Source organism: Lygodium microphyllum, chromosome 13 (assembly GCF_053477565.2).
Source record: "Lygodium microphyllum isolate KBCC chromosome 13, Lygodium_microphyllum_v1.1.10, whole genome shotgun sequence".
NCBI lineage: Eukaryota > Viridiplantae > Streptophyta > Polypodiopsida > Schizaeales > Lygodiaceae > Lygodium > Lygodium microphyllum.
In genome coordinates, this window is record NC_141147.1 from 110,369,066 (window position 1) to 110,441,154 (window position 72,089).

General features: G+C 40.8%; 2 pseudogenes; both read left to right on the forward strand.

Moving 5' to 3' along the window:
* Positions 1-11,865: 11,865 nt before the first annotated feature.
* Positions 11,866-13,088, forward strand: LOC148027046 (uridine 5'-monophosphate synthase pseudogene; annotated as a pseudogene).
* A 5,235-nt stretch (positions 13,089-18,323) lies between these two features.
* LOC148027047 (V-type proton ATPase subunit B 2 pseudogene) lies at positions 18,324-57,471 on the forward strand (annotated as a pseudogene).
* Positions 57,472-72,089: the final 14,618 nt, after the last annotated feature.

Genomic DNA, 72,089 nt, shown 5'->3' on the forward strand with positions numbered 1-72,089 from the left:
TCAAGTGTGTCACTAATCATTTAGTGGATAGAGCATCTCTTTGGTGGACCATAGTTCGTAAGAGTATAGATTGTCCCATTACCTGGGTGAATTTCAAGAAGAAGTTTATGCAGAATTTCCTTCCTCCACAATTTCATGAAAAAGCCATAAAGCAATGGGACCTTCTTCAGCAAAGAGATCGTGAACCTATTCCTCAGTACACCGAACGCTTTTGGAATGCATTACTCCAGTTACGCATGCTTGAAGACGTACCTGAAATGACACACAAGCGTAAGTATATGTCTGGATTACTTGGGCATTACTACGTTGAAGTTAATATGTTCAAGCTTGCAACTCTTGAAGACGCAATTTCTTTAGCTCATGATATTGAAGACAAACTCCGAGGAAGAGACAAGCGTCCACAGCAATTTCAAACCAATGGTAACTATGGATCTAAGCAATTCAACTCAAATTTTAGAAGAATTAATCAAGGACGTTTTCCTTCATCATCCAATACAAGGTATAAAGGTATAATGAAACACAAGAGATGCATGATTTAGAAATTCAAATTGGTGAATACACTGAAAGAATGAATTTTCTAGTTGTACCATTACAGTCCAGTGATATTATTTTAGGTATGCCTTGGCATCATCAGCATAACCCTAATATAGATTATTCCACGCATTCAATTAATATTCAATTTCAAAGAAAACATATTACATTGTATGGTATGCATGCATCTAATGCTTTTCCACTGCTTTCGCATACTCAAGCTAAACATGCATTACGCAAAAGTAGTAAATTTTATCTCATTTGGGTGAATGAACTGCAAGTTAAAGAAAAACATATGCATCCCAGGCATAAAGAATTTTCTTGCACATTTTAAAGACTGTTTTGCAAAAGATCTACCTCCTGGTTTACCTCCTTCACGTCCAGAAGACTACAAAATAGATTTGATTTCTGGTACACAACCACCTTGTAAAGCACCATATAGGCATAACCAGATAGAGAAAAAAGAAATTCAAAATCAAGTTCAGGAATTACTAAATAGAGGATTGATTAGACCTAGTAGTTCTCCATTTGGTGCACTTGTTCTGTTGGTAAATAAGAATAATAATACTTATCGTATGTGCATTGACTATCGTGCTTTAAATAAGATCGCTGTAAAGAATAGATATCCAATTCCTAGAGTCGATGACCTTATGGATAAACTGCAAGGTTCTGCTATATTTAGTAAAATAGACCTTAAATCTGGTTATCATCAGGTAAGATTAGATAAGTCTGACATATTCAAGACTGCATTTAGAACACAATTTGGTCATTATGAATTTTTAGTGATGTCTTTTGGATTGACTAATGCACCTGCTACATTTAGTAGAATGATGAATCGTATATTTTTGAAATATTAGCATTGTGTTATAGTATTCTTTGATGATATCTTGGTATTCAGTAAAAATGAGAAAGAATATTATAAACATATATCCTTGGTTTTCAAGTTATTGAAAGATAATCAATTGTATGCTAATCAGAAAAGAGTGAGTTCTTTTAAACAAAAATTGAATATCTAGGTCATATTGTGTCATCACAAGGTATTAAGGTTGATCCTAAGAAAATAGAAGCAATATTAAACTGGCCTAAACCTAAAAATGTGCATGAGTTATGATATTTCCTAGGTCTTGCTAGTTTCTATAGGAAGTTTGTGCGTAATTTTTCATTACTTACTTTGCCTTTGACTAAACTTTTGAAAAAATATATTATTTATCATTGGTCTGATAATCAATAGAAATCTTTTGACTTACTGAAACATGCATTAACCCATGCTCCTATTTTACAACTACCTGATTTTAATAGACCATTTTTTTTACTAGTCACTAGTGCTAGCAGATTTGGAATAGGAGCCGTACTTATGCAAGACAATCATCCCATAGCCTATTCTAGTTGTAAGCTGAAACCCTCCGAACTTAAATATTCCACATATGATAAAGAATTATTAGCTGTAGTACAAGCTTTAAGACAATGGAAGCACTATTTAATGGGTTCTGAATTTATGATTAAGGCTGATCAACAAAGTATTAGACATGTACTTAGCCAACCCCAAATATCTGACCGACATATCAAATGGGTAGCCTGTATTCAGAGTTTTCATCCTATCATTCAATATCAACCAGGTAAAGAAAATGTAGTGGCCGATGCATTAAGTAGAAGACCTGCCATTCATAATATTTCTGTTATATCATTTGATTCTTTAACTCTTATGAAAGATATTTATCATCAGGACATTACTTTTTATGCTGATTGGAATAAATTAGTTAGAAATAACTGGATTCCTATTGATTCACTGTCTTATAATGATGGATTCATGTTTTATGAAAAGAGATTATGTGTTACAGTTTCATTCAGATCTTTTGTTTTAAATGAGATTCATTGTCCTCCATATCAAGATCATAAAGGTATCATATCTACTTTACGTACATTAACTAAAGATTTTTATTAGCCACATATGGACACTGATGTATCTAACTTTGTTTCTGAATGTTTGATTTGTCAATGATTTAAGAGACATCATGGTAAACAATATGGATTACTTATGCCTTTATCTATTCCATCGAGACCATGGGAACAAATTTCTATGGATTTTATTACTGGTTTACCTAATACTAAAGCTAACCATGATATGATTTGGACTGTAGTAGAAAGATTTAGTAAACAAGCATATTTCATTCCATGTAAGAAAACTTTAACAGCATCTCAGACAGCACAAATGTTTTAGAAAACTGTTTTCACTAATCATGGATTACCAAAAGTTATTATTTCTGACCGTGATTCTAGATTTTGTAATAACTTTTGGATTACTTTGTTTGCTAACCTAGGACAAAGATTGATTATTCATCTGTATTTCATCCAGAAACTAATGGACAAACAGAAGCCACTAACAGTACTATTTTAGATCTTTTATGTGCTTACACTATTTCTAAACCACAGACATGGGACACACATTTGCATTTACTGCAGTTTGCATATAGCAATACACCACACACAGCTACAAAGAAAGCACCATTTGAAGTGATTTATGGTTATAGATTGTCTATACCTATTGTATCTTTATCAAATAGAATTCAGAGTGCTGATGATATTGCTAATATGCACGCTACTATTTTTGATGAGGTTAAAGACATGATTGCCAAAGCCCAGCAATCATATACAAAACAAGCCAATAAGAAAAGGCAGACCATGAATTTCAAAGTTGACGACTATGTTTGGTTAAGAATAGAAAAACGTAGATTACAAAGTGTAGATAAACACCCAGTTGTGAATTTAGCACCTAGATTCTATGGACCATTTAAGATCATTCACAAAATCAATGACAATGCATTCAAGTTAGAACTACCACCACACTGGAAAATTCACAACACCTTTCACATTAGTTTATTACGACCCTTTAGAGGACAATTACCTGTACACCCTGTTTATGAAAATCCACCTTTTTTAGAGACTAAAATCCTTGAGTCTGAAGCTATCATAGATACTGACTTTATGACCACTAGAACTGGCCGTAGATATTCTAGATATTTGGTCAAGTTTAAAAACCATCCTGTTGAAGAGGCCCAATGGATGTATGCTAGAGACTTAAATGCTTTTCCCAATCTGTTAGCTCCACATTGAGCTAATAGCAATTGAGGACAATTGCTATCCCACCCCGGGGGTATGATGCCAGGAGGCATATTTCACGGTGGATTCCGTGCCATAGTGGATTCCGTGAGGTTTTACGGTGGATTCCGTAAACTCTGTTGACCGGGGCTCATACACAAAGTGGATTCTCTGTGCGAGAAGTTGATGGGGACGCCTATCCTTTTCGGGCATTTTATTAATTTAGTGTGTACATGGGTAATTCCATAGCGGGTGATTCCGCAAAATACATATTAAATTAATAAATGTTTATGAGTTTAGAGTGCGCACTCGTGATAAATTAAGGTTAGGATTGATTTCTAACCAGTTGATTTATTTATGTAGCTGAAGACTGCTAGGTATTCACTTTTGTCGGTTTAATTGTATTATTTTACTAACGATTGTGAATGCTTCAATTGATGTGTAGAGATAGCAGCAGTGTCGGAGGAAAGCATTGGAGGATAGCATGTATTCGAGTTATCACTTATATTTTGATGGGCGCATACCTTAGGCATGGCGCCTATATTTTGTCGCGCCTATTTTTTAAGGCGTTGGATATTTATTTATTATTTTGTATGCGCATGGGCGCATGATTATGTTATTTGTACTTGGACATTGCATTGGGTACGCCTGACTCTTTGGGCACCGCCCATTAGCTTTATTTCTATTTTGTGCTAAAGCAAACTCAAAAGCCAAAAGCTTGCTATTTTGTAATTGGGGCTATTATTTGAGCTTGAAGATGATTAATACATAAAATATATGCTTTGTGGAGCGCTCACACAAGGCATGGGGGGAGATTGCACCCAATTGGTCTCTTGTTCATGTCGTGCATGCTTTTTACCTTGAGTTTTGTGCAAAAAGTAGAGTTCTTTTGTTCTTGGGGACCTTCCGGCATTCACTACGCGAGCGTACAGCATCCGATCTGTGCACCTGCCACCATGTTTCTAGGATTAATAGAACTAGATAATGGCACTCCATGTTTTTTGTATGATACATGCATTGATTTTATGTTGAAATGTAGGCTATATATTTCAAAAATTGTTTGTTTTGGCTATGATGGTGCCTTTGCAATGATAGATTATCATACCAAATTATCTACTAGGTTGAAATGGTTAATACATTCATGACAAATATTCATTGCATTGCCCATAGGACAAGATTAATATAGTAAATTTTTTTGAAATTGCACAAAGCATTGATTTATGCATGGATTCAATTGCTTAATCAACAAATTGTTGTAAAAAAAGTGTGTAATTTGTATGAGGCAATATTAGCATATACTCGATCACAAGGAGATTTTGAAGATTTCCTATGTAGGAAAACCCATGAAATGTAAGAAATTCTCTAGTATTTCCTAGGTACATCTAAATGCATTCCCTACATATAACTAGGGAATCACATTTCCCACATCTCATAGTAGGAAATCTTAGGCGTGCTTACATAAATTCCCTACATACAACTAGGGAATTCCATTCCCCACATCTTATACTAGGAAATTATAGTTTATATAGCTAGGGAGTTCTATTTTCCACATATCATGGTAGGGAATTATACACCACACAACTAGGGAACTCTATTTCCCACATCTTATACTAGAGAACTATAGATGACCATATCAAGATAGTACATTTTTATTACTTTTTTTTCTAGCACTATCCATAGGGAATGGTTACCATATAAATTAGGCTTTAAAGCAAGTAGTCGCTTAGTTTTATGCTAATTACATGAACCTCTTTAGTTCATTTCATAGGCACTTAATATAACATTACATCTCCAACCTTTTTACGACCTTTTGCAAAAATTTTATTCGTAAATTCTATTGATCAATGATTTAACATCTACCATCATTTGACCTAGCTTGATACCTATATACAATAGAAACCAATTCGAATTCTCTTTTGCACAATGTATAATGTTATAAAAGATGTATACACTTACTAAGTTTATCTTAATGGGATACTTCAACACAACTAGCCTCCAAAGAAAAATGTTAAATGTACTAAAACGTGCGGCATTCCATGTTGCAAAAATCAAACTTTTACATTCATCACTCACATGATCCATAAGTTCTTATTTTTTACCTCAGAACACATATTCCTTGAGAAACTAGTGTATCTGCCTTAGGTCTTTGATTTTTCTCACATTTTCTAAAGGGATACCTTGATATCCCAAAAGACTTAGCCTGAATCAAACTTGATCGTAGGTGAAGTGAGCAATATGTCCTTAGAAATTGACATGATTTGGGTTAATCAATCCATTTCCTATGACATCAAGGAGTACAAGCATTTAATTAGATGTAAAGGTACCCTATTAGTTCCTTGTGTTTCCGTGGGCTCTTCTAACGTTTGATTCCCTTTCAAGGGATATGTTATGATAGTTTAGGGTTTTTGTTAATAAAAATGCATCCTCCTTAAAGGGGGCCAAATCATTGAGCCAAACAAACAATCAATGTCAGAAATCAGTCCTTGCCCCAATGTTTAGTATTTCAAGATATGGTTATTGATATTCATGTTTTCCATGGGTGGAATACCCTTTAAGGAGGATCTTTCACAAATGGTGAAATACACTTTTTTTTGCAAGGGATTTGTTCATGATTGGTTGGGTTTAGAGGGGACTAGTCTACTATCTTCATGGGTTAGCACGCTTCTCCCCTAAAGCAAGAGGGAGCATGCCCTCACACTGTCATAAGGCTATGCACTTAGTAAGAAGGCTATGCAAAGCATAAACAAGCTTAATGACAAAAAATAAAAACTAACTAAACAATGATGGAGATCACATAAGAATTACCCAAAACAAGCTACCAAGAACACTTGCAAGGAGCTAGAGCCAAGAAGCACTACAAGAGAAAGGCCCTATAGATGCGCACTATACACGCGAAAAAGCGGGCGCATGTATCAATGCGTCTATTTACGCTAGTATATAGAATGCGTCTATATATCCGCATTTATAAACACGCCCATAGATGCGAAATTAAACACACATATTTTTCATTTCTCATAAAGTCCCTAAATATGACCAAACCTCTTAACAGCTAGTGTTTGTTTGAATACATTACCAACTTTACTTCTTTCTGAGTATTACAAATATACATCCAATCATTCAAAGCTAACTATATATGTGTGATTTTATGTCGTATATACATCGAATCATGCCCTATAAAAATGTGATTGGATAGGGCATGATTCGATGTATATACGACATAATTACACCTGGATCATAAGGACATGATATACATGTATATATGACATGATATACATGTATAGGCATACATGTATAGGACATGATATACATTACCAACTTTACTTCTTTCTGAGTATTACAAATATACATTCAATCATTCAAAGCTAATTATATATATGTGATTTCATGCCCTATATACATCCAATCATGCCCTATACAAATGTGATTGGATAGGGCATGATGATTGGATGTATATATGACATAATTATCAGAGAAGTGATTGATACATGCACATGTTGCATCTATTGTGCACTTAACCTAGCCATGGCTAAAACTTATAGATCAAAGGTTGACTTGTGCATGTGTAATATATATATATATATATATAGAGAGAGAGAGAGAGAGAGAACTGATCAATACACTCACATGTCTCATTTGTTGTGCACTTAACCCAGGCATGCGTAAACTTATAGATCAAAGCTTAATCACTGATTCAAGGGAGTACCCTCACTTTTTAGGGTAGTCCCTTGATTCTCATTATTCTCGAGGAATATACATCACAATCAATACAATCAAAGAAAAAGAAAGACATGCATGCCAATTCATAGCATGAGTAGATTGATGTAAATCAGTTGGCTTGTGCATGTGCAAGCTATTCCAATCATGTCAAGGTGCACTTATAGCTCACATAGAATTTTAGATAAGGTGGACCACATGTACTCAATGTGCACATGTCATGTTTTCATCATCTTTAGCCAGTGTGTCCACTTATTGGTGACTAAAATAGATCACTATAAGGATACTTTGCAATACCAACAAGCCAACTACAAATCTCTTATCTATGAAATATATAAGTAAATTAACTTGGTTAATTTGAGGTCAAGTTTTCCTTCCATGGACAGTGTGGTTGGCTATCTACTTCAAGGTTATGGGAACTTGCAGAAGTCAATGGAGCATCCTAAAAATGACGATACTCTAATTACTATATCAAGTCACTTTATATACATATCTTTGATTGATTTATGAATAACATGCATTTCTCTATCTCTTTCATATACACCTTCATTGCATTATCTCTCTCTAGCTAAAAACCATTCGTGCTTTATCTACCTATTGATACTTGCATGCAATTGCAAGTGGGATGGTCTAGTAAGTCACCACATATGTGCCAATTGACTTGCCAATGTGTTATCTCTTATCCTCAAGCTTTGTTATATATGTCACCACATAGGTCAATTGATTTGCTAGTGTACCATCTCTTATCTCAAGATTTTCTATATATTTCACCAGTATTCTCAATCAAAAACATCATATCAAGCACATCTTGCATTAATCAAGCAGATTGGCCAACCCACTGAATAGCAATGTAGATCAAGATCTTAGCTTAAATCAATGACACATTTTTGCACAATATATACTATTAGAGTTTAACTACAATATATAATGCCTGCAAATAAGAAAGAGGCTTGATTTGTTGGACCACTATGCACATACAATCTATATATGTCATATTCCCTAAATGCATGTATTGATACTTACAATATGGAGGCAAAAATTTGATATTGAAAGACAAGGAAAGTCATGTCATGTTGATCCAAAAAAAACCAAAAGCTACCATCTAATCAGTTTAATTATTACTGCGCGTATGTCAGCGCGTGTAAATATAGGTATTATCTGCGCATATATACGCGCAATTACACACACTTACAGACGCGCTACGCAGAAATAAAAAAAATAAAATAAAAGTTGTGGCTTTCTTTTCAAACCTGTGCTTTCCTGCATTTTTTGCGTGTTTTCTCCAGTTCGAGCTCGACATCACTACTCATGTCTATCTATCACTTCATGAAGACAATGAGGGAAGGAAATAAGAGTAAAAAAAGGACAGGAGGAAAGAAGAGCCAAAGAGTAAAGAATAAGAGCCAAACAACAAGGAAAAGAAGAAGATTCAAGCAACTTACCAAGGGAAGGGAGAAGGAGGACAAGAAGATTGCAACCTAGCCACCACCCATCGGAACAAGCAAAGAAGGTGAGTTCTTCTTCTCTCTCTCAATCTTGTTTGCTTCCTCTGTCTGTTTGTCTCTCTCTCTCTCTTTACATGCTATAAACTGTCATCTATGGAGATTTTTTTGCACGTTTTTAAACCAAGTTTGAAAAAAATGGTCCGACTATGCGCGTCTCTCAGCGCGTCCAGATGACAGTGTAGATGCAGGTATAGACGCACACAGAGATGCAGATATAGACGCAACATGTAATATGTTTTATTAGCACATGTTAATATGATTTTTCTTGTGTAGATGTAGAATCCTGGATCTTCCAGCATTGATCCTGAGTTGGAATGCATGAACAACACCTTAGCAAAGTTTTCTAGAGGTGCTAGTAGCTTTTTTGGAGGTTTTCCAAACAAGGAGCAATTCATAGGGCAGATGACCAATTATCTTGGTCGCCCTCCCACTGCAGAGGAGGTTTTCAGTGTGATGTTTGGGATACCTATCACATCTTTGCCTAGCACTACTGCACAAATACCAAACCTTGGCACACCTCTGATAACAAGTACTCCACGCACTATGCATACACACAGATCAGCTGATGCACAAGGATCAGCTAAAGTACATGGATCGGCCGAAGCACGTGCATCTGTAGAAGCACGTGCATCAAGTGAGGTAGAGGGTAGTGCCCGTCGAGGGAGGAGGGAGAGTCGTGCGGGAGGACGAGGAGGTTGAGGGCTTTGTGGGGGTTGCCTAGGAGGTGGCTCTCGATCACCCTCACCGGGAAATGAGAGAGGTGAGCCTCCACAAATGTACTACTCTGTCACTGATGTTGGTGGTATCTTGCATGACTTTGAGGGGAGGGAAGTGATAGCCTACTTGAGGAGTGTCGTGCATGCCATATACAAAGATTGCATGATTCCCTTCAAGCACCAAAAAAATGGTTTGTGGCAAGAGGTGCTGTGGGAGTACATACAAGGTACCCTAATCCTGAGAATTCACAATTCCCAGATGATTGGGGATGGTCAAAGGTGAGAGACGCACTTCATAACAAGAGGTCTCACCTTATAACATGCGCCAAGGAGTCACTACGGAGACAAGAGCAGGGGCGCCCTAGATATGGCCAACCACCCAATTGCCACCGCAGGGAGTGGAAAGAGGCCAAGAAGAGAGCAGCAAAGAAAATGACAAGTTGCCAGCATACAGAGGCATGACGTATCCAGATGGCAACCATGGGATCATCGCATTATGGATCGGGTGGCAGAGAGTCATGGGAGGTTGAGTTTGTAAGTATTATTTGATTTCTTTTTTAAAATTAAATTTTATAATTTCTTTCACTTCATTATGTAGCGTGTTCGAATACGTTGTATGTTCAAATGGTTTTGTAGTATCATATCGTTGGTAGGATGCCTACTTCTAGAGAGGTAGGCTACCATCGAGGTCATAATCGGGCGTCCACTTGGCAAAATTTCTACGAGGAGGAACTCATCATGGAGGAGCAATATAATCATGCCATGAGGATTCCACCACTAGAAGAGGTATGCTTTATTTTTTACATGAAAAGTATAGGTAACTCTAATTTATTGTTTGTAATGATATTTATATACCTTAATCCTTTGTGTAGGTGAACCCTGATGCAGTTGAGGATAGCAAAGGGGGGACTAGCAGTAGCGGTGGCGGCAACGGCAGCGGCACAAGCAGCGGTGGTGGTAGCGATGATGATGCCTCTTTTGAGGAGATGTAGAGGAGCCCCATGCATGCATGCCTCCCCTTGGGTTGTAATTTTTATTTTTGATATGTATTACTTTCAGCTAGTGCTTGCGACCATGACCATGCTTGAGGTCACAAGCACTAGAACTCATAATCTAAAAATGTTTCATCTATATATATGAAATTTCGTGTTCTACATACATTGTTTTGTTTTTAGTACAAAAATCTTCGAAATAATCTTTCTCTGTTTTTCCTAAGCATACAATTTGATGTTGATGTGAAAAAAAAAACCAGAGAGCATGTGGCTTTGCAGCGTCTATTAGTGCGTCTAAATTGCAAGATAAATGCACGTCTATTCTCGTCAAAAACTTGCAGAGTAAACGCTTTTTTAGACGCATAGATACACGTGTGTATAGAGACACAATATGAATATATCCACTTTTTTATAAATATGATTATATATTTATGTAGCGTGTCAATACGCGTGTCTATATGCGCGTCTATATGGGCGTGTAATTCTGACTATAAGCGCGCTTTTAGACACGAAATTGTAGACGAGGTAATAAATGCGCCTGATATTTTTTATCATAGTTCAAATATTGCGTCTACAAGCGCGTCTATGAAGCCTTTTTTTTGTAGTGAAGTGAAGCACCAACCAAGAGTGAGTAAATATCAAGTGCACATAATATGTGTGGTGCTAAAAAGGGTTACCCTTATATATAGGCTACAACTAGGATGAGTCTTGAGAGGACAAGTCCTAAGAGAAATCCTACAAGAGAGACCCTAATAAAAATTTATAAAGCAATATACAAACTTTTAGTATCTCCTCTTGATGCTCAATAAATGTTATGAGTGAACAAATGTTAAAATGATTAAAAGACTTCAACAAAATGATAGATTCATGGTTGTCCCAGTCCTATGCATAGACTAGATGTGCATGAGGGATAGCCCAAAAAAGACTCCTCAAGTCAAAGCATGGGATGAAGAAACAACTCCCCACATATATGGTTGCTTACTAATGTCTAGGGTAGTCCAAGTAAGAGTTTCGCAAAGTCCATGAAGTCCATCCTATTCTCATCACTCATACATAACATTTGAAAGAGCACTCAATGTAGAAGAAAAAGCCAATCCCGGCTACTAATCACATTGAGGACTAGACTTAGAAATCACCTCCCAAAATGTAGCAATGGATTCATTGAAGAAAGTGAAACAAAAGTACACCCAATAAGTACCATAGTCCTCAAGGTGAATGGTCTAATATTTCCTAAGAAAGCACTAGTTCCTCCTCTTGAAATACCACTTCATGAATCCTCCCATTGATCAGATAAAGTAGGAAGTTGCCACCATGAGGTTAGAGAAGAAGCTCTTAGGTGGGGGTGGCCACATTGGGCCACCTCACCTTGGATCCAAGGCTTTGTCTTAGTAGCTATAGGTGACCATTCTACATGTTGAGTTTTCTTCTAAGAACAATCTTTAGCGAGATTCCTTCTTGCCATGAACCCAATAGTGGTTCTTATTCTTCTTTCCTTGCTGCACTCAGAAGGCATTAGTGGTTGGTATCCCCTATAGCTTCCCTTGTACTTGCATTGATGAAGTTTTAAAGCACCAAGTTTTGGAAATGATAATCAATCTTTACTACCTAGATCACTTTTACCAAGGCACTAAGGCTAATGAGGTTTGGGCCATTTCATCACTTGTGTACATGAGGAGGTTGTAAAGTTGAGTTTGAAGAGTAAAAGCACAAAAAGATGAGTGAGCTGCCATGCATGAGATCTCTCTGAGCTCGACAAGCTTGCCCTGGCTCTTCATGATGCAGAGGTAGTCAAATTCGAGAGCTTCAAGCTCAGCAGCGGCATCACCTCCCCCATATACATAGACCTCCGTGTCATTGTCTCCTTCCCTGCCCTGCTCACGTAGGTCGCACAGGCCAACTGGCCCACCATCTCATCCCTCCGCTTTGACGTCATCTACGGCATCCCCCACACCGTGCTCCCCATTGCCACCGCCATGTCCCTTGCCTGGGGCGTTCCCATGGTCATGCGCCTCAAGGAGGTCAAGGACTATGGCACACGCAAGGCCATCGAGGACATCTTCCACCCTGGCCAGGCAGTCCTTTTTCATCCTTGAGAATCTCGTCGCCACACCAGTATCTTTATCCTCAAGACTATCGCTCTGCTCACTGATGGATTGACAATAGGGGGACCATGCAAACCTACATGAGAACGGCGTGAAGCTTCATGCTGCGCTGGAGCTGACTCATATGGTGGAGGTACTCATGTAGCATGGGAAGATAATGGAAGATGTGGCTGCCTATGTGCGACAGTTTTTAGCAAAGAATCAGACGTCCTTGCCAAGCCCAGCAGAAGGGCAGGTTCCCCATCCTCCTAAGAGCAAGATGTCTTACAGCCAACGCACTCTTCTTGCATAGAATGCAACAGCAAAGAGACTTTTTGAGCTCATGGAGAAGAAGAAGAGCAACTTATTGTAGATGTGAACACAGCAGAAGAGCTGTTGGCTACTGCTGAAAGGGTTTGTATAAGCTTTTTGTTTCAGTTAGAAAAACAGTGAGATCTGATGGTATAACTTAACCAATAACACAAGCAATCGATCAGTGTGAGCTTTTCTATACTTTACATTGATTTCAAGTTACATCATTGGAAAACACAACAGACCAAGGAAAAACAAAATGTATTCCTTTTAATTGTTCCTTGGAACTTAAATACACAAACACTTCAAGTCCAGAGACCTTCTTGATGTAGTAATTTGCTCCACATGAGTACAATCATCTAGCCAAGGAGGAGTATTTCTTCAAGGAGCTATCTGATTGGACCTGAGAGTGTGGTATAATTGAAGCCATCTTTACATGTCTCGGTTGTATATATATCTACCTACTGGATGCTTTCATGTACACGTTATGTGAGTTTATTATTGTTAAGGCCTTGGTTAGGAACAACACCACAATATTTGATCAAGGCGATTGCAGTACGAGTTATGAGAGACTCAGGTATTCACCATCACTTGCCAAATATGTAATCAGTAGGCCCACCTCTTAACTATGGGCACCAAATGACCACAGCTAGGCTGTGTGCAGTTAGTTGACAGTGCATCTATGTCTAGTAGGTGCATTTTTTGCATTTAGAAAAGATGACGTTGTTTGATAGGTTCGTCACTTTTCTAGATGCAAAAAATGCACCTACTATAGTGGTTGTACTTTTTGCATCTATGTCTAGTAGGCTACTCATTGGAGTGGTTGCCAAAGCAGCTATTGGACAAACTCTAGAGTTAAAATCTTATGTCAAAGGGATATTGAAGAATGTGAAATTCTTCATAGTATAGTGTTGTTTGGTATTATAGAACACCAAGAAAGCATAGGTTCAAAGGCGTGTTGAAGGGGGAGTCTCAAAGTATTGTGATCATCCATCATTCTTATGTGGATTACTAAACTTGTTTTCCTCTTTATGGTGTCCTAGGCTTGAGGTGTAAACATTGCTTGGCCTATTTCAGCTTGTGCAAGGATAGGATTTTGGCGCAATCTAGACAAACTTGTACTTAGAACTATTATATCCTTAACTTGGATCACAACTCAATTGTTATGTTTCGGGTCTTTTAGATGCTAAATATTTTACCTGCAAAGTCTATTTGGATTCTTGAGCAGAAAGTTCAAAATAATATCAATCTTGTTGTGAGAACATTCGGAGGATCGTAGGACATTCCACCAAGCTTGTTTGTATTAACTCCTATTTAATGACCTGTGCCTTGTAGGATAGAGAGTCCACCTCTGTGAAGGAGGTTTTGTAGTTAGCATTGGAAGAAGGCTATGGAGTAGGAGTTGGATGTTATTGAGTGGAATGGCACTTGGGACCTTGTGTCTAGGCATGTTCATGGGAAGGTGATTGGTGTTAAATGGGACTTTGAGACCAAATACCACAATGGTGGCACTTTGGATAAGCAAAAAGCACGGCTCATTGCAAAGGGCTTTGCATAGCGGCTAGGAGTGGATCTTTATAACATCTTTGCACCTATAGCTAGGATGGATACCATTAGGGTGGTTCGTGCCTTAGCTAGCGATGGCCAATTTATCAACTTGATGTGAAGTCTTCCCTTCTTAATGGTGATTTGAAGGAGGATGTCTATGTTGATCAATCTTTAGGCTTTTCCATCATAAGATGTACAGGTGTATAGGGCGAAGGCCCTTTACGGCCTCAAATGCAATCACAATTTATGAATAGCCATTCAATGATCCTTCAGTAGCTCCTACTATTGGCAAAGTTGTACTAGTAGGGTGTGACATATTTACAAAGAATTCATGGTATTGAATTGGCATGGCAGGATTGCTAGGTTTCATTCTCGGGGGGTTCACTCATGAATATATGTATATATAACGTGAGTTCAAATTAAGGGGTTTTTAAAATACCATTTTTATACATTTTTAACATACAAAAGGGTGTCATATAAAGGGGTTACTTACAGATTGAATAGAAAAGGGTTGTGTTTTATTGAACAAAAATTCACAGATTAGGATATTTATAAATAGGCCATGAACGCACATTATATAGAGAATATATATATAGTAAACCCCGCGAGGTTTCATTGTATTGGTGTTTTACTTTTCTTCTAAACTAGTATGACATAGGCATAAAGAGTGAGTACATATGGAGATTAAAAATTTGAAAAGGTTAATTATCTTGTGTGTAGGGTACATACCTTATTACATCTATGTTTGCATATGTTAGGTGTGTTTGTAGGCTGATGTGCAGTGCGTTTTACGGACTATGTGCAGACACAAGGAGCATTTGTAGTTACTAGCTTTTGTTTTATGCATGTGCATAAACATGCATTAGTTTATTCATTCTGTATCCTTATGTTCATGTTGATGGATTATGAAGAAGGTTTTATTTACATATTTGTTTGTTGTGTGGAAACTGTTAGGTACAATATTAATGAAAATGAACCAACAATTTTTTTAAATGTAACTTTGTTTGGATTTTTTTGTATTGTTTGGTTTTTTTATTGTGGGGTCTTTTTGTGGTGAGAGAACTGAGGTCACTCTCATGGTCAACTAGGATCTACCAGTAAAAAAAATGAATATCCCCGTGAGCTAGACTATGAACTGTACCTGCACAGAATTGGAAGGAGTGCTCAGTTTGGTAGAAAAGGTATTGCAACACATGTAGAGCTTGTAAGCAGCATGATTGCAGTTTCGCTTTTTACCAGCATGTAGTAGAAGGGCATTTATCTAGAGAGGTTTAGCTTTTTGCCCATTCTAAGAGCATGGAGTGCTATTGGAGCTGTGATGTATGGCAAATCAATACATGATATGGTTCTCAAATGTGGACTTGAATGAGATGTTGAGGTTATGAATATTGTCATTAACATGTACACAAAGTGTGCAAGTCTGGTGGAGGCATGCAAAGTCTTCGACATGTTGTCATGTAGAGATGTAGTGTCATGGAATGCATTGATTGCAGGATATACTACAATTGTGGATAGCTCTTGTGCTCTCAAGCTTGACATGTTTAGCTTCTTGTCCATTCTAAGGGCATGAAATTTTGTTGGAGCTATGATGCATGGTAGATCAATACATGATATGGTGCTCAAATTTGGGCTTAAATTAGATGTTGAGGTTATGAATATTGTCATTGACATGTACACAAAGTGTGCAAGTCTGGTGGATGCATGCAAAGTCTTTGAAAAGTTGTCATGTAGAGATGTAGTGTCATGGAATGTATTATTTCAAGATATGCTATAGTTGGGGATAGCTCTTGTGCTCTCAATCTTGTCAATGAAATGCAAAAAGAGGACAAAAAACCTCATATATTCTTTTTTGCAAGCATTCATAAAGCATGCACAAGCCTAGGAGCTTTGGAAACAAGTAGGTGGATACATGACCAAATTCAAACGAATGCATTAGAGGGATATTGAAAAAGACAAAGCTCTTTTTGTTTCACTTATAAAAGCATGTGAATATAATCAATATACTTGTCCATGTTGAATCACTTCTTGGTTTGTCATTATTCATGGCCAAGTGAACTTTGAAATTTTACTTGTTGCATATTGTCATAGTTCTAGCTTTCTAAACAAAATGTGTAGAAGATATATTGTGATAAGGGTGGTTTCATTTGTATTCTTATTTTTTGTTGATGTCTTCTATGGTAGATAGGTTGTGCAACTACAAGAGAGAGGGTTTTTTGAATGGTAGCTTGTTTGAATTTGACTAGACAATGATTAGTGTTGTCCTAGATGGCCAAGATTTGGCTCTATCAATGCATAATCTAGAGCTCCAAACTTCAAGCATGGCTACAAGAGTAGATGGCCTTGGAAGTGAACATACACTTGACTCAAATTCATCAAGTCCTAATTGGTCTAGGTCTTCTGCTTCAAGAAGAGGGGTCCCTCGTCTAGTATTTGTGCATTGAGATGTCGGTTCGTCTCAACATGCATATCCTATGTAACAAGTTGGATCCTTCACTCAACAACATTTAACTTTGTTGATGCCATGCATATATGAAACTTTGGAGAACAAAAATTGGGCAACAAGGAAGGCAGCATATTGAAACACTTACTCGCATTGGTTTCAATCTTGGCCTTGCATTAGTGTCTTTCATGTCAATCACCTTGAGTATCCTTGAATCTTGTCGGTTTGACAAGGGTTGTTCTTTACCATTGTATTATTTGCTTTCGATGCTTTTTGTTGCATTCTTGAAAGACATGCTTTATCTATGAATATATATAATTTCAAATTATTTCCTTGCTTAGGTGAAACAAGTAAGAGACAGTGTGCATGATGCAATGCAACTATGGAAAAATCTTTCAAGGGGGTAGATTGTGAATCTCCTTAATCACCAAAGAAAGCTGGATTTTTTTTTTGAAATATATCTAGTTGTCTAGTTGTGCAACCTATTTGGAGGAGGTTGGGACTACAATAAAAAGGCATATCTAGTTGTCTAGTTGTGCTTCTCATGCTTTAAGTGGTGAGAAATTATCATTTCTTTTAGTGAATGAAGCTTCAAATTTGTCTTATTGGTCAAAAAGTGTAGGTTTAGAGGTGTTTAGAGTATTATAGTATGTCTGTTATAATAGCTATAGATAGATTTCTCTCTTGATCCATGGCATTCCCTATAATAGCTATAGATAGATTGCTCCAACTCCTGTTGCCAATGCCATCCCTTATATCACAAGAAACTTTCAATCATTCCCTACTTAGGAAGAAAAAAGGGAATTCCCTATTAATTTCCTACTTAAGAACATACATAATTAGGGAATGTAAATGATCATAGGAAAAATGGAACATTTCCTAGTTAGAGAAAATTCCTACATAGAGAAAATTCCCTATATAGTTCCCTACATAGGAAAATTTGCCTATGTAGGAAATTTTCCCATAGGGAAATTTCCCTATGTAGAAAATTTACCATGTGATTTCCTAGTTTCTCTAACTAGGAAATGTTCCATTTTGCCCTATCATTTACTTTTCCTACTTATGTGTATGTGAAGTGTTCTAGCCTACAATAGGCACATGAAGAGTTTGATAAGTTGCCAAGTCAAAGCATTGTATCATAGGGCATAATGATCATTGGATATGCCTTGCATGGCCCCCTCAATATGGTCCTCAAACTCTATAATGAAATACTAAAGAAGGGTATTGATCTAGATAGGGTAATTCTTGTAGGTGTGATGAAAGTGTGTGCAACTACAAAAACAATAGGCCAAGGAAGGTTGGTACATGATCAAGCCTATCTTGGATCTCAAAAGCTCCAATTTTATGTGAACTTCAAAGCACACACAAAAAGGTATTTATGCTCCGCAACAGGTCTACCTCACATTTCAATTACAGCCCAGATCTGCTACCAAGTAGGTCTTGTGAAATGACACGAAAATCTGATGGATGATGTTCAAGAAGATAACTTTGCTATAGTGTTTGTGTCCATGGGAGTAAACATGGAAACTATTCATTTTTTGAAACATGACTTTGAAAAAAATGGCTTGATGGAGACATTCACTTTATTCTTGAATTTGGCAAATGATCCTACCATTGAGTGTATTATTACTCCTAGGATTGCCCTCACAACAGTTGAGTATCTAACATATAATCTTGGCAAGAATGTACTTGTTATTCTCACAAACATGAGTTCTTATGTTGATGCTCTACGAGAGGTCTCTACAGCACGAGAGGAAGTTACTGGGTCGTCATGGATAACCTGGTTACATGTACATTGACTTGGTCACAATTTATGAGTGTATAGGAAGATTCCAAGCGAGAAAGAGATCCATTACAAAAATTCCCATTTTGATCCTGCCAAACAACGATATTACTTATCCAATTCCTAATTTTACTGGGTATATTAATGAGGGTCAAATTTACATTGATTGACAGCTTCATAATCGACAGATTTATCCTCCAATCAATGTTCCTCCATGTCTTTCACAATTGATGAAGAGTGCTATTGGGGAGGGGATGCAAAGAAAAGATCATGCGGATGTTTCAAATCAACTCTATGCCAGCTATGCAATTGGCACTATAAGGATATAGGGGCATAGCAATAGGTGTTTGTGACACAGATTAACAGCATCACTTTTTGCATCACAAATAGCAATGCAAATAGCGATAGTACTATGAGAAAAAAAAAACCAAGCAAAACCCAAGCACGACATTTTTTCGTAAAGAGTTTGAGAGAGTGTGAAAGAGATCATGGCTTTGAGAGGGAGAGGAAGAGGAAGAGAGAAAGAGAGAGAATGAGAGCTTCTAACCGCCGCCGGTGCTACCATCGCCATTCATGAAGAAGAGGAGAAAGTGCAGGAAGGAAGAAGAGGGGCCATCGCGAAGAGGAGATGAAGAATCCATCCTTAGGCCTTTGCGGTGAGTACATTTCCTTCTCTTGGTTTGTGCTTGTTCTTTCTTCTTTTCTTTTGTTTGTGTTTTTTTTTAGAATGAGGTGCATTGAGGGAGAAAGAGATAATAAACATGAAAGATAACAAAGAGAGAGAGAGAGGGAGGGAGGGAGAGAGGAGAATGAGTGGAAAAACACGAGGGGGTGGAGAGAAACAAAGAGAGAGAGAGAGAGAGAAACAGAAGGGGGAGAGAACATAAAACGAAGAGCACAAAGAGAGGTGGATAAATTTTGTTAGATTAGTTAGAAAACTAATGCTACTCTTCGAGGGAAGGGAGTCTTTAAATTGCCCAGGATTTTTATACAACAAAGTGGTCTTAGTTAGCCAAGAGAATTCCATTAAAAATCTAAAATGCTAAATTAGGTCAAGTTAGAAAAGAATGATCGAATTTCAACTATCCTAGTGTGTCATCCTAGATCCAAATCAATGTTATTTTAGGGGGCCTGAGTTGACACTATATCTTATTAATAAAGTGGTTGATGCATATTACTCCCCTCATTTCTCACTATCTTTAAACCAATGCAATATTCTACTTAAGTTTGAGAGATGATAGCAAAGTAGTTATTCTAAGCTAATATTAGATAACCATGGTAAGACACTATAGTCACAATTAAGACTTGCTTTAGGTTGATCCTTGTGGGATTGAGGTAAAACTTTTCCTATGTGATAGACTTAATTTGGATAAAAAGGAATCAATTTGTGCACACCTTAGATTGACTTTATGATCTTTCTACATTATAAAACATGTTGGATATGGAATGGTATGTATTGCTTTATAAATACCGATTATCTTCCCTATATTAGAACCAACACTAAGTAGATATAGTGGATACAAAATCTAAAAATTATTTAATGTTTATTTTAAAGGAATCTATAGTTAACCACACTATTAATGTGTCTAATTTCCATGTATCTAAAGTTACGTACTGTAAACCAAGATGTTTCAGTTGACATTAATTTTATGGAGTTACAAGAGAAGAAATCCCTTCTCAAACAAATTAAAAAAGAAATAGAGACTGAGAACAAAAAGCAATTGTTTGTCGTAAGGTAGAGAAAATGGAAAACGATGATGGTTATGATGTTCAAGATTGCGAGCATATCTTAATCAGCATGTCTCGTGTCGTTGCTCTCAATGCAAGCTAGCAATCAGACGAAAGCGTCACTTGTCTATAGAACATGTACGATGTTTCGGCAAGTTCTAATCAAAGATTATTGATCAAGTGATCTCAAACTTTGAGCAAACGGTAAGAAAAATGTGTATCAATTATGCCTTATATTTGCAAACTAATTGAATAACATATACAAAAACATGAAAATGTGGCCGTAAATTTATACAGGGAGGTGATGTCTTATCCCAAGGAGGATTGCACCTATTGTGGCTAGTTAGAAGAGTTCATGGACATACAATGGATGGAGTCTTTGAGCCAATCCACCACTTGGAAAGCACGACCCAATCTATACCATGAATACCAGAGGAGATAGACAGCCTTTTTGACTTTCCTACACAAACTTGGAGCTTGAGATGGAGGCAATGATTGATGCATTGATACCCGTGGATGCCAAGACATCTAATCTGCTAAGAGAGGAAGCATCCATACCATTATATGATGGATGCCGAGTATCTCGCCTGAAGAAATTGCTTGTACTCCTAAGTATGCAAGTAAAATAAGGGGTGAGCGATATGAGTGTGGCCGAGTTGTTCAAGTACCTTCAACATACGCTTCATTGATTTCTTTTCGGCACCATTATGAAAAATAGTTATGCTTTTACAAGGTGTTAGATGATTTCTTTTTAGTTTGCTAAAGTATCATATATTAACACTTGAAAATATCATGCATGAGTCTTGTAATGATTATTGCATCCATGCATGTGTCAATTATTGCTTGCTGTTTCGAGGAGAGTATAAGACTATGGAGACATGTCCAAAGTGTGGTGCTCACAGGTATCGACAAGACTAGAAAAGGCAAACCATCCCTCAGAAAGTTCTTAGATATTTTTCACTTATCCATTGTATATGCCACATGTTTCATATGTCAAGCATGGCATGGCAAGCTTGACAATGTGGCATGCGTAGAATAAATCCTCAGATGAAGTCCAACAAATATCAATGGATTCACTCGCATGGAACATTGACTCTACTTTTCCAAGCTTTCTATGACGAGAGTCAAGGAATCTTTGGCTCGTGTCTTGCTCTAGATGGTGTGAACCCATTCGGTCTCTGCTCAACTTCTTATAGTGTGTGACATGTAGTCCTTGTTAACTACATCCCGCCATGGATTTCTATGAAGAAATGACACATGATCCTTAGATTGCTCGTTCCTGGCCACTACAAAGTCAGGAATATGGACATCTATCTTTGTCCATTCGTCATGAATGAGATTAAGATTTTGAGGGAGAAAGGGGTTGTCGTGGAAGATATGAGTAAGTGCAATGGTCGAAGGTCTACCAATATATGATCCATTCTCATGTAGACTATGCATGACTTTTCAGGATTTGGGGAGTGCTCACATAAGTAGGCTTCCATTCTCATTGGTCATATCTATCATATCTCTTTCAAGTTTGTATTCAATAAATAGAGGTATTGGAACAAGTCTAGTTACCTTAGGTTATCATGCATGTCTATTGTGTGGGCCATAGTTAGACTCCCGAATGTCATGAACCATGAATAAGATGGCATATCAAAGACACACCTCTTTCATGCTGGAGAGTCATGAACTAAGGGAAGGTTTTCTTGAATGACCTTCAATATGAATAAATGCCCAAAGCTAGTACGAGTGGAAAATGATCCACATAGAGTCACATCCAAACGGAATGTGACAGTTCTCGGCTTTCTATGAGTTGTCGTATTGGACCCGCTTATAGATGAACCACTTGTTGGATCCCATGCATATTTTGAAGAATGTGGGTAGCTTAATATAGGACCACATTATAGGAAAGAGAGACATTGTAAAGGCATGAATGGATTTGAAGGAGGTTGGGAAGATGAAGGTGCTTTGGCCATAGTTGAGTGTGTTGATGGTCTCTTGTAACTATCTCGCGCTCCTTGGGTTTTTTCCACTAAACAAGAGTGCATTGTGAACAAAATTATCAGGTCTATTCGAACTCCACCAGGTATCATGCATTCTCTCAAATATGCTTTTTCTAAAGGCGACCAACTATCAAGGCTAAAATCCCATGATTGGCATAAGATATGTCAGGTTTGTACTTGCCTTCGATTGTAAGTGGTCTATATATTTTTCTATTTGGAGTCTAATCGGTGGTTGTAATGCTTTTTCATTTGTGATAATTTATACTATCGATTGTGATCGCAAGATGCCTCACTTTAGAAATACACGGGACAACTTATAGGTTGTCAAATTTAGTATTATGGATCTCATAGAAGGAGATCAAGACACCCTCTATTGAATCCGTAAGGTGGGGAGCAGTGGAGATGGTTTGTGTATTTGAGAAGTACCTTCCCACAAGCATGTTCACAATATAAACCCACCTCTTGGTGCATCTTGTAGATGAAGTGGAGATTGCGGGACCTATCTATATGGAATGGATGTTGTTCTTACAGCACTTCATGAAAACCCTGAAAGGCTTTATGTGACAGTGAACTCGCCCAAAATGTAGCATAGTTGAAGATTGGTTAACGTTAGAGGTATTAGTACATATTTCACACTGGCTACCAACAGTGGATTCAGATACAACAATATGCTATGGTCACTTGTTGAAGGACAATGATAGATTAACCAGAGATGTGGTGGTTGGAAATGGGGTAGAAAAAAGGATGGATGCTACAATGGAGAAGAATGTGAATCATTTTTGTATGTTACACCATGCATTCATGGAGACATGGCTTGCTAGATATAAGCAAGCCAAGAAAGATTAAGAAAACGTGTGATTGGAATTTTCACACAATACATGCCATCGAATGATTTGATATCTTGAGAGCATGGAGAAGATGTTGTGGTTTATGTCTATAGGATGGTCACATGGAGCTTTGATCGCACCCTCTTGCGAAGGGATGGAGGTCTTTACCGAGGAGTGGGAATACTCGAGGGGATGTGGTCCAAAGGTGACCACATATTCTATAAGATGTCATATCTAGATTTTATATGTGACAACTAATCTAAGTGTTTCAATGTATAGTACAAAATATAGAGTGCAATGTAGTCATGTGGATAACATTTTCGTGTTGAGAGCATTGACGAATTGCACTCCACAACGGATTATGGTGTCGTGGCAAAGTTTGAGTAAGAGAGTCGGTGGTAAGCCACAGATCCAAACACCATTATAGATGATGGAGCATTTTATGAACTTGCAAAGTGTTATCTCAGTGGATTACCATAGCTTCTCCATGATCATATTCGATGTGCAATGGTTCAAAGTGGTACTAGAAGGAGCTAGGGCAATCATTTGACGAGGTCCACTTGGATTTCTCAAAATAGATTTCAAAAAAGATAGACTAATTTGCATGACATATTTGTCTTTCCAATCCATTGTGAACACATGCATGAACTATGCTTTAAAATTTTATTACGACACATATATGTCACAAATGTTGAATCTCTCTTGTATGTGATTCTAATGAACATGTAATTTTCTATCCCAACCCTCAATAACCTTGATGGTGGTATGTTGTGCCTTCAGCTCCCTAAAGTGTGACAGTGTCTGATGAAACAAATGTTTCGAGCGTAGATAAGGATAATATGTAGATGGAGGGATTGATATTGCAAGGGGTGGATGTCGGCTTGGAGTGTGATGAATGAAAGACAACAGGCCAAGAATTCTTTGAGAACGAGGTGAACTCATCCTTTTGTGGTGACCTGTCTATCAACCTTCTAGTGTATTAAAAACCAGGATGCCTCCTTCTTCATCTCCTACTTTGGAGTGTTGTTCACAGCCTGAAAACAGCGATCGCGCATCACGCGATTTCGTCAATCTCTCTTTTTACATAAAATCCTCTCAAATTGGCTAAAAGCTACATGCTTTCTTTTGCATGCATCATAATCTAGAATTTCTCTATAGTTTTATGGATTTTCACAAGACATAATATCTAGAATATCAAAAATTGGCTAAAAACTTATCCAAAAAAATCTAATATTTTGAACCATGGATACTAACACTAATGTCTAAAGTGGCATTGGTAATCTAAAAGGAAGCCACACTCTAGATTTTTTTACATGATGTGCGTGTAGCAGCATGACATCCACCCTCTCCTAACCTGCACATCCTAACCTGCCATGTCAATGTCTTCATCTTCTGCCTCTTCCGCTTCCTCTATGTCTTCATGCTCTTGAATTATTTTCATGTCTTCTAGCTCATATGTTGAACTTTCTCTTCGTATAAAGAGCTTGATTCTTTTTTGATCTATGGGTATCTTCATGCTTGTTCCATCCAATTCAATCGATGAATATGTGGCATTGTTATGAACAACCTTTACCACATATGGACCAAATCAACGCTTTACCATCTTCGTAGAATCAGTGTATTGATTGTCTAGGCTGCTATCATAGATAAGCACCCAATCATTTTCTTGAATTGCTCTTGGCCAAAGTCAATGTCGCTTATCAAATCTTCTTTTGTTATTTAGTCTTGCTGTCTTTAGCTTCTTAATAGTTGCTTGAACATCTTCAGGCCTTCTTTCTAGTTGCCATATGCAAAAAGTCAGCAACTCTTCTCTACTAATGCCTTCCTCCCAAGATAGATGACTCCATGTGAGAATAGATTCTTCAATTGGCATAATTGGTTGTTGTCCATGCATAAGTTCAGCTAATATATAGCCACTCACTATATTGTGAATAGTCCAGTCAGTCCATAATGCAAAAGGTAGCATTTTATGCCATTCTTTGATATTTTCTCTACAAGACTTTGCTAGAGCTTTGAGAATAGGTTGGTGCCCTCTCTTACTTTTCCCATTGCCTTCAGGGTTGTAGGGTGATGTTAAAGCCAACTTAATACCTAATTGAGCAAAGAAATTGCGTGCCTCATTAGCATCCAACTCTCCTCTATGTGTAGTTACTTTACCCACACAAACATATCTACAAAACACTTCTTCAAGCAAAAAACGACAAACAACTTGAGTGGATTTGGTTGTTAAGTCTTTGCCCTAAACTTGATTGGTTAGATCCTCTCTTGCAAGCACTAAATATCTCATATCCCATATTCTTATAGGCATGGTGACAAGATTAATAACCCATATATAATGTGTAGACAAGGGATAAGTCGGTTGTAACCCATCTCGATGCTTGACCATAGAATACATCTGATACACATAACATGTTTCAACAAAATGTGTTATGTCCGGATACATGTTTTGCCACCAATATTTTTCTTTGACTTTAATAAAGGTTCCCCATATGCCTCTATGTCATGTCCACAAGCTTTCATGAAATTCCTTCATTATCTGTTGTTGTAACCTTTTGTTATCTACAACTCGGACATGTGCTCCTTTCTTCTTCTTTGCACGCTTCCATAGATGTCATTCTTTAAGAAAAAAACCATAAGCTTTCCTCTTGATATGATTGAACTTCTCATCACTCCAAGTCTCCTTCTTTATCATTGTGCTCAAATATTGGCCAATATTCAGCCAATCTTCCTCATAATCTTCTTCAAGAAAATGAACTAAAACTTGAGCAATGCAATGAGCATGCTGGCTTCTAGTTGACCATTCTGTTGTCTTCAGCTTTGGACCAGTATATGTAGTAACTAAAAAAAAATGTATTTTTAGCATAGCCATGGAATAAAATTCAACAAGTATAGATTCTTCACCTTTATCCTCTTCCATCAGCTCTTATTCATTGTCATATCTTGCACATGATCGCATGTGAACAAATGGATTCATGTTTCCTAAAATATGATTTAATTTGGGGTTGAGAGACTTAATATATGCAATCCATCTTAGCATAGCAATGTCGGGTGTCGAGTGGTTGGCAATCATGCCCAAGAGTGGAAGACAATCAGTTTCTACCACTATGGAAGTACCTATAAAGTATTCATGATCACACTTTAATGCTGTTAAAACTCCCCACAATTCCCTTTTTACTTGTGCATACCTTTTTTGACGTTCATTGAGAACTTTTGCTCCAAAATGAATTGCATACCTGTTTCCTTCAAGATCCTCTTGGCCAACAGCCCATCCTATCCCAATGGGACCTGTATCCATAGTAAGGATGATGGGTTGACCATTTGAATAATCAACCCATGTAATATTTCCGCGTACCCGCACCGTAAATATTAACCTTCCGCACGCCATGCAAACCCTGTGCAAAGGGTATCTCTTGCATTGAAATTATTGACAGTGTAATGTGTGACCCGCGCGCGTGAAATGGGGTCCTCCGCTTTGGTAAATCAAAACTGGGAGTTCAAAAACCGCACGACTCACAAGAACACCCTCTTGGGAGGGACAATTTAAATAAATTAAGGCAAATTTTTTTTCCATTATCCCTTCCCCCAGCCGATGCATGGCTGGAGGAGAGGGAGTGTGGAGGGGGGGGGAATGGCCAAGTGAGGGACTGCATGAGGGAAGTTCTCCACGTGTGTGGAGACCCTCTTCCCCACCCCCATTCCTATATAAACACCCCCCATCAAGGGGGTGTGCTAGAGAAGGGAGGCTTGTGAGAGAGGGAGAAAGGGAGAAGCTGTGGGAGAGAGAGAGCTAGTCGGCCGTGGAGGAGAGGGAGGTGAGGTCGCCGTGCTGGTCGCCGAGAAGGAGGAGGTCGCCAGTCCGCCAGCTGCTGGTCCGCCAGCCACGCCACGAGCCGCCATCGCTGCCGCCCTGATCCGCCCAGCCACCAGTCGTCTGCGCCCAGTCCGCCCGCCACGTGGATCACGATCCCCCCTTCCCCCACGTGGTCCTGTGGAAGCAGAAGCTTCTTTAGAAGCTTCTAAGGGGGGGGCCTCCTTAAGCCCCCTTCCCACCACCTGTCCCAAAAGCCCTTCCCACCCCATTTCCAAGAAGATCTCTTCATACCCTTCCCGGGACTTTGAAGAGGGGACAGTGAAGCCATAAAGACCCCCGCAAGACCCATCGAAAAGGCTTTCGCAAGAAGATTTTAAAGCCGCAAGCCGTCCGAGATTAAATTCCGTGCCGATTCGAGTTTTCTTGAAAGACTCCTAAAGCCTTTGCCGCAAGCACCATCCCGAAAAGGAAATCTCCTGCATACAAGGATAAAGGCAGAGGTCGGAAGGCCGCATTCCGAGGGCCGTCACTCCGTAGACCACAAAGGCAAATCGGAAGTCGAATTTACGACTACGATGGCCTTAAAAAGATCACAAGGTGCGACCGCGGGAGGCTCATCTCCGAATATACAAGTGGACATCTCCCCGAGCCCTCAAGTCCAGGTTCTTTCGAGTTATTCTCGCATGATTAGACGCGCTTAGCTCATAGAGGAAATTTCATTTTTACGTTTAATTTTAATGCATACGGAAATTGGAAAGAAATACATGTGATAAAGCATCTCTTGAACATTAGGCAAGATTGAAAAATATCATGAATTTGAACGAGTTATCCACCTTAGAAGGCTAGTGGCATGTAGTTTTTTGGTGCATTATCAAAGTAATGAGTCTAAAATTAGGCAAAGAAATGGAATTTATAAATGCATTCTCTTTCGTCATAGACATGGTAGGAATAAGTGTGTGCCGCACAGTAGGCAACATACTTCTCACAATGATTTCATAGGAAAAGGTTAGCACCATAAGGTATTATCCGGAAAGAAATAATAGAATACTAGAATGAACGTATGGTCTTGCAAATAGCATGTAAGATGGAATAAGTTAACACTAGCTTTGTATAAGTTTCATTAACTGCTTCGTAGCTAGGAGAATGTTGCATATTGCATAGTCATCATGCGATAACGTCATTCATTAGAAACCGCATTTAGGAAAGATTGCATGGTTCATCAAAGCATAGGAGTCGAAAGTATAGACTACAACGTAGTAGGCATGATTAATTGGTAAATCCTAGCAGGACCTAGGAAAGATAGCGTACAGATTGGCAAGCATTTTACCTTACCAAGGAAAGATAAAGTTATCATGAACCATGTGATACGTAGAGGCAATCAATCGCAGGTTTACGCGTATTGGTGGAGTTGTATCTATTGCTCTCCGCTAGATTTAGTTTATTACCTTTAGAAGGATCATCCTCGTCGCAAGATAGGTATAATTGAAGTGACTAAGTAACCTAAACCACAAGGGACTCATATGGGTATGGCTCCGTCGGTATGATAGGTATTCCAAGTGCTAACTAGGATTTAGTGCAATAATAATTCGACCTAGCTTTAGACAAAAACCGTGAATCTAAAGATCCTACACACGCTCAAAAAAAATGTCGAAGCAATTGGATGTTCATGTATGAAATGATCTAAGGTTTTATCCTAAGGATCATGATGAAACTCCGACGGAGTTGCATATTTCTAGAACCATGGGCCAACCTAATTAGGAATGATTTGGAGGATACCCTAAAACCCTCTTACTCGGCTGGGGTAAATTCCGTGAACGGAAAACACTAAGCAATGGAATGATCCCGTGGAATTAGATGCAATACATGTGCAAAAAGCTGCAACATTGTATAGACTTGAGATTTGTCCACAAGAGAGTTTGTCATCTCTCGAAATGAGGTTGGCAAGTTAATTTACAAGAGGATGAGTAATCATCCTGTTACTCACTTTTCTTGGGGAATAATTGCCAAGGAAAAAGAAAGTTAGGTATTTGCGAATGACCCGACAATAAACTAAAGCGACATGGTCGCTGGATCCTGCCACAACAGAACCTTAAGCATTGGTAGGGTATAACCCTAAACCAAGAATGATAGGAATCTTGCCAGGTTGCAATTGATTCCGGATCGAATGCGGGTTGCATTGGGAGGAAAGGAGTCACTCCTTAACAGTTTGCCAGCTAAACGACCACTGAAAATTGATTGTGCTTGTAACAGTTAGAAAGCACTGTTTGCAATGTTTGCTCAATGAACTAAAGGAGGAAAACATATCTAATACTTCAGGTTGAAGCCTGAAGGGAGAGGCAGCTTCAGTTACCCCCGACTGCCTGCCTAACCCTAACCAAGGGGGTTGTTAGCCGCGCCGGGAACGTGGACCGAACCCGCCGCGAGAGGTCTCTCCGTTGAGTTCTACTTGGAGCAGGAGGACGCTTGGGTGCCAGGGGGGGCTCTGGCTGTAAATCCCTCGCCTTCCCGGCCCTGCACAAGAGACTAACGTGACTCGAGATTGGATCTCGAGGCCCGCATACTAGTCTACGGGCGGAAACTTGGATTAGTGATCCCTGGTGGATTACTGGATAGCCTTCGGGCGGATTATGAATATGCCTACGGGCAGAACTCCTTGTATTTCAAAGATAAAAGGATAAAATGATAATAAAGAAGTTGTTTGGCATTGTTTTCTTTATGTCCTGTGATAAGATTACGTGAAGGAACCGGTGCATAACAGGGTTAATTCAAAGAAGCTGTTTGTATATGTCAAACTAATGTGGTAGGTAATTACATAACTAAAACAAACCGAGGAAAGTGCGGAGGATGGACCATGGGTCCGTCCTATGGATGGGTGGTCCCGGTTAGCCGAGAACTTTTCTCAAAGTCTTCGACGAACAGAAGGATGATCAACATCACCGAAACAAGTAGTGAGAACGATGACTTGGAATTACCGATTACCCGATTCACGCTGTTTTAGGGGAACGGAATGGGACTATGCCTTTTGGCAGAGAGGTCGAGCCTTGCATCCCTCTCGTTTCCCATTCTCCTTGAACCAAGTGCAGCGTGAATCCACTTCAGACCTGGCGTTTCTGCGTAAAGTAGTTCGATCAGGTCTGACGCTAGTCGCTGTTAGTACAATGACCAAACAATTCCAGTCGATCCTAGTGGGAACGGCCAGGACGCTTCCGTTACGTGGCAGACGCGGAAAGTCCTAGATTGTAAAACCGGCAACATTCCGTGGGAGTGCCGGGTGGAGTTTTCTAGACAACCTTTCCGATGGACTGCTAAGACGTGTCCTAGAGGATTCTAGTGGACACGTTACAGTTGGTATCAGAGTCGACTTATAATGGAATTGTTTTCATAAGATTTCATTAGAAGTGAAGTAAAGAAATTGTTCCTGTCCAAACATTTTCTCATCTTCAATACTGTGTTGCAGAATTACGAGGCGTGGAATAAGTTTTTGGTGTTCCGGATCATGTTCATGACTGCGATGCATTCTCCACATTATAGGCAGAGAATTGAAATGATGAACATCTTGGAGCAGATTTATAACCCATCACCTCTATATATAGAGCGAAGATGGACTGGGTCTTCAGGAATCTACTACATAGCTGCCCACCGGTTCGCTTATCTACAAACCAACCTGAAGAGGATCAAATGGTTGGAAGATTTGAAAGTCGTGAAGCTGTTCATTTTTGTGGAAGCTCACGTGAATTCGACTTTGCATATTCGAGGTCGTAGAGTTGAATTAAACTCATATGTTTATGAGGAAGTAACCCGTGTAATTCCAGCTGATAGAGTTAAGGTATTGGGCCGCCATGGGAAGTATGGTTTCCAGCGAAAAGGATATCCCGAACTTCCGATGAATTATCGATTCCTAAAGATACATGATCCAAAACCCTACTATTACACAGTTCCTGTGGACAAATCCAACACAATGTTGTTTTCCCCAAACTAAATGTAATGATTGGATTATCTTCACTCGAGATGTTGTATGAGACTACGCCATATAAATATAAATAAGGACTTCTTTTATCACTATCCGAATTGTGCATCAAAGTTGTTGCAAAAAGTTAAGTTGCTTCATGAGTTACGAAATAGTTGAACTAAAGATAAGTTAATGTCAATTATCATATAATAATATTAAGAAAACTTTTATTCAGGCGCAACCCCAGGTACAGGTTCCAAATTCGCCCCCTACATCAAGTACGACTGTGATCCAGGAGAAGAAGTTCCTCCTCAAACAGATAAAGCCACCCGAGTTTGACGGGAGAGGCAGATTCGTCCAGTCAGACGCTGAGATTTGGATTGAATCTATGGAGGACTACTTCGAAGCCGCTGGCACTGCACCTGCTAATCAAGCCATGCTCGCCAAATTAAAACTCACCGGTGAAGCCAGACTATGGTGGAAACAATGGTGCAGGGATCAAGGGATTGCAGAAGGGTCCGTTACCTGGGAGAAGTTAAAGCAAGCCGTGCAAGGGAGATATTTGCCACCCGCATATCGTACTCAGAAAATGAATGAGTTCTATGAGCTAAAACAGTTAGGACTCACGCTTGACGCATACTACTCTAAGTTTGTCTCTCTTAAAGTATGCGCCACGAATGGACACGACACAGCAGGTGTCCAAATTTTGCACAGGCTTAAATCCACCTGTAAATACCCGTCTCGAATCTATGAGACCATCAGATCTTCAGGATGCACTCATTCGAGCAGCACCTATAATTCAGGAAGTACAAGCTAAACCAAGGAGTATTAAGAATTGGGCTTATAGCAACCCAAGCAGAGGAGCATTTAGACCTCAGGTTAAGAGAGTTCAAGGCCACAATCAGGGACAAAGGAAGAAAGCAAGGACAAATAACGTCAACAACTTTGTTCCTACTCACAGTAATGGCCGAAACCTCCGATGTTTCCACTACAACGAACTTGGTCACTTCAGAAAGGAATGTCCCAAGCTTAGCGAGGGACACCGTCAAGGTGCTGGCCGCGGACAGGGAGCCGCCACCCGTGGTAGAGGAAGAGCTGCCTACATTACCACTAGGCAAAGATGTAATGCGGAAGAAGAGGAAGACCCGACTATGGAAGCGGAATTCGAAAGAGCAACAGTCCATGCCGCTTTACACAGGAAGGGCCCGAATCGCCAGTTCTCGGTAATTCAAACGCCGTCGGACTATCAAGGTAAAAGTTTCAAAACCTTGATTGATTGTGGCAGTACGCATTCCTTTATCTCACTAGCGTGTGCTAAGAGATTAGGAATAGCCACAGTAGAAGCACCTACCCTACTTGTGGAATTGGCAAACGGTCGTGAGGTAACTTGTGCTAGGCAAACTGCTAAGGAGGAGTTCTATCTGGGAGGGAAGAAAACCTCAGTCAAATTCAGAGTCATGAACTTAGGCATCCATGAGTGTCTACTCAGGATGGATTGGCTTAAGCCTAATGACGCCCACATCCACTGTGGAAAGGGTCAAGTTTCCTTTCGAAACTCTGACGGAGAGTTTGTTACGACTCAAGGTGAGGCAGGAGTGCCGAGAATCCAGCTAGCCAAGGTATCGCGAATCATAAAAGGGGTTAGGAAAGGATTACCTGTTTACTTGATCAAACTCAACAAGTTAGATCAAAAGCAAGAGTCTCATGAGGGACCCTCTTGGCTAAAAGAATATGATGACGTATTCCCTGAGGAATTAACTGAACTTCCACCTCCAAGAGAAGTTGATCATGAAATAAGGCTAATACCTGGAGCTGCGCCAATTGCAAAGAGACCTTATAGAATGTCTATTCCGGAAGCTATTGAGTTGAAGGAACAACTCAAGCAACTGTTAGATCAGGGCTATATCCGGCCTAGCAATTCACCATGGGGAGCTCCAGTCCTATTCCAGAAAAAGAAAGATGGGACACTTCGACTATGTATTGACTACCGTGGGTTGAATCAATCAACAGTCAAGAACAAGTACCCTATTCCTAGAATAGATGAGCTTCTTGATCGCCTTCAAGGTGCAAAGATCTTCTCCAAAATTGATCTCAGATCAGGCTACTATCAAATCAGGATCAAGGATGAGGATATTCCAAAAACGGCCTTCAATACAAGATATGGGCACTTTGAATTCTTGGTTGTCATTCGGACTTACAAATGCACCTGCCACTTTCAATAGGTTAATGCAGGACATTTTTAGGCCATATCTTGATGATTTCGTACTTGTCTTCTTCGACGACATTTTAGTCTATTCTAAATAGGAAGAAGATCATGAACCTCAACTACGGATTGTTTTGGAGACAATGAGGTCTCATAAGCTGTATGCAAAAATGAAGAAGTGTGCATTCTTCAAACGTCAGATTGAATATCTAGGATTCATAGTATCATCAGAAGGAATATCAGTAGATCCAGCCAAAGTCAGAGATGTGCTTGAATGGCCAATACCATTATCCGTCAAAGAGATACGCAGTTTTCTTGGCTTGACAGGATGGTATAGGGTCTTTATCAAAAACTATGCTTTGATTGCAGCACCTCTTACCGACTTACTAAAGAAGCAGACTTCTATTACATGGTCAACTCCCGAGCAAAATAGCTTCGATCAATTGAAGCAATGCTTGGTATCAGCACCTATTCTGAGACTTCCTGATCTCAATAAGGAGTTCGAGGTAGTAACTGATGCTAGCATTCTTGCATTGGGGTGTGTTCTTATGCAGGAAGGTCATCCAGTAGCATATTCTTCAAGGAAATTGAAGAGTCACGAAAAGAATTATGCCACTCATGATTTGGAGTTATTAGCTGTCATCCATGCTCTAAAGCTTTGGAGACACTACCTGTTGGGAAATAAGTTCACTCTAGTAACCGATCATAAGAGTCTCAAATGGATTTTTACCCAGAACGAGCTCAACATGAGGCAACGTCGATGGATTGAAGTATTGGAGGAATATGATTTTGAAATCAAGTATCAACCAGGGAAAGAGAATGTAGTTGCCGATGCACTCAGTCGCAAGGCATTCCTAAATTCCCTAATCTTGCAGAATCCATCAACGGCCAGATCTCTGGCTACAAAGGTATCTATGCCAAGCAACCCAATACTCGAATTAGCTAGAGAGGAAGCATGCCATGACTTAGCCTACCAAGCAATGATAAAAGAAATATCTACCAAGGATCAGAATCCGAAGTTACAGGCCAAGTATCATGAATTTTCTATTGACAATGGACTTGTTTATTACAGAACAAGGCTATGTATACCAGCAAGCCAGTCACTTAAGCAGAAGATATTGTGGGAAGCTCATGACTCCCCTTTCGCAGGACATCCTGGCTATGCAAAAACTCTCAATGTAGTCAGGAAGAGCTATCATTGGGAGAGGCTCAAAGGTGACGTCCTCAAATATGTCACCGAATGTTTGTCTTGCCAACGTATCAAGGCTGAACATGTCATGATGCCAGGAAAATTGCAACCACTTGACATTCCCCAAATGAAATGGGAATTCATCAGTATGGATTTTGTGGTGGGCTTACCCCAAGTCCAAGGAGGGTACAACTCCATTATGGTTGTAGTTGACATGCTTACTAAGGTTGCACACCTCATTCCAGTAAAGACAAACTATAAAGCCTCCGATATCGCAAGAGTGTTTATCAAAGAAATATTCAAGCTACATGGTTTACCTAGAAGGATCATTAGCGATAGAGATTCTCTTTTCATTTCTCACTTCTGGAGAGCTATCTTTGAAGCTATTGGGACTCAACTCTGTTTTAGCACTGCCTACCATCCCCAAACAGATGGACAAACAGAGCGAGTAAATCAAATCATTGAGGATATGCTTAGGGCTTACTGCTGTCGAGAGCCAAAGAGATGGATTCAATACTTGCCATTAGTAGAATTTGCTTACAATGCTTCTTACCAGCAGAGCATTCAAATGACTCCCTTTCAGGCATTGTATGGTCATGATTGTCGAAGTCCCCTAAATTTTTCTGATCCTACCCTGAGAGTGGAAGCTTCAAGACAAATGTTGGAGGACATGGATGACCAAATAAGGTCAATAAGACAAGACATACAAGCAGCCAAAGATAGACAAAAGGCATATGCAGATTTGAAGCGCCAAGAGCGGATCTTCGGAGAAGGAGACATGGTCTTCATTCGAGTACGGCCGAAAAAGAGTTCTTTATCTCTAGGTAAATGCAAGAAGCTAAGTCCAAGGTATTGTGGACCATATAAAATCCTCAAATGCCTAGGACCCAATGCTTATAAATTGCAACTTCCTGATAACCTAAAAGTTCACAATGTATTCCATATTAGTCTCTTAAAAAAGTATGTACCCAACCCAAATCATGTACTTGATGACCAACAAATTGTAATGCCTAGTCAAGGAATCCTTGAACTAAGGCCGGAAAAGATTTTAGATGTTAGGGAGAGACAGTTGAGATCTAGAACCTTGAGAGAATGCCTCGTCCAGTGGAAAGATTATCCCGAAGAGGATGCTACTTGGATGGATGAAAGCTCTCTCAATCTTCAATATCCCCAGTTTATCTCGAGATGAGGACATCTCGATTCCTCTAAGGGGGAGAGAATGTAATATTTCCGCGTACCCGCACCGTAAATATTAACCTTCCGCACGCCATGCAAACCCTGTGCAAAGGGTATCTCTTGCATTGAAATTATTGACAGTGTAATGTGTGACCCGCGTGCGTGAAATGGGGTCCTCCACTTTGGTAAATCAAAACCGGGAGTTCAAAAACCGCACGACTCACAAGAACACCCTCTTGGGAGGGACAATTTAAATAAATTAAGGCAAATTTTTTTTCCATTATCCCTTCCCCCAGCCGATGCATGGCTGGAGGAGAGGGAGTGTGGAGGGGGGGGGGAATGGCCAAGTGAGGGACTGCATGAGGGAAGTTCTCCACGTGTGTGGAGACCCTCTTCCCCACCCCCATTCCTATATAAACACCCCCCATCAAGGGGGTGTGCTAGAGAAGGGAGGCTTGTGAGAGAGGGAGAAAGGGAGAAGCTGTGGGAGAGAGAGAGCTAGTCGGCCGTGGAGGAGAGGGAGGTGAGGTCGCCGTGCTGGTCGCCGAGAAGGAGGAGGTCGCCAGTCCGCCAGCTGCTGGTCCGCCAGCCATGCCACGAGCCGCCATCGCTGCCGCCCTGATCCGCCCAGCCACCAGTCGTCTGCGCCCAGTCCGCCCGCCACGTGGATCACGATCCCCCCTTCCCCCACGTGGTCCTGTGGAAGCAGAAGCTTCTTTAGAAGCTTCTAAGGGGGGGGCCTCCTTAAGCCCCCTTCCCACCACCTGTCCCAAAAGCCCTTCCCACCCCATTTCCAAAAAGATCTCTTCATACCCTTCCCGGGACTTTGAAGAGGGGACAGTGAAGCCATAAAGACCCCCGCAAGACCCATCGAAAAGGCTTTCGCAAGAAGATTTTAAAGCTGCAAGCCGTCCGAGATTAAATTCCGTGCCGATTCGAGTTTTCTTGAAAGACTCCTAAAGCCTTTGCCGCAAGCACCATCCCGAAAAGGAAATCTCCCGCATACAAGGATAAAGGCAGAGGTCGGAAGGCCGCATTCCGAGGGCCGTCACTCCGTAGACCACAAAGGCAAATCGGAAGTCGAATTTACGACTACGATGGCCCCAAAAAGATCACAAGGTGCGACCGCGGGAGGCTCATCTCCGAATATACAAGTGGACATCTCCCCGAGCCCTCAAGTCCAGGTTCTTTCGAGTTATTCTCGCATGATTAGACGCGCTTAGCTCATAGAGGAAATTGTATTTTTACGTTTAATTTTAAGGCATACGGAAATTGGAAAGAAATACATGTGATAAAGCATCTCTTGAACATTAGGCAAGATTGAAAAATATCATGAATTTGAACGAGTTATCCACCTTAGAAGGCTAGTGGCATGTAGTTTTTTGGTGCATTATCAAAGTAATGAGTCTAAAATTAGGCAAAGAAATGGAATTTATAAATGCATTCTCTTTCGTCATAGACATGGTAGGAATAAGTGTGTGCCGCACAGTAGGCAACATACTTCTCGCAATGATTTCATAGGAAAAGGTTAGCACCATAAGGTATTATCCGGAAAGAAATAATAGAATACTAGAATGAACGTATGGTCTTGCAAATAGCATGTAAGATGGAATAAGTTAACACTAGCTTTGTATAAGTTTCATTAACTGCTTCGTAGCTAGGAGAATGTTGCATATTGCATAGTCATCATGCGATAACGTCATTCATTAGAAACCGCATTTAGGAAAGATTGCATGGTTCGTCAAAGCATAGGAGTCGAAAGTATAGACTACAAAGTAGTAGGCATGATTAATTGGTAAATCCTAGCAGGACCTAGGAAAGATAGCGTACAGATTGGCAAGCATTTTACCTTACCAAGGAAAGATAAAGTTATCATGAACCATGTGATACGTAGAGGCAATCAATCGCAGGTTTACGCGTATTGGTGGAGTTGTATCTATTGCTCTCCGCTAGATTTAGTTTATTACCTTTAGAAGGATCATCCTCGTCGCAAGATAGGTATAATTGAAGTGACTAAGTAACCTAAACCACAAGGGACTCATATGGGTATGGCTCCGTCGGTATGATAGGTATTCCAAGTGCTAACTAGGATTTAGTGCAATAATAATTCGACCTAGCTTTAGACAAAAACCGTGAATCTAAAGATCCTACACACGCTCAAAAAAAATGTCGAAGCAATTGGATGTTCATGTATGAAATGATCTAAGGTTTTATCCTAAGGATCATGATGAAACTCCGACGGAGTTGCATATTTCTAGAACCATGGGCCAACCTAATTAGGAATGATTTGGAGGATACCCTAAAACCCTCTTACTCGGCTGGGGTAAATTCCGTGAATGGAAAACACTAAGCAATGGAATGATCCCGTGGAATTAGATGCAATACATGTGCAAAAAGCTGCAACATTGTATAGACTTGAGATTTGTCCACAAGAGAGTTTGTCATCTCTCGAAATGAGGTTGGCAAGTTAATTTACAAGAGGATGAGTAATCATCCTGTTACTCACTTTTCTTGGGGAATAATTGCCAAGGAAAAAGAAAGTTAGGTATTTGCGAATGACCCGACAATAAACTAAAGCGACATGGTCGCTGGATCCTGCCACAACAGAACCTTAAGCATTGGTAGGGTATAACCCTAAACCAAGAATGATAGGAATCTTGCCAGGTTGCAATTGATTCCGGATCGAATGCGGGTTGCATTGGGAGGAAAGGAGTCACTCCTTAACAGTTTGCCAGCTAAACGACCACTGAAAATTGATTGTGCTTGTAACAGTTAGAAAGCACTGTTTGCAATATTTGCTCAATGAACTAAAGGAGGAAAACATATCTAATACTTCAGGTTGAAGCCTGAAGGGAGAGGCAGCTTCAGTTACCCCCGACTACCTGCCTAACCCTAACCAAGGGGGTTGTTAGCCGCGCCGGGAACGTGGACCGAACCCGCCGCGAGAGGTCTCTCCGTTGAGTTCTACTTGGAGCAGGAGGACGCTTGGGTGCCAGGGGGGGCTCTGGCTGTAAATCCCTCGCCTTCCCGGCCCTGCACAAGAGACTAACGTGACTCGAGATTGGATCTCGAGGCCCGCATACTAGTCTACGGGCGAAAACTTGGATTAGTGATCCCTGGTGGATTACTGGATAGCCTTCGGGCGGATTATGAATATGCCTACGGGCGGAACTCCTTGTATTTCAAAGATAAAAGGATAAAATGATAATAAAGAAGTTGTTTGGCATTGTTTTCTTTATGTCCTGTGATAAGATTACGTGAAGGAACCGGTGCATAACAGGGTTAATTCAAAGAAGCTGTTTGTATATGTCAAACTAATGTGGTAGGTAATTACATAACTAAAACAAACCGAGGAAAGTGCGGAGGATGGACCATGGGTCGGTCATATGGATGGGTGGTCCCGGTTAGCCGGGAACTTTTCTCAAAGTCTTCGATGAACAGAAGGATGATCAACATCACCGAAACAAGTAGTGAGAACGATGACTTGGAATTACCGATTACCCGATTCACGCTGTTTTAGGGGAACGGAATGGGACTATGCCTTTTGGCAGAGAGGTCGAGCCTTGCATCCCTCTCGTTTCCCATTCTCCTTGAACCAAGTGCAGCGTGAATCCGCTTCAGACCTGGCGTTTCTGCGTAAAGTAGTTCGATCAGGTCTGACGCTAGTCGCTGTTAGTACAATGACCAAACAATTCCAGTCGATCCTAGTGGGAACGGCCAGGACGCTTCCGTTACGTGGCAGACGCGGAAAGTCCTAGATTGCAAAACCCGCAACATTCCGTGGGAGTGCCGGGTGGAGTTTTCTAGATAACCTTTCTGATGGACTGCTAAGACGTGTCCTAGAGGATTCTAGTGGACACGTTACAGCCCATTTGAGAGTGGGGGCTGAAATTAATAGCTTCTTTAATTTACACATAGTGGTTGTATGCTCATTACCCCAAGAGAATCTTTGGTCTTTTCTTAATAATTGATAAATATTTTTGGCTACATGAGCAAAATTGGTATCCATATGAGATAGAATACGTATGCGCCAAGAAATCTTCTTCTGAAGCATTAGTGCATTTTTCTTGCATTCTGCTGATGGCATCTATCTTGATTGGCGAAGGTTTGCGTCCATAGGGACCACATAGATGACCAACCACTAGGACTTCTTCTACTCCAAAAATTCCCTTAGCTCTAGAAAGGGTAAGATGTACCTCTTCTAGCCTTGTCAAAATCCTATAACAATCATGAATATGGTTAACTAAAAATGTCGTGGAACCATCTTTGTCAAGCTCCTCATTCTTTTCATTGACTTCACATCCCTTGATAGGTACATCATCAAGAAATAGAAGAGTAAGTTGTGGAATAAAGTCCCTTAGGACTTTGTGCATGGCATTCATTATATGGGTTACAGAGTTTGTTGCAACTTGTGGTAGAGTGCACATGTGAACAAATCCAAGAGGTGTCTTCATTGTGGTAACATCTTGGCTTTCTAATGAAAGCTGAAATTGGTCATATCGTGAATATAGATTGCCCATAGAATTAATTTTTCTACTTGCAAAAGCTTCAGCTAATTCGTCAACAATTGGACCCGAACCAACATTTCAGATTGTGACATGATTAATAGGTTGTAGATCTTGAATTAATCATAAAGATCCATTTTTCTTGGGCACATTAAACCATCGGTTTGAGTAAGGTGCTGAAGAAGGTTCTAAAATCTTCATTTTGATCTTCTCATTTAGAAGTTCCAATAATTTGGGCAAATGCCCCCTTGGAATAGGAATGGGCTTGAGGTTCTAAGGCATATGTGGGACCGTAAAAATGACCATAGGAGCCACAATATTTGGATCCACACAGTCTATTTTACTTAGTTGAAATGCAAAAGCTTTTTTATGTTTCATTAACGTTTACATAAAAGAGTGTTTTTCAACCAGCGAAAGGAAATAATTTTCACCTATTTTGAGCTTTTTTATACTTTCAGATGTGAACTTGTTACCAATGTTGAAAGGATCACGAAGACTTGGCTGATTTGCTGCCCTATCAGCGAGCCCTTCACTTTCAAGAGGCAATGGGACTACCACAGGTTTAACTTTCTTATCCACCATCTTGTATTTTGTCTCCATTTGCGTTTCAACCTTGTTGAGTAAACCCATGTCTTCCTGCTCAACAATTCCTTAAATTGTTTGATAAAAATCCAATATACAGGACTGATTTTCAGCTTGATTTTCAGCATGAGCAGCTGCATATCTTTAAGCCAACGTGTCAATACTAATCAATCCAAAAAAAAAGCCTGAAATATCTTTATTTTCAGCCATCATATAATAAGTTTTTAGCTCCCTTTTTACATGAAATAAATATTTTCTTTTAGCTTTAGTCATGGCTAGAAGAGACTTATAATAGCCCATACTATTGGCTGTACATACATACAGATTTGCTTGAGACAGTTTCTGTAGCATAAGGAGGTTCAATATTTTTACATGACGCACTGCCATAGCCTCCTTTTACAGCAGTGTAGCCCAAAAACCCTTAAATTCTCAGGCATTAGGAGGCATAGGATAATCACGCAGTCGATCTCTGTTTCGATGATGGTTAACACACACAATAAGAAATTGGACAGCTCATTCATTATCCTTGCTTTGGATTTGAGCATAGGAAGAACCATCGTCAAGAGCTTTTGTTTCCAAGCAGGCTTTAGAAATGTAAGGTTGCCCAAGAATGATAAGGTAACTACAAGAGTCTTGAATAAAAAAGTGAAAATTGTCTTTTATGTCTCCAATAGTTAGCTGCATATTAGGACATGTAGCATATAACTCTGTAGAAGAGTTTTTTGCAGCTCTCATTCGCCAACCTAGATCAATATCAATGGGCCATCTATCACTTTCATAGAGACTCCTTGCCATGACATTTATCTCCGAACCATGGTCTGAGAGTGCAATACATGGTGTTTTTTTTTCTTCAATTTTGACGACTGTTGCTGTTGTTACTCTTGCCCAATGCGTGCAAGAGTAGTGAGTACTTGGAATGAATCGAGCCTCTTCCTCCTCATGCATGAGCTATAGATGGCCTTCGTTTTGAGAGATGGGCTCTGAAGGATGGATTTTAGGCCCGGAACGTGGCTAAAAATAGGAGAAAAATGTGGAAATGCGGGGAAAAATGCTCAACCACGAAGGCGACGGCTCGACCTAGGACGATTTTAAGCGTCAAGTGCTTGACGGGCGCCCGTATGACACTTCGAGAATTTTCATAATTTTTCCGTGCGCATGTGCCAGTCAGTGAAGCTGCCAGTCAGTGCAAGATGTCGAGACGAGCTCACAGAAATTTTCAGACTGACAATCGAAGTCCGTATGCGGAAACTGGACGAGAATCGGCCAGGACGCCCAAGAGAGTGGCCAAATTTGAAGAGGCAAAGGGTGTGATTAGTGGGGGGTGCCCTTTGGGAGCCCCCCCACCCAAAAACTGATCGAATCAAGTGGCAGGCTGAACTCATCCTCTTCACGCGGAAAAAACAGCGCCCCCCCCCCTCGCCATAATCGAGATGCTAGCCTCCATGTAAGGCATATGAGAGAGCACACAGGCTGACTACATCTATCCTACGCTCCGTATCACCGATCTCCGCTCCCACAATGGTGGATTGTAGAGAGAGAGAGAAAATCAGTCTTTCTCTCTCCTCCTTCTCTCTCCTCTTAACCCCCGTTCGTGCGTGGAAGAGTAGAATGGAAATGGATGGCCGGATGGATGCCGATTCTTGACGAGACTGAAGGGAAATGCCAAATCATTGTAGATTGCTGATTCCAAGCAGAATTCATGGCTGGAAATCAGTCGTGAGACGTGCCAAATTTAATGGAAAAACTCGCAAGACACGGTAATAATTGTTTTTACAAAGAAAATGGCCTTTTGATGCAAATTTGGTTGATAAAAATGTGTTCATATGGATTGAGTTTTGAGTATGTCGTGCTTTGAGTTGTTTTTTGGCTGTTCATCATTTAAAAATTAGAAAAACATGTGCGGGATAGCAGAAAATAGAAAACCGAGACACGAAAAACCATAAAAATGAAGGAAAATAGGATTTTTGGGCTAAAAATGATGCAATAAATTAATCCACACCTACTAAAATTCTTTTTCTGCTGAAATGAACTAAGGGCCACAGACCATAAACTGAACTTAATTTTCAGCAATTAAAAAATGGGAGAAAATGGAAAAAATTGCAAGAAAATGGTGAAAAAAAAACCCTTAAAATAGGGGAAAATTATATTTTGGGCTTCGGAAAATTAGGAAAATTATGAGCAATGTCCGTGAATGTATAGAGAGGCTGAGGCATGAATATTTGCTTCAGATCAGCCTTGCTTCCGTGTTTTAGTTTGGTTTTTTTCCGCTTTTGATATGAAAAAATAATGGAAAAAGCCGTAAAATGCCATGCAACGAAGCAATACTAAAACGGGGGAGAGTAGAATAGATAAAAAGTGTCTAAATGCTGCTTGAAATAATGGAAAAGTTGCTGATTTCTATGCATAGCATTCAGGACGAAAAATAATTAAAATTAAGAGCCTAGTAGCACGAGGATCACCTCGGTGCTAGGCCCATGCAACGAAGCATACAATCGTTAGAAAGAAACCATGTAAGGGATGTTTTTGCACTTGTGCACGATATTGTTTGCTAAATGTTTGAGCACTAGATATCCACGAAATGCATAGATCATATAGAAAGTTAAAGGTATCAGAAGCCAGCTCCTGGATATGCATAGCACTTGCTTGTATTAGGACTTTGACCCTACGTTGAGTGAGAGACAGGATACCCTAAGCCGTAGGCTAGTCGTGGGGTCTAGGGGAAAACAAGTGAGGAAGAAATGGTACATTCCTAGACATGCTTATTTGGTACCTTGAGCGACTTGTGTGCGATGTGGTTATATGTGGAGCGACGCACTGAGGGGCCAATCCCCAAGGTGTAGGAGAGTCGCAGAGGGTTGACGGCATTTAGCCGTAGGAGGAACCCCATGTGGATGTGATTCGAGCCTTTTGGCTATTTGAAAGGAACTCCCTCTGAGGAGTAATATTGGGTTAGGATCAGTTGGACTACAACGTATTACAAACGCAATGTTTAGGAAGGCAGAGATTTCGACAGACGCTCCTGGCCGCGAGGCCGAGGGGTTGTCTTGTGCGTAGTGATGAGGCCTGGCTAGTGCATGAGCCAGTGCCAGCCCGTTTTAGGTCCCATCAGTGGTGCGTCTGCCGGGAGCCGCTTAAAAGTGGCGGTTCTCGAATCCTGGTTGTTTAGGGACCAACTAGCAGTTTATGCCAAAGGATACTGAGATTGATCCGTTATTTATTGATAAGCATCATCTAGCAGAAATCCAAAAGCAAGAAAGAGACGAAAGAGCTAGGCGACGTGCTGAAATTTTTAGGAGATATTCCTCTAAGCGTAGCGGTGCTGAACCCTTACGAGGGAGTGGATCTAGTGGTCTTGGGGCCACAAGCAGTAAGTTAGGAGAAGGTGGAAGCTCTAGTGCTCCCCTTCCTTCTATAAGCCAGCCTACGTCAAGTACGGGAGGTGTAACCCCACCGTCCCCTATTCCTAGGGCAAATCCAATCCTCGTCATGGCGCAGCCTATTGCAATTCCAGCAGGAACGATGGATTTGCCGGCTCTAGGCTACCCGCTACCCATTTTTAATGGGCTAGTTGAGGAAGATGCGGAACTCCACATTAGGGAGTTTCAAAAGTTGATGTTTAATTGTCCCATCCAAGAAGAAGGACATTTAATGATGTTCTTCAATATGACTCTCAAAGGAAGAGCCGCTATATGGTATCATGGTTTAGAAGCCGGAACCATATTGAATATTGATTCATTTTATGGAGCTTTTCGAAGGGAGTTTGCCCTTGAAAGGGGTGGGCAATATTGGTTGCGTGTACTTAACGTGACCCGCCAAGAACCACACGAGGATATTCATGTTTATGCGAAGAAAATAAAAGAGGTTTTCCGTAAGTTGGACACCTCTATTCCTATCCCCGCAGCTGCCCAATTGCAATATTTTCTACATGGTTTGGACTTTAATATCCAATTGCAGTTGAGTAGTGTCCCCTTGGGGGATATAGATACTGCCATTACACGAGCACAAGAGGTGGAATCCCGACTACAAGCAGCCTATGCTTCTCGAGGCAATTTGAATATAGGTTTAGTATTGGGAAATAATGTGGCAATGGCCAATGGCAGTAGTGGCCAAGGGATGGCGACGGCTAACCCTAATGGGAGAGGAAACATGATGCAGAATGTCCCTTTATTACCAACTCCCCCTAGCATGTCGATGTCTACGGGCAGTCAAATGATTCCAAATGGTGGAAGCCAGGCGGTCAATTCTAACACCATGCCTGTGGCTCAACAACCAGTGCCTAATCGAATTGTTAGGCCGATGGAACGACATGGTAATGACCAAGGCTATGAGTCGAGTTCTTCCAATATTCTTGGCGAGGTTAAGGACATGATGAAACATTATACCGATATGATTACGGAGCAGTATCGACAAATAGCCGTTGATGTCAACTTCCTTAAAAAACAACAAAATTTGATAGGAAGTAGATACCCAGAGGAGGGTGCACCGTCGAGGTTTAGTTGCAAATGGTGTGGTGGGCAGCACTATCCAAGAAATTGCCCAAATGTTAAGTGCGACATTTGTGGAAAATCTGGCCATTTAGCAGCTACTTGCTGGAGTAAGATCAGTTCCCTCCAGCAAGGAAGTCGGCAACCAGGGCCTGTTAATCATCGTGCCCAAGGAAATGATTCCCAGCGAGAGGACGGGCCTAAACAAATACTTCAACGACCAAAGACTACAGTGGAGGAGCTACCAAGTGGTAGTGGGGTTAGTTTGATTGAGGCTGTACGCGTTAACGATGCTGAAACCTCTAATTTGCGAGCTGTACTTACAAGAGGTCAAAAGGGTAGAGGAGCCAATAAGGAACCACCAAAGAAGAAGGTGAAAGTTAAGAAAGAGGCAATAAAGCCAGTTCAATGACCTAAAGAGCGGATGGTTTGGCGTGAAAAGCGAGCTCTATCGAACTATCATGAATTCGATTTGGCGAGCTCTCTTTGCGAAGTCAAGCCGGATGTGAATCTTTTACAGCTTATTAAGCTTTCCCTAGGAGTACGTCAGGAATTTAGAAAGATTCTACGTACCGGGTATATTGTAGAACCTTTGGGTATTGCGCGAGTTGGTGATGATTGGTTTGAGCATGCTGAGAAGCATTGCCCAAGGGTTGCAGCCTATGTCGATGGGATATTAGTAGATTATGCCATTGTCGATACGGGATCATCTGTTAACATTATGAGTTCTGAACTGATGGAAAGGTTGGGTCTTGCGATCCAGAAAGATACCTCCACAATTCTCAGAATGGCACATGATAATTTGAGACAGCCAAAAGGCTGCATTACTAAGGTCCATGTCACTGTTGCAAATGTAGAATGCCTGTTGGACTTTAGGGTGATTCGTTTTGCAGGGCGTCCAAGTTACCAAGTATTACTCGGACGACCTTGGATCTTGCAAGCGGATTGCCAAGTAGATATACCTACCGGTCGACTAATATTCGACAGAGGTGCCCAGCGTATGGTGGTTGATGCTTATCATGAGTCCCCGCAGAGTGAGAGAGCTCCTCTATCTTCTACAGAATTGGAGACATTAGAAGATTTATCTGCCAGTGAGACATCATCGAGTGATGAGTCCAAAGAGGGATCCACCACGGAGGACATCTATCAGATCACTTTGAATGAGCCGATAGAGGGCCAAGATCGTATAAGAGATGCAGATGTTATCGAGCTAGACCTTGGTATGCCTGATGATTCGCGGCCAATCAAATTAGGTTCTATGCTCAGCTCAGCAGAAAGGGAGGACTATGTGGCCTTGATCCAGGAATTCCGCGATATCTTTGCCTGGAGTTATGATGAGTTGAGAGGCATTCCTCCTAGTCTTGCTGTTCATACAATTCCGTTGAAAGAGGGCAATCGTCCTGTACGGTAAAAAGTAAGGCGTATGCCTTTCGAATTGAGGGACAGCCTGTTTGAAGAGTTACAGAAGCTTCGAAAAGTGGGTTTGATTTTTCCTGTGCAACACACGGAATGGTATTCGCCAGTTGTGATTAGAAAGAAGAAGAATAATCAAATCCGTTTATGTATAGACTTTAGGGAGCTGAATAAGCAGACAGTTAAGGACTACTACCCGTTGCCATTTATTGACCAAATTTTGGATCAATTAGCAGGTAGGGAGATATATTCGTTTATGGATTGCTTTGCAGGATATAACCAGATGGCAATTGCAGAAGAGGACAAGTTGAAAACAACTTTTATTACTGTATTTGGTACTTTTGCGTACCATGTGATGGCCTTTGGTTTATGCAATGCGCCTGGTTCGTGGGAACGAACAGTAGATAAGACATTCGGTGACATATTCCCTGAAGAGTTGAAGGTGTTTATTGATGACTTAGGGGCCACCACCGTGAGAGGAAGGCAGTTGCTCATTTTAAGAAAATGCTTTTAGCACTGTAGACAATTTTGCATCGCCCCAAACCCACGGAAGTGTGTTTTTGGAGTACCTTATGGGCTATTGCTGGATCATGTGGTCAGTCCGGTAGGAATTGCGACAAACCCCGAAAAGGTCAAAGTTATAGTTGCCATGGGTCCACCACGCACTCCGAAAGAGGTTCGTAGCTTTCTGTCTTTGGTTGGTTACTACCGTAGATTCATCAACGCCTTAGCAGAAAGAACGTTGCCTCTTACAAATTTATTGTCCTTTAGCTGTTTGTTTATATGGGGTGACCCTTGTAAGGTAGCATTCGAGGATGTGAAACAAGAGCTAGCAAGAGCACCCGTTTTAAAAGCACCTAAAAGAGGTGAGGTGTTTTATATATTTTCAGCAGCCACCATGTATAGTATCAGCTGCTGCTGTTTAGCCCAAATTTGGGAAGAGAAATGGTATCACCCAATTGCTTTTGCCAGTCGAAAGCTAGGTGTATCTGAGATCAATTATACATACATGGAAAAGCTGTGCTTGGCTATGGTCTTTGCGACCAAGAAATTCAGGCATTATATCCTGTATGAAAAAGTTGTTCTTTATACAAAGGCGGAAGGTCTACGATTGCTAATGAATAAGTTGCAACCACCTGACCACTTGGCAAAGTGGTTGATAACGTTACAAGAGTTTGACTATGAGGTCAAGAGCAAGCCACCCAGGTTGCAGGGCATTGTAGAGTGCCTTGTGGATTTTGGCGAGCCAAAAGAAACACTGGTTGAAGGTAGTGACTTAGAATCGTTGTTCAGGATTGACACACCATCCATTCCCTCTTGGTATGCAGCAATAACACATTATTTATCGACGGGGGAGACTGAAGCTGGTCTATCAGCGTCAGAAAAGCGCAAGATCAAGCAACAGGCTTTGAAATTTACCGTCATCGCAGGCACGTTGTATCGGCAAGGTGTTGATGACATTTATCGTCGATGCGTGATGTCTGACGAGGTCCCGTTTATTTTAGCAGAGTGCCATGACTCCGCCTGCGGAGGGCATTTTGCTGGACGCTTAACTACACAAAAAGCACTAAGAGCGGGATATTGGTGGCCAGCTATTTTTCAAGATGCATTTGAGTACGTCAAAAGATGCGATATTTGTCAACGGCATGATAGCCGAGAGAATAGGAAGCGACGCTTGACACCTATAATGGCAATACTTCCGTTTGAGAAGTGGGGGATCGACTTCGTTGGCCCTATTACGCCGTCGTCCACTGCGCAAAAGCGATATATTATCGTGGCGACTGATTATTTTACTAAGTGGTCAGAAGCACGCGCAACACGATAGGACAATGCAAAGGAGACCACTAGTTTCCTGTTGGAACAAATAATATGCCGATTCGGTCCACCAAAGGAGATAGTATCGGACCGTGGGACGCACTTTCTGAATAAGGTGATTAAAAGCCTTACTGAGACTTGGCAAATTAAGCATAACAAGACAACCCCATATAATTCGCAAGCGAATGGGCAAGTAGAAAGCACCAACAAGCGGCTTGTGGGCATCCTGTCCAAAATTGTGTCGGAAAAGAAACGGGATTGGGATAAAAAGTTATACGTGGCAGTGTGGGCCTACAATACGACCTTCAAACGAGCCACTGGCCATACCCTGTTCAAGTTAGTATATGGGGAGGAGTGTGTCTTGCCTTTAGAGATTGAGCTGCCGACTATTCGGTTTGCCATTAATCATTCTTTGAGTGATGAAGACGCACTTTTTGAGCGCTTGACGACACTGGCACATTTAGATGAGATTAAGCTGCAGAGCTTACTCCACCAAGAAGTGGCCAAGCGCTGAATGAAGCAGCTCCATGACCTCAAAGCCAAGAAATACACCTTCAAGAAAGGACAGCTTGTTCTATATTATGATGCACGACGTGAATTATTTCCAGGCAAGCTAGAGCCCAAATGGGACGGGCCCTATAGGATCGTCAGAATAGGAAAGAATAAATCCACAGTCTTGTTAGCTGACCTTGAGGGGATAGAATTTAAGAATAAGGTTAATCTTAATAAGATTAAACCTTATTATTTCAGATTGCACTAATTCTATGACTGCCTTGCAGGTCTAGGTGAGATCGATCAAACATCTGCAAGGAAATATTGATAGAGGTTGATGGGTCGCCCGATCCCTTATTTAGAGCACCCATATTTAGAACAGAGGTATCATCAGGGAAAGCTCATTTGGTGGAGCAAAGGTTACAAGGTGACTGAGCAAGAAGATGATACATTCATTTGGGAGATCAAGGTCTTCTGCCATCACTGCCTACAAATTTTGATGAGCATCCCTATTGAAGTCAATGATGATGGAGGGATGGAGCCTACAGTCCACCCGTTAAATATGCTGAATTTCGATTACCATCATTACGAGTAGAGTTCAAGATGGCGGGTAGGCCCTTTATGGACGTACATCATGTACTTTGATGGGGCGTCCAGGGGTCCATGCAAAAAAGGAAGTGTAGGAGTTGTCATCCGAGACCCCCGACGACGCATTGTCATGAAGTTAGCTGCTTATCTCGGGGTGAATTTTACCAATAACATGGCTGAATACAAAGCCCTGATTATGGGTTTGAATATTGCAAAGAAGGGTGGTATCCGCCAGTTGTTGGTGAAAGGGGACTCTCAATTGGTTTTAAACCAACTCAATGGGACGTACACGGTACGAAATCCCATCCTTTCCATGTACCATCATACTGCCATAGCCCTGCTAGACGAATTTGATAGAGTGTCTTTTCATCTGATTCCACGAAATTGAAATCAGTTTGCCGATTCATTGGCTAATTTTGCGTATGAAGAATACCTCTTCTTTAATTGTGGTCCTAGTCCCGATATATCTATTGACGATGAGACAGGACCTGGTCGTTTGTGGGGTATGCTTTTTGAACATGCCCTCTTTGGCAGACGATGGTTGATCTGGGTGATGCAGAGGGTAGGCGAGACTCATCTGCCTTTATTATCTTGGACCCACAGAATAATTAGACGACATGTGATGCGAACACCTCTTGCAATATACGCAGGAGGGATGGGTCATAATTTAATGCACTTAGCTTAGGGCTACGAGCCCTGTCCCCCTGGGAATGTTATGCTTTGATGTCTATCGCAGTTGTTTCCAGGAGGATGTTATGCGTAGTACTGTTTGATTTTGTTAGGCCAAGAGGGCCATTCCCCTGTCTGGTGTGGGTGCGTTTAATCGGTTTTTGTTTTAAGTGTCGTGCTGGACAGGTTTCGTGGTTCATGGCGTTTGGTGGAGACTGGAGGAGCCTTTTGCTGCGATGGTAGCTTCTTGTGGTCAATCCAAGTGATACCTCTCCTTTATGAGTACCTTTCTTTCATGTTATATGTGTATTTGTACTTGTCGAGGGGATGTATTTTTGTTGGGGACCGGCAACCAAGGCATGAAGTCCCAGGTTTAGGTTCGGTATATCTGAAGGAGGTCTGACTAGTTGTTGCCTCCTGTGAAGGCATTGGCAGACATTGAAAGATCTGTCCTAGAAGGCAGTTCTAGTGACCCTGTTCTGCTGACTTGCTAGGCAGCCGTTCTAGGAGTCTCTATTAGTTGTGAGGCCGATAGAGAAGCCTTCCACAGGAAAAAAAATTGATGATGATAAAAAGGGAAAAAACCCTGAACACCTAAAGAGAAAAATATAAATACGGAGGTGTGTAAAAAGGGGTTCTAACCCCTAAAAGAAGAAAAGAAAAGAAAAATCTTAGAAGCAGTTGATCATCGCCTTGCGAAGGCCTGGTAGGTTCCTGGGGACGAATCAGACCCGGGGCCAATGCCTTGCCTTTCCTTGGGGTGACATCTTGCCAGAAAAAAGAAAATCAAGAAGGTTGGAGCGAAAACAAAAGTGAGCGTCAGAAAAGGATTAAGTGTCGCCTCGCGAGGGCTTGGTAGGTTCTTAGGTACCGAGACAGGACCCGAGGCCGATGCCCTGTCCTCCTTGGGTCACTACGCTCAGCTCCCTCCTTTTTACACGCCCGAGTATGGAAAATGAGACCCTAAAAAGAAAATATGATGAAATAAAATTTAGGCTATAGGAGTCCTCGCCTAGGAGGAGCTCCTGGTTTAGTTGTCCTTAGTTAGGTAGGCAGTTCAGACCACCACTTAGGGCAACCTCTTTGACAATTCTTTTAGTCTGGCCGTGTTGAAGCACTCGGTTAGTAACTAGCTTCAGGCTTTCTGACAGATTATGCTGGGCCTACTCCTCGTGGATTTCATGCCTTGGTTTTGTCAGGGGTAGGGTGAGCATTGTGCTGTGTTTTATTGCATATTTGTTTTGTAGCAGTTTGATGCTCCTTTGGTTGTTTATGTGCAGATATGTTCATGGGTTCGACGGACTGAGTCGTCCTATCCCGTGGTCGCCAATGAAGGATCCATTTTAGGCCCGGAACGTGCCTAAAAATAGGAGAAAAATGTGGAAATGCGGGGAAAAATGCTCAACCACGAAGGTGGCGGCTCGACCTAGGACGATTTTAAGCGTCAAGTGCTTGACGGGCGCCCGTACCACACTCTGAGAATTTTCATAATTTTTCCGTGCGCCTGTGCCAGTCAGTGGAGCTGCCAGTCAGTGCGGGATGTCGAGACGAGCTCACAGAAATTTTCAGACTGACGATCGGAGTCCGTATGCAGAAATTGGACGGGAACCGGCCGGGACGCCCAAGAGAGTGGCCAAATTTGAAGAGGCAAAGGGTGTGATTAGTGGGGGGTGCCCTTTGGGAGCCCCCCCACCCAAAAACTGATTGAATCAGGCGGCAGGCTGAACTCGTCCTCTTCACGCGGAAAAAACGGCGCCCCCCCCCCCTAATCGAGATGCTAGCCTCCATGTAAGGCATATGAGAGAGCACACAGGTTGACTACATCTATCCTACGCTCCGTATCGCCGGTCTCCGCTCCCACAATGGTGGACTGTAGAGAGAGAGAGAAAATCATTCTTTCTCTCTCCTCCTTCTCTCTTCTCTTAACCCCCGTTCGTGCGTGGAAGAGTAGAATGGAAATGGATGGCCGGATGGATGCCGATTCTTGACGAGACTGAAGGGCAATGCCAAATCATTGTAGATTGCTAATTCCAAGCAGAATTCATGGCTGGAAATCAGTCGTGGGATGTGCCAAATTTAATGGAAAAACCCGCAAGACACGGTAATAATTATTTTTACAAAGAAAATGGCCTTTTGATGCAAATTTGGTTGATAAAAATGTGTTCATATGGATTGAGTTTTGAGTATGTCGTGCTTTGAGTTGTTTTCTGGCTGTTCATCATTTAAAAATCAGAAAAACATGTGCGGGATAGTAGAAAATAGAAAACCGAGACACGAAAAACCATAAAAAAGAAGGAAAATAGGGTTTTTGGGCTAAAAATGATACAATAAATTAATCCACACCTACTAAAATTCTTTTTCTGCTGAAATGAACTAAGGGCCACAGCCCATAAACTGAACTTAATTTTCAGCAATTAAAAAATGGGAGAAAATGGAAAAAATTGCAAGAAAATGGTGAAAAAAAACCCTTAAAATAGGAGAAAATTATATTTTGGGCTTCGGAAAATTAGGAAAATTATTAGCAATGTCCGTGAATGTATAGTGAGGCTGAGGCATGAAGATTTGCTTCATATTAGCCTTGCTTCCGTGTTTTAGTTCGGTTTTTTTCCTCTTTTGATATGAAAAAATAATGGAAAAAGCCGTAAAATGCCATGCAACGAAGCAATACTAAAACGCGGGAGGGTAGAATAGATAAAAAGTGTCTAAATGCTGCTTGAAATAATGGAAAAGTTGCTGATTTCTATGCATAGCATTTAGGATGAAAAATAATTAAAATTAAGAGCCTAGTAGCACGAGGATCACCTCGGTGCTAGGCCCATGCAACGAAGCATACAATCGGTAGAAAGAAACCATGTAAGGGATGTTTTTGCACTTGTGCACGATACTGTTTGCTAAATGTTTGAGCACTAGACATCCACGAAATGCATAGATCATATAGAAAGTTAAAGGTATCAGAAGCCAGCTCCTGGAAATGCATAGCACTTGTTTGTATTAGGACTTTGACCCTACGTTGAGTGAGAGACAGGATACCCTAAGCTGTAGGCTAGTCGTGGGGTCTAGGGGAAAACAAATGAGGAAGAAATGGTACATTCCTAGACACGCTTATTTGGTACCTTGAGCGACTTGTGTGCGATGTGGTTATATGTCGAGCGACGCACTGAGGGGCCAATCCCCAAGGTGTAGGAGAGTCGCAGAGGGTTGACGGCATTTAGCCGTAGGAGGAACCCCATGTGGATGTGATTCGAGCCTTTTGGCTATGTGAAAGGAACTCCCTCTGAGGAGTAATATTGGGTTAGGATCAGTTGGACTACAACGTATTACAAACGCAATGTTTAGGAAGGTAGAGATTTCGACAGACGCTCCTGGCCGCGAGGCCGAGGGGTTGTCTTGTGCGTAGTGACGAGGCCTGGCTAGTGCATGAGCCAGTGCCGGCCCGTTTTAGGTCCCATCAGGCTCGGCCCAACTAGTTTGGACCAGCCAACCATTACATTTTCAGCTTTTGCTTCTTTAATTTTTGCATTCATGCTTTCTTTATCTTTAACTTCAATTGCTGTAATTAATTCTTTAACTGCTTCAAGATGAATTCCTTGTGAAGTCAGCTTCTCTTCATCCTGCAAAAAAACTCCAAGAACTTGCAAAAAAGCATGCACTATTTTTTCAACTTCATCACCAACATATTGTCTTTTCCTTTTGATTACATTAATAATTACATCATCGAATTTTCATTTTGCTTCCCAGAATTTGTTCTCCTAGGACTCGTTTGAGATCGGTTGTAGATTCTATGTCAGACTGCAATTTGTAGCCTAGCTGCTTGCCTTTCTTCTTTCCTTCGGTCTTTTTTGTTTGTGGCGCATCTTCCATCTCTTGATTTGGGGTTATATTTTTAGCAAGCTTTGGTTGTTTAGGCGTTCTTCTAGTACCCGTTTTGGAGGGCCAGAAGAGGAAGGCCCTGGTTCATCTTCTCTTATTCTCTTTTCTTCAATCAAGTCTTCTTTATGATTGACGTCAGCTAAATGTGCAAAGGCGAAGAAAGAATCTACCTATTCTTTCCAACCAATTATTCCTCGAATGCACTGACTCGTGTTAGCCAAATCTTCTTTGGTTGCTTTACCACTTTACCACGTTCCATTTGATCTAGTGCCTGCATCCATACTTTAGATTGCACATTAGCTTTACATGCTTTCAAACTTGATTTAGTTGGCTCAATTTGCAGTCCATAGGTAGCTACATCAATTTCTACGTAGGCATTCATTATAGCTAAATATTCTAATCTTTTTGTCATTCCACCATTGTCAAAATTTGGCTCCAAGACTAGTTTGAGCTCCATGAATTTTTACATCTTTCCAAAAGATGAGCTTCTATGCTTCAGCCTCACCAAAGGCTGAGCACTCCCTCTTCTCATGTTGTTGGCTGTCACACCAAATACAATGCCTCTTAAAGCCTTTTCTCATGGGTCTTTGAGATTATGATTGTCCTCGTTCTTCAACTTTGACATCTAGCTTCTTCACCTTGGAACTCATTTCTATAAGATTCAGATGAAGGTCACCCATGCTTTTAATAAGTTCATCCATCACATCATTTTTAGACGAAACAGAAGAAGAAAGAGTTGGTTGATTAGTTAAAGAAATAGGGGATTTTGAAGGTGGAACAAGCTCCATCAATGGAGTTATTGATGTTGAAGTAGAGCCCAATCTTAGTCGCACCCACTCTCTTTGAGCAATCATGTTAACTGCATAAGTAACATTTATCCATGCAGTCTTGACTCCTGATTCGGAGGTAGCATCTTCTAGGCGATCAGCAAGATTTTTTTGCAGAATGGGATCTATAGCCTTAAGGAATAATTCAATCTTCTGACCTTCCATACTTTGTTGGTCTTCAGAATCATCAAATTCTCCAAATTTACTTTCAAATTCATGGTATAAAGCTGTTGCAACTAAACCTTTGTTGGGTTTCTCAACCCAATTAGCGAAACTTTTCTTCGTCATTAGACGAGAGTCTTTTAAGAAGAATTCTTAGTGTAGGGCTTGTTTGAATGTAGCCCAATCTGCATCTTGCTGAAAAAGACCATGGATTCTCTCTTGAAAACCATGCTTGGCTAGTCTGGCAAAATAGTGACTCCATGCATATTATGGTACACCAAAGAAGAGCAATTTTTCAACATACAAGCGAATAAAAACAGAGACATTTTGACCATTAAATTGTTTAATTTCTGCCCAACTTCCTCTAGGGCCTTGATAGCTGTGGAATCAATCTTCTCTTCGTCTTGCCTTTGTTGTTGTTGTTATTGTAACAATTGGATTTTTTATTGCTGAGTTTGTTGCAGTATGCATACCAATTGTTGTAGAGCATCTCCTAAAGAATTCCCCATCTTGGAGTTCTTTTACACCAACCTTCATGTTGGGTTCACCAATGTTGCAGCGCGTAGGGTTGAAGGTTTCAAGCCAAGTCTTTGAAGATAAGAGACAACAAGGTGAAGGTAGATTTAGGGAGAGGAATAGATGGAAGAGAAGGGATTCAAAGAGATTAAAGATGTACAAGAATACTCCGAAAAAGAATTAGAATATATAGAAGAATACTAACACAGATGAAGCCTATCAGTTTCTCTCAGTATTATGAGAAAATATAATTCTAATAGACAAAACGTGTACAAAATAATACCTTTCTCTATGCTGCTCACATCACTTATCTGATCCCTCCATTGGCTCTGAAAGGGGGGGTTATATACCAGGAGGCTTGGCCAAACTCTGCCAAATCACTCCTTCATCTTCCACTTTGGAGTGATGTTTATTGCTTGAAAATAGCAATCGCTCGTTGCGCGATTTCGTCAATCTCTCTTTTTATATAAAATCCTCTCAAATTGGCTGAAAGATATATGCTTTCTTTTACATGTCATCCTAATCTAAAAGTTATCTATAGTTTTCTGGATTTTTACAAGAGATAATATCTAGAATATAAAAAATTGGCTAAAAACTTGTAAAAACAATCTAATATTTTGAACCATGGACACTAACACTAATGCCTAAAGTGGCATTGGCTCTCTAAATCTAAAAGGAAGCCACACTCTAGATTTTTTTACACAGTGTGCGCGTAGCGGCATGACAACATAGATGACTGGCGGAGACTTAGGGAGGAGGCTACAAACTCTCTAGGATGTTGGAGACAGTAGCACGAGGCAGCGAGGGCAGGATTGGAAGCAGGGGTGGTCCATCATCTTGGGAGTGGTTGCCATAGGAGTACTTATCTAGAGAACTTTGTAAGTTTTTCTTTTATTCTTATCGCTTTCTTTTTCCCAATATTTCTTGTACTGACAGTCATGTTTCTAACTGTTTTATTTTGTTTTCATTGCAACACTCCATTACAAACCGCGATCCCACCAGTCTAGAGACTCGATATACAAAGAGACATGGTCTCACTACATTGATCAATAGACTATGCACGCAACGGCCCAGTAAGTTACTCATCTTTCTTGTCAGTAGTTACTATTTTTATTAAAATGCATTATGTATGGTGGATTAATATGCATCTTTTTTTTTGCAAACTCCGTTCAATGCTCCTTTGTGTCAGGATGAGCTTTTGGATGGTGAGAATCTATAACTCTTGCTTAGATTCCTATAGCACATATCCTCTTCCTTTTTGGTCCTGGATTTATGTAGGCATCTTCTATGTACTATGTTATTATCATTATTTGTATCTTCCCATTATCTCATGAGTTTTCATCAATGATCTTGTATTTATTCTATGTATCAGTCTTGTGGGTTCAAGCACATTTTGCGCTCATTTTGACGGCCATTGCATACTTAGCATGTAATCCATTTGTAGAATATAAATAGAACACATAGTGCTAGCTACCATGCCACAAATTTATTTTCTCTCTAACCATCGCTATTAGCATTGCAAATTTACTGCATGCATTGCTATTGGAGTCATAATATGCGTCGTAAAAAACTGTCACTAGTGGCATCGGTATGGGCATCGGTATTGCGTCGCAAAACCGACCCAATTGTGATGGTTTCGTTGAGATGCTAATACACATGTTTAACGAAGATGGGGAAAAAATTTTTAATGAACATTTTTGTCACTTTGAACATTGGTAGGAGGCCTATATCTTGTAATGTGGGAAGGATGTGCATGCAATGAAGGCTATGGTTGGAGAGGAGACCTTGTCATCAGAAGACTTGCTATACTTGGAGTTTTTGGAGAAATTTGAGCATATATTTGTGGCTCAAGGAGCATATGACACTTGGGATATCATCTAGTCTCTCAATCTCACCTAGACTTTACTAAGAAATTTTCCAACAGAGCTGCTTCGGCAAATCCTTGGGTCTTTGTCATGACTACATAAAGATGTTTAAGCTGGATGAAGCTGATGAAATGCTTTCACAAGGTTTCAAGGATCAGATGTATGACATTTTCTAGCTTCTTCCTCAGAAGCTGCAAAGGTGGGTATATTATCTACCACTAAGCCCCCTAAAAACTGAGTAGATCGATGATCCAAGCAAGGAGACGGCAGTATATTCAAGGCATAGTCGATGGCATATTTTTGGAATGTACATAGAAGTTTCAACGTCAATTTTTGCAAGATGGGCATGATTGCAAACAAAAAAAATGTTTAAAGCTTAAGTTAGCTTTTGGAAATCTTTAAGCTATTAACTCTATTGCTTTTTTTTTCTAAATGCGTTGAGCTTTAAAATCTTAGCTTTAAACAATCTAAGTAGAAATCCCACAAAGTTAAACTCAACGTGTGGAAGAAAAAACGATATAAGGAGGGTAGAAGAGGTGCAAAGAGTCCTCCTTGATCTCTCCATCAAGACCATGCATGAGAGGCTCTTGAGTTGAGCTTTAAGTTCCTCGCCTCTTTGAAGCTTTGCCATAAAATTTGAAGAGAGAGGCTTGAGGTTGAGCATTGAGCCCCTCGTCTACTTTGAAGTTTTCAACATCAAGTTGTATATGAGGGTGGATTGAGTTCGAGCTTTAAGCTCCTGTCCTCTTCGAAGCATTCGTCATCAAAATTCTATGAGAGTGGTTTAGTTTGAGCATTGAGCTCCTCGCCGAGACTATAGAGCGCGCTTCTTGAAGTCTTGCGTAAACTACCCACTAGACATGTAGACATGGTTTAACATTCAATGAAAAACCAAAATCTATAATAACCAGAATATATTGAGATAAAATGATAATGACTTCTAGAGCTCAAAGCTCTCATTTCCAATGAAAAACCACTTCACACTCTTTCTTATTCTATGTCTTTGTCATAGATAGAAGACCCTTTGCTTGTTCAAGGATGCCCCCTTAGGTACAAGCCTTATGTTTGGGGTTTAAAGCGAGCCCCTTAAGCACACATCTTAAGCAATACCCTTGGAAATGGATGATGAAAAACTTTAATACATAGAACTTGTGGAACCCCTCCAATGGCTACCCTTCCTCTTCTTCTTGATAATGGAAGCCATCCAAATAGGGATTTAAATTGATAATGGGCACAATGAAGAGTTATAACTTGGTTGATGATGACCTAGAATGAGTTTTTCAGCTACCAATCGTCAATCTTCACTCCAAAAGATTCTTGGATAGTAGCACCCCCAATGCTTGAACTCCCAAATTTTGAATGGCAACTATGAAAGCTCCTACAATCTCACAACCTTTAGAAAAGGGGCTTTGATACCATGCTAGAAAACATAGTATAAGCAAGAAGATGAGAATCAACCTCACAACCTCTAGGAAAGAGGTTTTGATACCATGTTACAAAACATGGTTTGAGTAAGGAGATGAGAATGAACTATGGGGAAAAGAAGAAGAACAAGAAGGAGACCATGATAGTATGAAAAGACTTGATTGATTTGATAGTTGAGCCTAGTACATTTTTTAGTAGCTTTTCAACTAGCATACACTTTCCCTCATTGCTTAAGGACTTTATGTCACTACACTTTCTACAATTTATGTCATGTATTGAATTTTAGAGAAATTAAGCTATAAGTTAATCCTTAACTCAACTTGAGACTAGGATATTGTAACGTGTCCACCTGTAATCTTCAGGACACGTCTTGGAAGTCCATAAGAAGGGATGTCTAGAAAGCTCCGCCCGATACTCCCATGGAATGTTACGGGGTTTGTGATCTAGGACTTTCCGTGTCTGCCACGTAGCGGAAGTATTCTAGCCGTTCCCACTTAGGACCGACCTTAATTAGGATTTTCCCTATTGGTCATTTCCTAACGGCAACTAGCATCGAACCCGAGCGAACTACTTTACGCAGAAATGCCAGGTCCGAAGTGGATTCATGCTACACTTGGTTCAAGGAGAATGGGAAACAAGAGGGATGCCAAGCTCAACCTCTCTGCCATAAGGCATAGTCCCATTCCATTCCCCTAAAACAGCGTAAGTCGGGATCATTTATAACTTAGGCTCTAGGTCAACGCTTTTGTTGTTCGTGTTCTTTGAACGATCTTCTGGCTATCCATCATGATTGAGAAAAGTTCCCGGCCAACCGGGACCACCCATCCATAGGACAGACCCATGGCCACATCCTCCGCACTTTCATCAGGTTGTTTAGTTATTTAATTGCCTAACACATTTAGTTGGACATGTATCAATCAGCTTTCTTAATTAGCCCGTTAGGCACTGGTTCCTTCATGTAATCATAGCACTTGACATAGAAAAACAATGTCAAACAAGTTCCTTTTCAACAGGTTATCATATTTATCTTTGAAATACATAAAGTCCAGCCCGTAGGCTTATCCATAATCCACCCGAAGGCTATCCAGCAATCCACAGGGATTACTAATTCGAGATTCCGCCCGTAGACTAGTATGCGAGCCTCCAGATCCAATCCCGAGTCACGTTGGCCTCTTATGCAGGGCCCGGAAGGTGAGGGATTTATGACCAGAGCCCCCTTGGCACCCAAGTGTCCTCTTGCTCCAAGTAGTGCTCAACGGAGAGACCTCTCGCGGCGGGTTCGGTCCACCTTTCCGGCGCGGTTAACAACCCCGTTGGTTAGGGTTAGGCAGGCAATCGGGGGTAATTGAAACTGCCTCTCCCTTTAGGCCTTCAGCCTGAAGCATTAGATATCTTTTCATCCTTTAATTCTTTGAGTAAACAAAGCAAAACAATGCTCTTAAAACTATCACAAGCACAATCATTTCCATTGGTCGTTATTTGGCCAACTGCTAAGGAGTGAATCCTTCTTTCTGAATGCATCTAGCACTCGATCCGGGGTCAATTGCGACTTGGCAAGATCCCCAAGGATTTATTTGTTAACCCTATATCCTGGGTTAGGGCCGTGCCCTATTAACCTGACTTAGTCAATACCTTAAGTTCATATATTATTCCAATTTATTGATTGGTCTTTTGCTTCCAAGCAAATATCTAATCCTCGTATCTTGGTCACTTTACCCAAGAAAGGTACTATATCAGGACAATTATTCATACTCTTGCAAAACCTTTCGTTGACTTGATTTTTTTAGGCCATTTGCCTAGAGTTAAATCTTCTTCATGCAGCCCTAGCAATTTCCTACGGTTGCTAGCAACTTTCTTTAAGAATCATTTCAAAAAAGATGTTCAATAATGCAATATGCGGTTTATTCCTTCAATGCTTAATCGAAGTGTACTATCATAATTCCATTTTGTAAAGATGGACATTAATTAATCTAATTAATGCATAAAGCCACTTGCTAGAAATGCATAGAAATCTTATGCTCACTTTATTTTGTTTGTTTTATTGAAATATACTAATGACCAAATCCTTCCATCGTGAGCTATTTCTTTTAAATTAGTCAAAGTATTTAAATCAAAAGATGCATCCTTTCTCCAAAAATGATGCAAGGCACGATTGAATTATAACGATGTAAATCAAAATTAGGAAGAAAAACCTTGACTTATGGTGAAATGTCCACATGGATGTTAGGAGACGATCCTCCTACGGTTGCGCCTTGTGCTTTCTTAGGAGCCATCGCGAATGCAGCCTTTCCGTCTTGGATGCAGATTTATGATGTTGGCCGTCTCTTTGCACGCGAAACTCCCTTTGTGAGACTGATTTCACCATCTTTTAGAGTTAGCTTTAGAAGGCCTTATAGGTTTTTCCTCCTTAAATTTGGCTAAAGGGGAACTTGTGGGGAACCTAAGGGGAAAAAGGGTGTTTGTGAAGGCCAATAGCAAGGGGGTTCTAAGGGACCCCGAGGTTAAGATGAACCCTTGTGTAAGAACGTGAGGGGGAAAAAAGAAAAAACATAATGGGCTTATAAAAGCTTGGATGGGATAACACGGAAAAGGGGCTTTGAAGGAGGCCACAAGAAAGGATTAAGGGGCCTTTGAATTCCGCGGGTGGGGAGAACCCACGGGGAGGGTTTTAAATCCCGAAGAGCGGAAAAGTGGTTATAGGAACTTTTCGAGAGTAAGGTTTAATAAAGCCATGGGAAGGGGGCTTAATGGCCTTTTACAAGATCGGCTAGGACCCCACGGGGAAAAGGGAGAAATCAAGGGGTGAAAAAGACCTTCTAAAGAAAGGATTTAAGGAGTCCACATGAAGGGGGGCTTCCTAGGAGGCTTTAGAAACCTCCTAAGAAGCTTCTAAAGCTTATGGGAGTTGCCGTGGGGCCCCCACGTGGAGGATGGAAAAGGCAGCAAATGGCGTACTCCCTTGTGATGGCGGTGCTGCTCCGATAGCTGCGACTCTCTCCTCCCCTTCAATGGCAGCAACGGTGCTGAATCCTCACGACCTCTCCCTCCTCACAGTAGCCACACAGCCCTCCTTTACGGCAGCAAGCGTGGCCTTCAACATTTTCTCTCTCACAGCCTTCTCCTCCTCTATGGCAGCATCGACAGTCTGACGGCCTCCTTTATCCTCTCCCCAACTACTAGAGGCCTTGGTTTTATAGGCGTGAGGGAGAGGTACCTCCCTCCATGTGGCCATTGGCATGGCCTCCACCCGCTTGCGAGCTCCAGCAAGGAGCTTGATGGCCCTTGTTATTCCCTTCTCCTCCAGCACGACAGTCGGCTGGAGGAGAGAGGGATAATTAATTAATTTTTTTTCCATTATTCAATTAATTATCCTCATGACCTCCTATTAAGAGGAGGTTCATGTGAAGAATGCGTTTATTTAGGAATCGGAGTTATTACAGATATACACATAAGTTCAATGTCTACATTGGACTCAATGCATTCTCCACTGAATCTATATTCACCATATACCTCTCGTAGACTCAATATTCATGATCTCAAAGACTAGATGTAGGGTACACTAGGTTCATGACTTAGTTTTATACTCAATGGTTTGACATTGGTTCCACCACTTATTTGGTGTTTAACATTGATTTTAAGAGTACATTGTAGACTCAATAACTAAATGAAGGCAAATAAGTTTAGGACTTAGGACTAAGTTAGCATTTATGTTGAATGGATGCACTTAAGTCACTAAAACTTTAATAATGTTATCGCTTTGATCTATGGATGTATTATTTTTATCATCTAAGTTTATCAAATTTGCACTTATTCTAAGACTTGTTGATATTGGTGAAGATGGAGCTTTGAGAGAGTGTGTAGTAGTGTGTGTGTGTGTGTGTGTGTGTGTGTGTGTGTGTGTGTGTGTGTGGTCACTACTCGACACTTGATTGATTGACAAGTGAGACACTAAGTACAAAGTACAACCCTTAGACTTTGTGGTTGTGTAAATGGCTTAAAGTATATTTACACACAAATGTGTATAATATGTGGCAAGTGACCAAAGTATGTGACATAAATACATAGATGAAAAAAAAAGTGACTATGGAAGAAAACCTCTCGTACTGAGAGTAAAAAGTGCCCCACTATCCTACATGCAAATCATTGACACTCTTATGTGAGCATAAGCATGAGTAAAATCCAATAAACCCCCTTGGAGTGATAAGTGATCATCATACAAGGATCATCCACCAAAGGACATAAAATTTAAAGCATTGTGAAATACTTCAAATTTTTCATGATGTTGAGCTTTGGTGAAGATGTCTACTACATTGCTGTTGGCATGACAATAGACAAGGTTGATATCCCTACATGTAGCCTCTTATGAGGTATCCACCAATCTCAATCCAAGGTGCACCTTCTAGGAGATTTGACTATTTGCTTCACAATGCGATCTTCTTTAGTTGACAAAACCCAAGGAGCGTGAGGTATCTGCAAGCGACCATCAGCACTCGACTGCGGCCAAAGCACCTTCATCTTGCCTACCTCGTTCAAATCCATTCGTGCCCCTATGATGTGGTCCCATAGCAAACTACCCACATTCTTGAAAATATGCATGGGATCCAACAAGTGGTTGATTTGTAAGTGGGTCCAATATGGCAACTCGTAGAAAACTCAAAACCATCGCATTCCATTTGGATGTGACTCCGTGTGGACCATTTTCAGCTTGTACCAGCTTTGGGATTCATACATGCTAGAGGTCATCCAAGAAAACCTTCCATGAGTTCATGACCCTCTAGCAAGAAAGCGGCTTGTCCTTGATATACCATGTTCTTCATGGTTCATGACCTTCAAGAGTCTGACTGTGGCCCACACAATGGACATCCATGATAACCTAAGGTAACCAGACCTATCCCAACACCTCTATCTAGTGAATACAAACTTAAACGAGCTATGATAGAAATTACCAATGAGAACGGAAGCCTACTTACCTGATCACTCTCTGAATCACAGAAAGTCATATATGATCCACAAAGAATGGCTCAAATATTGGTGGATTGTCGACCATCGCGCTTTCTCATATTTTGCACGATGACCCCCTCCTCCCACAAAATCTTAAGCTCATCGACTAATGGAAAAAGATACACATCCATATTTTTGACTTTGTAGCAGCCAAAAATAAAAAAGCTAAGGATGAGATGTCATTTCTTCGTAGATATCCATGGAGGGATATTGTAGTTGACAAGGACTATAGGCCACACACTGTAAGAAATTGAGTATAGACCGAATGGGTTCATGCCATCCATAGCAAGACTAAGCCAAAGATTCCTTGGCTCTCGGGCAAAGCCTGGGAAGGTAGAGTCAATGTGGCTCCATGCGCTGTCGTGCTGCTGCGCATCTGAGCCGTAAACACCTCCATTTTTGTTGTGCATTTGTGTTATCTTTTCACGTGTGATTTATTGTGTGTGATTGATGCATTAAGATAATCCGTCCTTTCAGTATCCGCACCCAATGTACATACTCCACTTGTGTGTTTGTGTTTGTGTGTGTTTCAGTTTGTATGCATGTTGTATGTGTGATAGAAAAATATGAAAAGCTAATGCCAAAGGACATTATCAAGCTGATAATTTCAATGATGATCTCCAAGAAAAGTGCAGGAAATCGTGGAATCAAATGAGGCGGATGGGGGAGATGAACCAGAGAGCTTTGTGACATCGAAGGTCATTGAAGCATTGAGTCAGATCATGTTATCGTGCTAATTTTCTGATGCTTGTGGTTCATGTCATCCATGGTTGAACTTATGGACCTTGCTTTGATTGGATCACAATAGAAATCCTTTGCTACATCTGATTTCAAAGGTTGGTTATAAATTGGTGCATTTGATACCATGGATTCATGGGAGAAATCATTGAAGTAGTAAAAGAGAAGGCTTTCTGTTTTGAAAGTTGGAGGGAAAGATAGAAAGCTTTGTACTTTCAGAATAGCCTTACGAATGCTATGTTGAGATTGGAGAGGGAAAAAGATAGGAAAAAGGGGAATATTTTTGAAAGACTATGAATGGCCGGCTGCGCCTGGATTAGAGACAGACAGAGAATACTCAGTGAAAAAACTCAGAATGATTAATGGTTGGTTAATGCACGCGAGAGAGAGAGAGAGAGAGAGAGAGAGATGAGCATCATGCCGAAGGTGACCATCCAGGTGATAGCACAGACCATAGGCATCAACAACCTGCCCGACGATGTCGCTGCTGCCCTTGCCTTGATGTTGAATATCGGATTCGCAAGCTTATGAGGAAGTAGGTGTTCGTGGCCAGCTGAAGAACTGCCTAGGAACATGGGATTTAAAAAGCAAATGTCAGCAAGGAGGCTGTAGCCCTGAAGGTCAGTACCGGGTTCATATGTTTGCACTAGCTGTAACACAGGAGCTGGATGAGTGGCCTGAACAGCTTGACAGTGAAGATGGTTTACTACTGTGGAGGCTCTCGAGAATTGTCAGTATAAATGGATGCAGAAATACCACATGCCACGAGGATCGATGATGTGCGCACTAGGGGGTATGAGTTGCTGCCAATTCAGGGTTTGCAAATACACCACATGCTGTGAATGTAGAAGATGTGTGTGCTAGTTTTCATTTCAAGGATGATGATGATCATCCTTTGTTGCAGCAGAGTTTTTATTTTTTTCCATCGCCCAACTGAATGATGAGTAAAGTGCTGTAAGACATTTATTGCTTCCTGAGGAAGAACTTAGTCCGTCTTATATGTTTCAAAGGCAGGCTGTGATCACATGGAATGCAATAGTCATGCAGCTCTTCGGTTGAGGGAAATTGCCGAGTAAAAGTTTTGAAGTCCTGCGAGAGGTTCATTGATTCCTGAGGAGGAACTTAGTCCATTTCAAAGGCAGCTTTTGATCACATGGAATGCAATAGGGATGAAGCAGGTCGATTGATGGAAATTGCAGAGCAGAAGTTCTTGCAGCATGATTTCGCTGGTGCTAAGAAGTTTGCACTCAAAGCTCAACATTTGTTTCCAGATCCTGAAGGACTCCCTCAGTTCATGGCTGTAATGGTTTGCTTCTGGACAAGGAAGAGACAGACATTGCTGACAGCTTGAAGAATTGTAGGGGGGAGAAATCCAACTTTAAGAACTGTACAAACTCCAGAACATTGTGACAGGTTCGCTTAGTACATTGGAATGCTATCAAAAGTGGCTTTGAATCAGATCTTCTTGTTGGTAATGTTCTTATTGATAGGTATGCTAAGTGTGGAATCTTGGAAGATTCACGCAGTGTTTTTTATCAGCTTCTGAACTGTGATGCAGTGTCATGAGGTGTAATCATTCCAGCATATTCCAGATATGATCAACACTTTACTGCAGGGTGCCCATGTTGTCATCATCATCCTCACTGAATTTCTGTTGATCTAGCTGTAAAGGCTTTACAAATTGCAGAGAATGCTCTATCTTGGAAGATCGTCAGACGTTGGCTTACTTTGGATGGTTTTGAGGAGCTCTCAAACACGGCAGTGACTTTGCATTTACAGTTCATAAAGCATGTGTCATCCCATGAGCATGTGGTAATAATAGAATTGTTGCTAAGGATTATAGGTATCACTTTCAGCATTTCAAGGTCACGCAAAAGATATCTGAGTTGGCTGATTCTTCCCTTAGAAGATCTAGTTGGAATTATAAACTTTGCTGAAATTTGAATGCTTAGAACAGCCTTGAACTGGTGCTGAATGTTGGGCAGATTTATGGGTTGATTGCTCAATGATTAAATCGAGAAAAAGGCTCAGAATTGCGGCCGAGCAGAACTCTTTCCAACAGAACTCTTCAAGTCTCTTCAAACCTATGTGCCAAAGGCATAACTGTCTTCAAACACCTGAATGCAAAACAGTTTATGAGATACTACAGATTTTTCTGAACATGGACCTCATGTAATTTACTTGACAAACAATATAGAGTACCTTGGCATTAAAAATTTGAGTTCTTCTTGTTAACCTCTTTCCTTGCTATTTCTTGAACCCCGTGTTCTGTAGCTCTTGCATGAATTCTACGACATTTCTTGTGAACCCGACATGAAAGTGATGCGTCAACTTTCAGCAAGATGGGAGACTCGCAAGAAGAGATGACAGATGACAATGTCATGAAGAACCTGTTTCAGTCATTTACAACCTATATGCAGTAGCAAGCTCACGCGAAACGTGATAGTGATGCCATGGATGCCTTGAAAGCTGTCCAACAGGAGATGAAGCAGTTCAATGGCCAACAAGTGTCAACTTACCTGCATTTATATGAAGAAAAGATGAAGTTTTTTGGGGTTTCTCAAGATGTTTGGAGCCGCTACTTCTTGCGGATCGTGGTACGCACTCTTGAAGTCCGAATTTCAGAAATTCAAGGAACACATGCTGGTTGGGCAGAGTTTAAGAAGGCATTAAAAGATGAATATTTCCTGGAGGATACAGGTCTTATGAACCACAGGAATTTCTTAGCATGGGTTTCTATGCCTAATAAGGGACTTTCAGTTACCGCCCTTCTGCGAGAGTTTGAGAGCCGCTATGATCAGTTGGATGGAACTGAGCAGTAAGCTTTGGAGATGCAAAAAGTGGAATTATTTTTACAAGCCGCTGATGCTGATTTACAGGAAAAGTTGGATGATCTTTTGGAAAATCAAGCTACAGATTCAGGTTTAAAGACTGAGTGGAGACATGTCATTGATGCTGTGAATGCTCTTGTTAAGAAGCAGCGTAGGAGAGTACGATTGCATCGTAATACAGGATCTGTTTCTGAAAAATCCTTGGAGACCTCTTCTTCTACCCCTGTTGCAAGTTCTATGCCTAAGCCTACTCCTCCTGTTGTAAATCCACCAGTTCTTACTGCTCCAGTGCCCTTATCCGTAGATGATGTTATTAAAGGCTTGGAAGATTTGACGATTGAAGCAGTCAAAGCTGAAGTTGGAAAGTTAAAAGAGCAACTTATGTCAGTACCTGTTGTAGCACCTGCTCCAGCGACAGCTTTTCCAGCTAGCCAAAGAAAAGGGAGACGATGTATTTGGTGCGATAGTACAGAGTACCAACACTGCAGAGATTGTGATGCTTTTCAGGAAGTGCATAAGAAGAATGTAGTGTTCTGGGGACAAGATGGGAAGATATGGCTGACAGAGACTGGAGCTCCTCTTGATACGAACTTTGGTAAGGGAGGCATGAAGAAGCTCGTTGATGATATGGCTGCGCGATCAGCTTATGTGAGTGTTAGAGGAGATGCTTCAGCTTATGGGGTCCAGCTTGAGCATAAATCAGATGGAGACTCTGCTTTATGGTCCTCTTCCTTGGAGATAGCGAGAAGAGAGAAAGTTCAGGCATCCACTATGACTTGTGTGGGCTCCAGCATTCGAGGAGAAATGGGATGGGATTCTCCTGTTGACAGGTATTCTACTCTTGCTTATATGGCGAAAACACAGGGTTTAGATGCCATGGTTGAGGAAAAGAGAAAAAGAGATCAGGAGGGCCTCAGCACCTCCAAAAAGACTAGAGGGGGTGACTTTGTTTCACCACCTACGACAAGTTCTCAAGCTCAATCACGTCCTGAACAACCTATGGGAGACAAGCAGATGAAAGAGAAGAGACAACCAAGAAAGGAGCCAGGATTCAAGCTCTTGTCAGACCTTGATATGTAGATGGATATGAATAAGATTTTTCATGAAAGAATTTTGAATAGTGAAGTCACTTTTACTGTTGGAGAAGCTCTTGGGATTGCTAGAAGAGAAATACAGGATCAGATGCAGGATCTTTTGTGGAGGAAACGACATGCGATGGAAGGACTTGCTTTACATGGATTATGGCATGGAGCTCTTGGGGAAGAGCATGATGATGCAGTGATGGTTGAGAATGCTTCTGTCAATCCGCAATTGGTGAAAATAGTTCAGCCTATGCAGTATGAAGATGATGATACCCCTATCCTCATACCTCGCAGCCATTTTTCACGTAGTCATTGGGCTAGAGCAACCACTGAGACGGTGGTAAGGATTGGAGAGAAAACAGATTCCTTTGGTCTCTTTAGTCGATCATGGTTCCGAGATTAATCTTATTGCTCGAGGTGTTTATGAGAGTGACAAGTGGCCTATGGATGCAGAGCATGGCTGGCGCATGAGAGCCGCCAATAATACTTCTGGTGATATGTATGCTGCTTGTCCGAGCATTAGAATTTCTATTGGTAATGTTGAAGAGGATTATCATTGCTTTGTTCAGGATTCTTGCTCTTATCCGATTATTCTTGGATAGCTTTTCATTACAGAAGCAAGAATGGAAACAAAAGTGATGGATGACGGCTCAGCCTATGCACAGATACGCAGTAAGGATGGTATGCGAGCTGTTTAGTTCATGACTGTTGGGGTAAATCATCCGAGAAATAGGGACTTCTTGCCTGAGGCACCACTACCTGCGAAGGAGTTGGATTTTCATTAGGTACCGCTATCTTACGAGACGCCAGTGGTATGGAGCGGAGAAAAGAGGAGATCTCGCCTCCTGACAGTCAGTCTTTCTCCACTAATTTTGTTGGTTTTTCTTTAGATAGTTGAGTGAGTTATCAGAAAATTTCAGATTTGTCTAGAGCTGCCAGGCAGTACATTGGTCGTAAGGAGAAAGAGTTGAAGATTGCAGGTATTTTACCAGTAGAAGAGTATGTAGATGGGCTGTATGAAGGGATGTCTTATGCGGATGCATTGTCTGAGATGGGAATAATGCTGAAAACTGATGTATGTAAGGGTTCAAAGATCATACCTGTGCAAACCTTGGATATGTTTCACAAAATTTCTGATTTTATGCTAAAAACAGAGTTAGAGGCTGAGAAAATTCGGCAAACTGAATCTATGGCTGATCTTGATCAGCTTATAGAGTTGCAGAGGGCTGAAACCTTTCAGCCAGTAGAGTTAAATGCTGGAAAAATTCAACATATGGAGTATAAGGCTGCACCCATGCAGTCCAAAATGCCAAGGGCTAAATCCATTCAGCCAACAGAGTTTAATGCTGAAAAATTTCAGCATACAGAGTTTTAGGCTGCACCCATGCAGTCCATAGAGCAAAGGGCTGAAATTTTTCAGCCAACAAAGTTGAGAGTTGCTGAAAATTTGCAGAAATTGCAGCAAAGAAAAGAGTGCCTGACTGATGCCAAGGTTGACACGAAGTATAAAACAGTTGATAAGAAGGTTAAGCCGATTGCAGGGCCGCTTTCTCCTGATAGTAATGAGCAGATAGAAAAAGCTATGAAACAGCCTATGTTGAGAGATCCTACAAATATTGGACATAAATTTACAGTTGAAACTCGTGCAGAATTGAAGATTGGAAATGATAATTTCTTGCTTCCAGTGGAAAAAGAATGCTTTAGAGGGATGCTTGGACATCATGGTAAGGCATTTGCTTTCTTTCCTCATGAAATTGGCTGCATTAGTCCCAAATTGGTTGCGCCTATGGTCATCTTCACTATCCCTCATGTGCCATGCATGGAATATACGTCCTATACCTGTGCCTAAAGCACACTTGCCAAAGCTGATAGAGTTCCTGAATAAGAAGATTAAGATGGGGATTTTGGAACCTTCTTTTGCGCCCTATTCTAACAGGTGGTTTACTGTACCAAAGAAGAATGGTACCTTGAGATTTATTCAAGATATGCAGCCCGTGAACAAAGTGACAATCAGGAATGTGGGAACAGGTCCAGTTGTGGATGAATTTGCTGAGGGTTTTGCAGGATGAGCCATCTATTCTCTAGGTGACTTGTATTCTGGTTATGATCAGTTTCAGCTTGCCTTGGAAAGCAGGGATATTACTACTATGCGGACACCTATTGGTCTTGTGAGGATGTGTAGCTTGCCTCAAGGTGCCACCAACTCAGTTGCCCATATGATGAATGCTATGCATAGAGTTCTACGAGACTATATTCCACAGTATACCATGCCTTTCCTAGATGATGTGCCTATTAAGGGTTGTGCAGAAGAAGAAAAGAATGAGATTCTTGATTTGCGAGGATGTAGACAATTTGTGGCTGAACATTTGGTTGCTTGTGAGAAAATATTGACACGATTAGAGGAGGTGAACTTGACTCTTTCAGGGCTGAAATCTGTCTTTGGTGTTAATGAAGTCATCATAGTTGGGCATATGGTTGGTTATTATGGCAGGAAGCCTTCACCTGCAAAGGTGGATGCCATAAGCAGGATTGCAGAGTATTGCTCGACTACTTCAGAGGTGCGGAGATTTGTGGGAGCTTGTGTATTTTACATGATTTGGATTCCGCATTTTGCTCACATAGCAGATGTTCTCTATCAGCTGCTTCGAAAGGGGCAGAAATTTCATTGGGATGAGAAGCATTTGAAAGTCATGCATAAACTCAAGAAGCTATTGCAGTCAGCTCCTACTCTTCGCAAGGCGGATTATCAATGTGGACGACCAATCATGTTGATAGTTGATACTAGCCCTATTGGCATAGGTTGGGCAGTGGGACAGGATGATGCTGATGGAAATAGATATGCAATCCGCTTTGGAGCTAAAGTTCTTAATGAGCGACAGAGGAGATATCCGCAGATTAAAAGAGAGTTGTGGGGAGTAGTCACTGCACTGAAGTGTGATAAAGGGTATTTTATTGGCGCTTCAGTTGTTGTGGAAACAGATTGTTTGCCTTTGCTTGGCATGATTACTAGTTGTTCGACTCCAGATATAGTGATGCTTCATTGGATTGCCTATATCAAATCATTGAATCCAGAATTTCAACATATAGCAGGAAAAGATAATCTAGTTTACTGACATGCTATCTAGAGCGAGATATGAGGATGAGGAGTCAATGCTTGCAGAAGATGATGAGATAGAGTTTGGAGCTTCTGTCCTTGTTCATGATTGTCATGTATCTACTGTTGAAGCCTTTATTGAAGAACTCTATGTTGATGAGTGGCTGCAAATTGGACAGTATCTAAGTTCATTGACTCGAAGAGCTGATTGGACAGATGATGAATTTAAGAAAATCAGAAGAAAGGCTTATGGGTGTTTCTTAAAAGATGGTTTTCTTTGGAAGCATCCAAAGAAGAGAGGCGGCTTACACTTGAGAGTAGTTTGTGAGGTAGCGATGCAGATACAGATTATGCGAGAGTTTCATGAGAGCTCATGGGCTAGTCATAGAGGTGTGTGGGCTACCTATGAGAAAATCAAAGAAAGATAATGGTGGAAAGGGATGTATAAAGATATTTTCCACTTTGTGGAGAATTACAAGGACTGTTAGCTTTACTCTTTAGTGCGGCATCGTGATGAGTTGCATCCGACCGATCCACTATG